This window comes from Thunnus albacares, chromosome 1, assembly GCF_914725855.1.
Source record: "Thunnus albacares chromosome 1, fThuAlb1.1, whole genome shotgun sequence".
Taxonomy (NCBI): Eukaryota; Metazoa; Chordata; class Actinopteri; order Scombriformes; family Scombridae; genus Thunnus; species Thunnus albacares.
In genome coordinates this window covers 27,710,142-27,762,224 of record NC_058106.1, presented here as the reverse complement: position 1 = coordinate 27,762,224, position 52,083 = coordinate 27,710,142, and the positions used below count along the sequence as shown (strand labels likewise).

At 39.4% G+C, this 52,083-nt stretch overlaps 2 protein-coding genes and 2 long non-coding RNA genes across 4 annotated transcripts in view; 2 read left to right on the top strand and 2 right to left on the bottom strand.

The window, feature by feature from the left end:
* The window catches only part of LOC122988595, an 8,532-nt gene extending 4,231 nt beyond the window's left edge, over positions 1 to 4,301 (bottom strand). The window contains exons 1-2 of the long non-coding RNA XR_006404845.1: positions 4,191 to 4,301; positions 1 to 738 (exon numbers count right to left, since the gene is read on the bottom strand). The exon at positions 1 to 738 is cut by the window's left edge and continues 719 nt beyond it. This is a non-coding gene — a long non-coding RNA (uncharacterized LOC122988595). The remainder of the gene's footprint in view (positions 739 to 4,190) is intronic.
* Positions 4,302 to 5,977: 1,676 nt separating this feature from the next.
* On the bottom strand, positions 5,978 to 28,005 carry LOC122982932. The gene is made up of 6 exons (XR_006403559.1): positions 27,614 to 28,005; positions 22,230 to 22,396; positions 21,369 to 21,689; positions 8,761 to 8,842; positions 8,218 to 8,248; positions 5,978 to 6,064 (listed from the first exon to the last, which is right to left on the bottom strand). It is a non-coding gene; the product is annotated as an uncharacterized LOC122982932 (long non-coding RNA).
* Positions 28,006 to 28,040: 35 nt separating this feature from the next.
* On the top strand, positions 28,041 to 33,464 carry obi1 (ORC ubiquitin ligase 1). Its single transcript, XM_044352570.1, has 6 exons — positions 28,041 to 28,209; positions 28,452 to 28,587; positions 29,775 to 29,866; positions 30,337 to 30,558; positions 30,691 to 30,779; positions 31,637 to 33,464. Exons 1-6 carry the CDS (start codon positions 28,138 to 28,140, stop codon positions 33,015 to 33,017), a joined length of 1,992 nt encoding a protein of 663 aa, XP_044208505.1. The 5' UTR covers positions 28,041 to 28,137; the 3' UTR covers positions 33,018 to 33,464.
* Positions 33,465 to 35,289: 1,825 nt separating this feature from the next.
* On the top strand, positions 35,290 to 38,402 carry pou4f1 (POU class 4 homeobox 1). Its single transcript, XM_044361010.1, has 2 exons — positions 35,290 to 35,748; positions 36,181 to 38,402. The coding sequence occupies exons 1-2, from the start codon at positions 35,626 to 35,628 to the stop codon at positions 37,165 to 37,167; spliced, it is 1,110 nt and encodes a 369-aa protein (XP_044216945.1). The 5' UTR covers positions 35,290 to 35,625; the 3' UTR covers positions 37,168 to 38,402.
* Positions 38,403 to 52,083: the final 13,681 nt, after the last annotated feature.

The following is a 52,083-nucleotide window of genomic DNA, read 5'->3' as shown; positions in this document are numbered from 1 at the left end:
ATATCGAGTCCCCTTTCCTGCTTGAATTCAGAACAAATTAGCAAAATGATCAGTTATGTTAATCTCGTTCAGAATAGTTGACTATCATTCATCTGAAGACCACAACACGGACGTTTAATGGTTTTGAATTAACAGACACATCGAGTAAAATGAGGCCACAAACTAAAACACGTACTCAACAATACAATTTCCCTACTCTAATTTAAAGGTCACAAGAACCATATAAATATTAAACATTCATATCAAATTTACCATAGTATGCAAACTAACCACACACCAAGCGTCATCCCATTTTCCAGACATATTTTCGTAATTATATCACTATAACAAATTTAATGAGAGCAATCAGCACTTAACATTTTTGCCTCCAAGGAAGCAGAGGTCCCAGTCAGTCACAGAGGCACTTCTTGGTCATTCTCTATTAATTTGCAGAGTGTGTTCTCTGGGTGTCAGAGTCCTGGCAGTGTCGTTCCCCGATGACTCCCACCTCCTAGCCTGCTGCACAAGGGGGGCCCTAATTAGACTCTCATGTGTATTTAATGGACTTGCTGCCTTTGGTCCTGTGAGAGAGTGCCTGATGCTACAACCTCTATATGAAGGTCCCTCCACACATGGGAGTCACTTTGGAGAGGAACTCGGTATATAATGTATGTGTGTGTGTGCCAAACTGCAGCAGTGCAATTTTGTGTGGTGGTTTTCTGTCTTTGTCCGATCTTGGGGTTCCAGGCGTTCTTGAGTCTGCAAAGTACACAAAGTAATACTTTTTTACTTTTTCATAATCATCTTTTACACATTCTTCCTTCCATGAATGCAAATTTAAAGGGTCAGTTCACCTAAATTACAAAACAACACTTCTCACTGAATTATAGAGATATCCAACCATGCAGATAGTTTAGATTTTATTTGCCCAGGTTTTGAGATATCCGCCTTTGAGATTTCTATGATGGCCCTGAAAGCTCAACGCATGGCAACTTATGAAATAAGACATGCAAAAACATAAAACACAAGCAAATAAACAAAGGGTGTTCTGTATTTGTTTGTTTTCTCACTTTGCAGCATTTTCTGAAACTTGTGCATGTGTTATCAAATCTTTCTGATTTTCTTGTGTTCTGTCTTCTTGCATGTGTTTTCTTAATTTGCGGTTCGTTGAGCTTTCAGGACCAACGTAGATTTCTGTTGCCATAGAGTTAAAATGTTATAGCTGAAAATATTTGAAGTGACTTCGTAGCTTGGGGGTTAAGACGCTGACCATGAACCGCAACATCCCGGCCTGAGACCTTGCATCTCTCTCTCCCTTATTTCCTGTTTGTCCAGAATCAGTACCACATTTACTCAAAAACACAGCTCCAACGATCATCCAAACTAATTGAGACATTGTTTCTGCAAAGACATGTTGTTACTTTGTGTAATTTTTTAATGCTTTGAGCACCACAAATGAAATTCCCCTCACTTCCACTGTGTTGGGGGGACACAGAAAACCTCTAACATGCAAATCTCAAAACCTGGACAAATAAAACTACCTGTATGGCTAGATACCATTAGGGTCAAGATGCTATTTTAATAAATCTCATAAATCTTCAGCTCACACACCTAACACTGCAACATAATTTGATTATGTACATGGGTGAGACGGCTGTTTAACTCTCACTCATTTGAATGTTTTCACTTTCAGAGCAGTCTGTTCTAATGAGGACAGACATCTGGACCAATCTCACAATACGGGGCTGTGATGAATGTGACCCCTGTGGGTCAGCCCTTGCCCCAAAACCCACCAGGACACATAAAGCAGTAGCACAGCCCCTGTTAAAGGGCTGCACGGGAACATAAATCGGTTCTGGCGCTTCTTAACTGTCCAATTTGCATGGCCCCTTCACAAAGAGGCTAACGATGTATTACAAGACACACATGCACGAACATGTCCATAAAAACAAACATGCATGCAGGTAGATGAAAAGGTGGCGCTAACTCATGCAAATGTCATATATGTATATGTGTATTTGAGAATACTGTACAGTGTGCTTTTGTGTACATGAATACAATTTAAATCTTGTCTGACGTGAGTAAACCTTGAAAGTACAAACGTGATTTGGGGAAAAAAGCATACCGACTGACAGAATGATGGAATCTTTAAGAGAAAAGCAAAATTTTTTAAAAAGTGAGGAAAAAGGAAACACAAAGACAGAGAAAATAGAGAAGGAGCGAGACTGCCGATGGGAAAAGGCAAGATGAAGAGGGTAGTGAGATGGGAGTCTGGGTAGTTTTATCTGGTGGGCAGGGAGACGGTGGCAGGAGGATCTGTCTCTGTTAGAGAGAACACGGCCCTGTTATTAAAGCCATTTATCACTGGCTGAATATTCTCCCTTTAATAGGCTCTGTCGTTAATTACCCAACTTTGTCAAGATAGGGAGTCAGGGGCTCTCTGTTTTCTCGGCCATACACAGACAGGCACACAAGTACACACACACTCTCTCTCTCTCTCTCTCTCTCACACACACACACACACACACACACACACTTGAACACATCATCAGGTGATGGGACACATTTTCACAGATGCAGAAGCAGATGAAAGCTTGCACACACAGACACGCATCAAAAGAAACATTCTCAGCCTTCTTTTCTGCCCTTTGTTGTTCCTCGTTTCCAAAAAGCAACAACAACAGCTACACCTGTACAATATAATGCAATCCAATCCAGTAGCCCTGCAACTGCAACAAAAACTACCTTTGTGAAGCTCATCGTCTTCTGTTTTTGTGAAGGCTGTCAGAGAGGGATTGATTCAACTCTGAGGCCATCGTTTGTGTTGGCGTTGTATTGGATTGCATTAAATTGCACAGGAATATTGTTATTTATTCCAAACTTTCCCCACACCTCAAAAATATTGTCACCGTTTTTCACTATTTTCAGACATTTTATAGACCAAATGATGAATTGTTTAACCAGCGAAATATCAGCAGATTAATCGATAATGAAAATAATTGTTAGTTGCAGCCCTAGATGACAGCACTGTGGTGGAAAAGGATCGCAATGAGGGTTGACTACCCTCCTGCGTTATCTAAGTACATCCGAGTGTATAAACACAATTCATATAAGCACCACACTTCACAGGTTATAAAGAAGTAGCATTATAGCCTCGACGATAACTCTATTTCGGCAGCAACAAAGAATCCGTCTGCATGTCTTTGGGCAGTTTCATCAGTGGCATTTCGTTTGTGTTGAGGTAATTGTGTTGGCCGCCCCCCTTGTCAAAGGCTATAGGACCACAACCTCCTCCTCTCCTTCATCCCTAATCAGACTCTTTTGTGATCCTTTTATAATTAGCCACTTAACTATCCGGCAGAATGGGACAGAGGCTGTAAAGCATTTACAAGGGTACTCGACAGGACACGCCAGCACCTTTTGTTTAGCAATTAGTTTGTCTGTGAAAGGGACAAGACAAATAGGCTGGGAGAGCATCTGGTGGCCTCGTAGCTCTTACTGCCTGAGAAAGAAAGAGAGGGAAAGAGAGAGACAGAGAGAAGGAGGAAGAAAGAGGTTCAGAGCCTATCAGCAACAATAAGGATCGTACCACAAGGATTTGCTACAAGGGCTGTAAAGTTTACAGTCTGAGGAAACTGATCTGGAAATGAATAAAGCAGCTCTGACAAATATGATGATAAGAGACTCAGAGAGGGCTGTGTAATAGGGACCTATTTTTCGCACACTACTGATTAAGAACTGGCTAAGTGTCTGTAGAGATTCCCATGTGCACAATGGAGCACAGGCAGAGTTTAGTATGCGTCCCAGTAGGGTTTCCTTTAGTACCCAGTCATTTACATTGTAGTTATCCGAAGATAGAAGGAATGCAAGGCAGCGTGACAACCGCTCCATTGATCCCTTTGGCCTGATTAGCTCACCAGTGTACCGTCAAAGCAAACTAATCAGATACATTGATCAGGGAATACTTTTTAACGCTTCCCCAGGCAATAATATGATTTTTCTCAAGTCAAATTACTAGTTAGTTATCTGTTGAGATACAATGCCAGACATTTGGGATTTTAACATTTCCTATGAGACGTCATGGCTCAATTTCAGTGGATATAACTGTTTAGCAGCAATGCAGTAATGACAATAAAATGCAATTTAATTTCCTGAAGGATCGTCATAATTTTTGTAAACCTAGTTTTGTCAGACTCATAGGTGTTACTCACTTGTGTTATGTAGGTTTCATCACACACTCTGCTACTTTCACTTTTGTCCAGAAGAGGTTGCTGTGTTCCCTGCATACAACACAAGGTGGATAGTCAGACAGACCTCAAAGCCTTTCTGTCAAATGTAGAGAGAATGACAAGGAAAAGCTGGATGAAAAAGCATTAAAGATCCATTGAAAACAGTGTATTTACTCATTATACTTCTTAAACGGAATACATTGTTTATCCACCTCAGTGTGTGACAGGTTCACATTGAGTGAGAAGAAATACAGTATAGAGTTGAAACAGTTAGTCAGTTGATGTACTGTATTAGTTTATCTACAGAAACTATTTGATTCTCAGTTCATCTTTTAAGGCATTTTTCAAGCAAAAACGCCAACCATTTCCCAAATCCAACCTCTCAAATGAGAGGATTTGCTGCTTTCCTCTGCTTTATATTACAGTGACTGTTGGTCAAACAAAACTGGCAAATTTAAGACGCTTTAGAACGATGTGATGTGTATTATTCACTATTTTCTGACATTTTATAAATGCAACGATAATCAAATAATCAAGTAAAAATAATTGGCAGATAATTTGACAATGAAAATAATTGCTAGTTGCAGCCCTAAAAATAAATTACTTTTTTTGTTCCGTCACGTTAATCTTATTTTTAATCTTAAAATGTAACATATCACAACTAGACAAAGTCCACATTCACATATATGTCCTTGACATGTAAAAGCGTATTTGCATATACAAAGCAATGCTTAAACATTCAGTTCTATGTTGATAGTAAAATGCAGCAACGGTGCCATGTATTGTAATATCTGCATCGTAATTGCTGGCTGTTTGGTGTCTGAACATCAAATTTCTCCCAAAAAATGTTTAAATGAAAGGAATCATTTTGCTGATGGTTTGTCAGGCTGCAGCCAATCAACATTGAGGACCCACTAATTGATTATAGATGTCATTTTCATTATTGACAGTAGGGGGCAGGATCCATACATTGATTAAACTTCCATTATGTGCAGGCCAAGTAATTGTACTGTGATACCTATTAACACACAGTTAACACAACACAGATTCGGAGACTAATGTTTTGCTTTGTTGACTCACGCGTGTTTATTTGCCTGGTCTGTCTGTTTAGTTTGAAAGAGCTGCACTTGACTGTAGAGTACATGACTTTTGAGAGAGGATTTAAAGGAAGAAGAGCTTGGCTTACATCTTCAAAGTTAAATGTTGCTTAGCCCATTTACACCAGTATCTAAACAAGCTCCACAGCCGAGTCTGAACAGCTGTGAGAGATACAAGCCTCTCTCTGATACCTGTGCTCCTGTGACAGCGGTGATCAAACGCTGTGATAGCATAACATCCCTTCCTGTCTGTCACACCCTCAGGCTAAACATCAGCAGAGCGCCTTGCAGCTGGCAACTGTTCTCATGACAAAGTTAAAATGTCTAGATTAATATCTGACTACTCTGCTTGTTTTTTTGTCACTTGTCTCTGCTTTTGCTCCTTATCCATCTTGTGATTTCTGACGGCTACATCCACCCAACTACTGTTACTGTTTCAGCTGATCCCTCTCTGGTTGTTTGATAAATGTGATCTACACAATACATAATTTTTGATGACTGTTTCTGTCCAGATTCAAAGGTGTTTCTGCCTGTAAAATTAGGGTGAAATATTTTTTTCAACATTTTCCATGTTGATTAATGAATTTGTTTTCTTAATACTAGAGCAAAAGCTTCATATTTTATCAGTATAATGTGTGGTAACAGTTGTTAAAGATCACCTCCAGCCTCTCTCTGCATTAGGTATGGCGCTTGATGACCAGCGTTGAACATGATGCTGCAGAAGAGGTGACGTCAGACGAGCAGCAACCTTCAAAGACACTGGATAGGAGACAGAAACAGTCCAAAAACATCATCCAGAATATTAATAAAAATACCAGACATGTTTTGAGACATATAAAAATACTCTGCTTTGAGTAATTTGTGTCTGATATGTTTTATCACCTAGCTAAGGATTCTTAATTTTCTCATTAAAAATCCGCACTTAATGAAAATTCAAATATTGTTCATTTTAAAAATTTAACTGCTGGACACAAGATGCCTCCTACTTCACTGAAAAGTACATTCTCAGTGTTTGCACTAGAGGTTTCAAGTTTCTGCATCACTCTTGTGTAAGTCCTGGACCATGATTGGCTTCAACACTAGTTGTGATGTCACAAAATCATGCTTGTGCATACACAGCTTAAACTCAGGTTTAAAGCACAGAGCACAGAGAAACTTTCAGCAGATAAATGTGAAAACAGTCGTCTAGTGTCAAACTGTGCACATACATCATTCCACAGAGTGAAGGTAAAAATATATATAAAGTGAAATAAGAATAAACTAAACACATTTTTGAGTGGTGGTGTTGGTGGCTGCTTCAAATGGCAGCCATAAGGTGTAACCACTGCCACCTGGACGTTGACCACTCCAACATGTCAGGAAGTGAAAGTCCCATCAGTAGTGACTCTTCTGCTCAACAGTTAATGTCTCGTGCATCCGTCAACTTTTAACCAGGCTTCACGCAAGATGGCGTGTGACTTAAAAGCCTGGCTAGTCAGACCTAATTAGCCAACGCCTAATCAGACAAGACCCTGTACAAGGACACAAAGTGGATTGTAGGGAGCGGTTAAGACGTTCTCTGTGGTTGACTCAGCAGAGGAACACAGACATACAAGCGGATGAGGGACCCCAGTCTAAGCTGCGGTCACAGAACCAAGTGCAAAAACCCTGAACAATATGGGAAATGGGTGATAGGCCTAATGGCATGTGAGCTCATTCAACTACAAATAAATACATATAAAGGAAGGGCTTCTTCTTATTCATCAATTTCCTCTCTCTGAATTTCTGTGTTCCTCTTGTGTCTCTGTTCCCACATCTGTTCAATAGCCCCCATGTTAATAATTTCTGTAGTGTTGCCTTTTTACTGGACCTCTGAGACCCAAACCCTAGTGTACCTGTTTAGAGTTTGATTAACACTGCGTTTTAGCTCACACTATTCAAACCTAGTGTGGAGCTTAAAAGGGTTGTACGCTGAAACTAATGTAGCCTGTTGTATAGAACAGATGGAGAAGTGATAAGTGAGGAGGAAGGATGGTTGGGAGTCAGTTCTTGTAGGCTTTGTTGTGTAAAAATTGGGCTGACATGGGGGTGCGGAGTTGGAGAATGGTTTTTGAGGCGGTGTTTTTCAGGGTGGTGTAATCTAAGAGGAGATGGAGAGCACTTCAGAGGATGGAAGGGGACAGGACACCAGATAGGAGAGGACGAGACAGGAGGAGGCAGAACAGCAGTACAGCCATGTCTCCTCACTCACTCAGTCCCTGTGCACTAAAATATTGAAAAGCTTTTGTTTTGCCTAGTTAAACATGCACTGATGTGACACAAACTGTGAACAATGCCATTTCACACGCACAGGAATTCTGTCTCTTTATAATTCATGATAAAGTGACGAGTGCAGCCATGCAGTATTTTGCTCTCATCATACAGCTGGTACATACATACTTAAAAAAAACATTTAGCTTAGTAAACATATAGCCATGAAAAAATGAATGTTGCACTTGTCAATTCTACTGATTTCAAAGTGTATGTGAGGGAAGAAATGAGCAAAATGACCTGTTTTAAAGGGCTGAGGTCATTTGTCTCCTTCAGTCTGTTGACAGAAGAATTTGTCTTATCTGTGTATCTGTAACATCATACTGTATGTGTAAATAGAGCTTTAACTGGAAAAGTTGAAAAGGTGACTTTAAAGCCCATTATAACTTTTTTTTCCCCAAACAGTGGCACATTTTCTTGCTGAAAAGGGACATCACAGTGGTAATATGAAACTCAGTTAGAGTTTGGGCAAGTTCAGATGATTTTTGAGCATATAGGTCAGTCTACAGTTCTCACTGGACCAGACGCCAGTTTCACAAAGTAGTTTAAAGACAAACCGTGAAAGGTTTGCTAAGAATATTTTTTAGGAAGTTATTAAGGATGCTCCAAGTGCAATTACTCACCAGTTTCTTTCTTTTGCTCCCAAGCAGCAACCTAGAAAACAACACTTTATGTTAACGTGAACAAGTACCTGACTACAGAGGTGTAAGTGATAAGTTTGCTAACTGCTTTTAATGAGACATGGGACAAGATAAATCAGTTACTGGCTAATTTCATAAAAAATGTTATCAATATATGTGTTCAACAGCAAAGAAAAATGACGGCGGTAATAACACGAAAATATTGTAAAATGTCTTTCTAAATTCATAAATGTTTATTACAGCAAGTACAGTTTAGATTTTTTTCTTTGAGAAAGATAGAATATTTTTTTATAAATACAAATCATTCTCAAATGAAAAAATAAAAATCTAATGTAAAAAAAATATTAGAAATTTTGGGAATCTGGCCTCAGTTTGGCCTTTCACTTGTTTCCCTTTTGTTCCTTTATTATTCATAGTCTCAGACACAGAAACAGACTGAAGAAAAATATATGGGGATTCTGAGATTCAGTGCTAACAGAGACCAATGCAATGAACACAATACGTACACACTGAGTCACAGCTCACCTGTAAAATAAATAATGTCGCGCCTCAAGTGACCGACTCAGGTCCTGGTTGGGCTAAATCCAGTCTGTTGGCTACCTGAACCCTAAAGACATGGAGACAGGGATTCAGCATATAAACAGTGATCATCCTACAGCATAAAACAGTATTCAGTAGGACTCACACACACACACACACACACATAATGCCTGGTAGTGTGTCATGGGCATGAATTATACATCTCTCTAGAGGATTTGCTCTTTCTGCTTTCCTCTGTCACTCCCTTTTTCTAACCCTCCTTTTTAAATTTTTTTCTCTTATTTTTCTACTTTGGAAAAATCAACAACAAAGTCTCATTTAAATTAATACAAGAAAAACAGTTTTTTATAGTTTAATATGGAGATGCCATCAAAACAATTGATCCATTAACAGGAAATGTTTTAGACGATGTGCATCAAAGACACATGAGCAGGAGTTACAATAGTGAATGTTTGATGAATGCACTTTTAGACTGTCATGGATACCTTTCTGCCTATAACCACAATATCTATCTTTCTTGCTGTGTTTGCATGTGTAATTGTAAGCAAAACCCCTTTTTGTAGCTCAGGTAAATAATAATAATAATAATAATGATAATAATCTTAAGAACTGAACTCATGAAAATGTCTTATTTTAGCACTGTTACTATATGCTGTGGCAAAAAGGATGGATACATACAGTATCTGTAAAAGGTTCACGGTGAAATGCTCTAAGTTACTCGTGATGAATAAATTATTTCATCATCACTGTGGGGAACCTAATTTCTACTGACATTCAACGAACATGTTTTCAGAAGATGTGGAGGTATGGGTCAGCAAATTAAACTGTGGTAGTACACATTCTGTGTGTGTGTGTGTGTGTGTGTGAGTGTGAGTGAGTGTGTGTTCACATCCGTGTGTCTCAGATAAAACAAACCCTACATACAACAGCCCAGGGACTCTGCAACCATAATTGTGCAGGTGGCATTTTAGAAATACTCACACAACAGGGGTCAATTTCTCTTCAGGTCACTGAGAATGACATCATCAAACCACTATTAACTCTGCAAACAATTCTAGCTCCGCCGGCTCTGTATTGACAATAGATTCCTTCAAAACAAACAGCAGGCTTCGGGCTTTGCCCTCAATCTAAAACCATAACCTCAGAGTGAATAACAGAGAAATGTCCGTCTAGGCAGGACGGACCAACACTGAAGAAGAGGAGAACTAAAAATGACACTGCAAACAAATGTGAGCAACCACTTCCCCCTCACCTCTAGTCCTCCAGTTCTTTCTAGCTCCGCTCTATACCTGTGTGCCATTCTCTTTCTCTCCTACACACACACACACACACACATACACACACATAAGTGGTACGGAACGATATACTGTACACTCCAATAATGGTGGGACAAACCTTGCAGTCCATAAAATACTTTTGTTTCTTTTCCTCTCATTCAGACATACTGTATTCATCTGATTAACTTGTTAACTGGATGTTTCAACACAGAGAGCGAGTTTTGCACCATGCCTTGTGAATATGACCTATTCAGTGTGCCCTTGTTTTAAGATGTAAGCTCCACATCGGTCTGGTGTGCCCATGAGGGCAAGGTGTATATTGACATACAAACACGAGGAAAGTGTCCAGATGCAGTCCACTGTTTTTCTGTAATAATAGCTAGCAGCCTCGCCGTTAAATAATTAATGTGGTCTTTCCAATACAAAGTGGACGGCATGCCGACTGCACTCGACTGCTCTCCATCTCATTCTCTATCTCCCCTCGATGGGTAAAGTGCGCATGACTTTGCCAGTTTTTGTTTGTGTGTAGTAGCAGCTCTCAGCCTACTATAGTACATGCACATAGAAAAAGTTTTAAATGTGAGGGAAAAATCACAATCTGCCACCTCTTTGTTGTGTCAGCTTTTTATTTGACTTCTAATATGTGAATTTTTGCTGGTTTTGTCAAGTTAGTAATACTAAATATTTGTTTCAGATAAATACCAATTTTTTGGATCAAAGGTATTGATTCATTTAAATATAGATATTATTGACAAGCCTACTTAGTACAGTGGAATATATTCTGTGACATAACCTTTCTTGAGGCCAAAGTGTAATGAAAAAGGTAAAAATTGATCTTAATGAGTGGACCAAACCTTAACGATTCATTGCCTTGTCTGGCCCTCTCGTTGAGCTCGGCTTGTTTTTCCTCTGCTGTTTTTACAAGAAACACTTATTTGGCATTCCGGTGCAATAAAGGCACAGAAGAATATCGGAGGTTATGGCAGGAGCAGTCACATGATCAATACCAAGAGATGTGGGTGAACACAGTGACCCCTCCCCTCCTCTCCTTGTGCCCCCTCCACCACTTTTCTTCCTTTCTCCCCTCACCACCTTTCCTCCCAATCAATTAACTTCCCCAAGTAAACAGATCTGTCCCTACGCTCGCTGCTCCCTGCTGTAACCGGATATTCCTCCTCTTCCTCCTCCTCCTCCTCCTGATTCTCCTCCTTGTCCCTGCCAAGTCAGAGAGGGACACCAGATACCCGACAGAACATTACTGCTAGCTCTCTTCCAGTGTGTGTTGAGGTAAGAAGGCTAAATTAAGACCAGTGACATCATTCGCATAATCTTCATCATCGTCACTGACATCGTGACCTCTGAATGAGTCACTGTAGAGGGGAGGTAAACATGTTGTCTTCCTGGGTCAAACATAATGTAATCTGTATAAAATTATACACAAAGCTATTAACACATTTTTATCCTTGATGTGTCAACTTTTTTTGAATGAAGAAGTTGTTTTTAGCTTGATGACTGTTCATTTTTCAAATTTTAAAATCTTTTCACAACATCAAAAGTTTCTTTTCTTAACCCACAGATGAGCAATTAGTACTTAAACTTATGTTAAAGGAACAGTTCAACAGCAGTTTTTGGGAAGTACACTTTTGACACATTCTTGCTGAGAGTTATTTAAGAGGATTGATGGCACTCTCATGTCTGTCTGTTGAATACGAAGCTAATCCGGCAGCTGGTTAGCTTAGCATAAAGACTGGACACAGGGGGGGACAGCTAGCCTACTTCTGTCAGAACTTAGGTAATAAAATCCACCAACCAGCACCTCTAAATGTCACTACTTAGCACATTATATCTCATTGGTTTAATCTGCACAAAAACCATTGTGTAAAAATTACAATTTGTCACTTTACAGGAGGTCATATGATAGACTATTGGCCGGGACCGGTGACCTCCTGGAGTGTCCGCTGGTTGCCTGGCAAACAAGATATGATGTTTTAAGTGGATGTTAGGTGGATTTGTTACCTTTGGACAGAGCTAAGCTAGCTGTTTCCCCGCTGTTTCCGGTCTTTATGCGAGGCTAAGCTAACCGGCTGCTGGCTCCTACTGTACATATGTAGAGTGGTTTCAATCTTGTCATCTAACTCTCAGCAAAAAAGTGAATATACTCCAAAATGTCAAATTATTACTTTAAAGTGCACACAGAAATCAACAAAATGTACAGTACAGCATGCTGCTATATTATTCATCATTGATCAGCCACTAACAGCTGCTAAGCAGTCTTACTGAACCAGATGAAGTAGATTGATTCGATTTTTCTTGTCATATTTTGTTCGTAACATATAGTTGAAACCTATATACAGAAGCATTCACTACACCGAAGTACATGTACTTAAGTACTGTACTTAAGTACAATTTAAGGAACTTGTACTTTACTTGAGTATTTTCATTTTATGCTGCTTTGTACTTTGAGTGTATATTATTATTAATATATTATTGTATTGCACTTTTGTCCAAAATGTTGCTGTAGTTGCAAATTATTTTGCAGAATATTAAAAACAAGTAACATATCTAAACATGATGCATTGTTATAGATTAAACTATGCAGTGATATATACAGTAGTTCAAATCAGGTACAACATTAAAATGCTACTTACACGTTAAAGCATCCGTATAGTCCAATGATATAACTGATATTATAATATAAGACTAATGCAGCCATTCTGTATAATGAGTACTTTTACTTTTCATACTTTTAGTACATTTAGCTGATAATGCTTCTGTACTTTTACTTAAGTACTTTGCAGGACTGAATGCAGGACTTTTACTTGTAATGCAGTGTTTTTAAATTCCGCTGCTACTTTTTCTGAAGTAAAGGATTTGAATACTTCTTCTACTGCCGCTCCACCACTCACACTGTAGCAGGTGTTTTTGAAAGGACAGACGTATTCATCATCACAGCACAGATTCACAGACTGGACTTCTACTCTTTTATTTAGACCTCCATCTGGAAAGCCAGACTGCCCAGATAATGCTGCAAATGTGTCCTGTTTGTTTATTAATGAAACATGTCCTTACCCTGCTCTTAGAATTATGAGTGTTGAGACCTGAGCAGATGCCAACCCTATTTGCATTAGATTTATGCAATGTATTTATTTGTTTTCCCCAAATTTGCAGAATATGTAAAATGATGAGAGGGAACAAAAATACACCGGCAGTGTTTTGCAAATGAAAATACTCTAAATGAACCCCACTTCTCATTATCTTGCTTGTTCAATATACTAGGTGACTACAACAGAAATCCCCAGGAGTCCTTGAACATAAAATTGTTCATTCTTGCAACACCCCAGCCAGTGAGAGTGGAGATGCAGGCAGGACCAATCTATATCTCCTGTGACCCTCAGCAACATGTCATTATGCTTGCTAATCAGATTTAGAGACAACAAGTGAAAGGATGGCCTCTCTGGGCCGTTTGCTTTCACAAATGGATCTGCTTAATATGGGAGATTAATAGACTACTATCTAATCTTCCCTGTGATTGAAGCTATGATCTGGTTACAGAGAAACATGATGGATGTTGAGGTGGTGGTACATGAGAGTCATGTTAACCCTTTCAAGGCAGAATCCAATGTTGCTTTGCAGGTTATTGACTGTTAAAAGTAAATGCAGAGCAGCAATCACAACAATCAGGATGTCTGCAGGGCCCTCGGATTATTAGCAGGAGTATGCAAAATGGTTTCTTTCAGCTCCCAGCTGTGTCAAATTAGAATTGGATCTAATTCTCAGGAGTTGTAAGAAAGTAATTATGCTTGTTTTGGGTATTTTGTATGTGTGCTGTTTGTCCCACAGTGATATTTGATACATACCTTTGTAATTCCTTGTCCTTTGCAGAACCAAATCAATTTAAGATCTAGATTAATAATAATCTTTCCTTCCTTTACCTATATAAGTAAGCAAGTATTCTACTTCATTTCACCTAAATCTTATACACAACACTAACTGCTGTCAAATCACAAAAATGCACAAAAACTCTGTGGGCTGTGACTAATGATTATTTTCTCGATTAATCAATTAAGTCATTTGTCAAAAAATGGTGAAAAATGTCCCGACAAACAGTCCACAACCCAAAGATATGCAGTTTACCAACACTGAAGACTGAAGAAACCAGAAAATATTAATATTTAAGAAGGTGGAACCAGAGAAATAAAAATAAAAAAATCCCTAAAATTATGATTAATTTGGTGATTAGTGGTGATTAATTTTCTGACACTACTTCTACAATTCCAAACTTCATGAATTCAAACGAAACACACATTATCACACACATATATGAGAGTGGCAGCGGTGAGAGGAGGGTTTGTAATTTATGTTTACAGGATCTAAAGACAAATATGTTTTATCTTGCTATAATGCAATTCTCTCCTTCAGATGTCTCACGTCTTTGATGTTGGGCCCATTTAATTTTTTTAAAAAAATACCCTGCTGCAGATAAGATAACAATTCAGATGGGTATACAGTGATTTAAAAATTAAATTATATCATTCATGCAGGCAAAAAAAAAAACAACATGCCAGAATATTACAGTCACCTCAAAAAAAGAAAAACTAATTGAAGGGCATATCTTTGAAATGAAATGTATAATGATTATGTACAGTAATTATCTTTCAGGAGTAAACGGTTTCATGCATTGTGCATTTCATGCATCTTCATAAGAATGAAGCGTGTATGTGACACTACTACCATACAGAGACTGAGAATAAATGAGTAGAGAACCATAATGAATGCATATGCTTCCATATACAGCACAAAGGGTCACTGAATGGTTTGATGAGTATGAAAATGTCCTCCATCTGTATTATTATACTTTTATGTGTATGATGATGACATCATTATTGGGTGGGCTTTAAATGCAACCTCTCCTGTGTGTCACTCAATAGACAAGACTCAAGGTCAGTACTAACAGTGTCTGTACAAACTGTGACTACACTGTCCTTGCAAGAGAGATAACATCCAGGATCAATACAAAGACTGGGAGAGTATATTCATATGACCTGTTGAAACAAAAACAATACCAGTAGTGCCAAGCTGAAAATCATACAATACATCCAGATCTTTAAAACTCATATGGTCGAATTTGACAAAAATGTTCTTAGCTCAAGGTCCACTAATAGGAAATCTCCCAGAGGTTTCATCCACATCTCTTGGGCCACAAGATGTTGGCCACAAATAAGTGGCTCTTGTGCTAGGAAATTTGCATGATCTTCTTTTAGGAAACAGAGCTGCCAGTGGCTCTTAGTGTGTTCTTATTTTGCAGCATGTTCTGCTATTTTTTTAAAATCTGGAAGGAAGGGTGTAGCAGCCTCACTGTAAGACCCTGTGTTAAATCACAGAGAAAAGCTGCCATCCCCGATAGCGCCTTGTTAGTCACTACAGATACATAATGACTGATGCCTCACAGGCAAACTAATTATCAGGTACTTAACAGCCCGAACCTACGATACATCTGCCATTGGCCGAGGAGGGATAGGAGGCATGTTACCACCTCCTTCCTCTCCTCTTTCTCTTTTTCCCCTCTATGTCTATCTCTTGTTCTTTCTTGTGTTTTGTTCGTTCTTTCGTTTCTCTCCCCCTTCACTCTGTCCTCTTAGGGAACCAGCTGGGAAACTGGCCTTGGGATACGAGCTAGAAGCATACAACCATATGCTAGATATTTTCATGGAAGGTGTGTGTGTGTGTAAAAAGCAAGCAGGGGGAGGGGTCTGTCTCCTTGTTGAAATGTACTACAGTGTACAGTAATAGCTAAGTAGGACATTTATCTGGCAGTGGTTTGTCTTCCCCTGTTGTGCTTGTGTGTGGGTTCCTGTGCTCCCTCTCTATCCCAAAGCTAAATGCCTTCAATATAAAGAGTTTCTGTTGCATTCAAACACACACACACACACACACACACACACACACACACATTGCAAACTGTACAGGCAGACTGCTGAGAGGGAGCTGCTAGAGACACTGACACAGCTTGCTCATTAGACAGTTTCTTCTTGGATTGAGGCCAAATATCTGCAGGTCATAAACACACTGATGTAACAGGCAATGTAACTCACTGATCTAGGGAAGTGTTCAAAAGCTACACATCTCTTTTTAAGATGGCCTTTTATTTTCATATAGTATATACTCATGTCACCTTTTGTCCATTAATATGAAGAGATACAACATACAGCTGTCACAGCTGCCATCACATAAACAGCCTTTATCCCACCACAGCAGGCCTGTCATTACACTGTACATTATAGCCCTGAAAATTAAATGTTTGGTTTCCTGCTTATTTTTTTTATTTAATTATTATTATTATTATTATTATTATTATTATTATTATTATTATTATTATTATTATTATTATTATTATTATCATTTTTTCTACTTTACCAGGAGGTTTTGCTTTTTCTCTAGATCCATGCAGGTGCCAAACCAACCAGAAGGAGTCATTAATGCAGCTGCAAGGATGTGATCCCTCACTGGCTTCCCACCAGCAAAAACAATTGTCCATTGTGTTTGTTTAACTGGACAAAAATTTAAAAAATAAAGGTGAAAAATTGAACCTTGGTCTCCCTCATTTTCTACTTTACTTGTTACACTTTTAGCTAAAGCTAAACGTTACAATTCCGTGTTAAAGGAATAGTTAGCCATTTTGGGAAATATGCTTATTTGTTACGATGAGGAGATCAAAACTACTCTCACATCTGCTTGTGAAATATGAAGCTTCAACCAGGAGACAGTTAGCTTAGCTTTGCACCGCTACTGGACAAAGAATACTGGCAAACTTGTGTTTTTTCCTCTAAATAATAATTTAACCGGTAATAATTTCACCGGTTTCATTCAGCAAAGACTCAAACAAGCTTTTAAGCATTTGCAGCATTACTCTTTTACAGTTCCTCAATTGATAGTTATTTCCCATTTGTTTCTTCATCTACATTTACTGCTGATACACTTTAAAAGACTGGATTCATTTTTGTAGCACTTTAGGATACATCCTTTAGCCCCCTCACACTTCACCCCAACCCTTCACATGCACATGTTCTTACCACCCCAGGGCAAACATAAAGGGGCAGGCTCCATCTCTCATTAACCTACCAGTTGGATAAATCAAAGCGGAGGGCAGAGAGGAGAACCTCAGACTCAGCCATTCAGATAAGAAGAACACCCTACACCAGCTCATAGCCTACAGCCCAGTGATATATGGATCTGCAGAGGCTAATAGCAAAGTATTGACAGGGAAATGGTGTGCTTATCCTGCTCCTGCATGCCGGCGAGAGGTCCCCAAAGCAGATGGGATACACTTTAGGGAGAGGAGCAGGAGAGGGAAAGAGGAGGAGGAGGGTGAAAGGATGAAGTAGAATCGTACTGGGACAAATTAGAGTCTTTATTGCTTTATTTCAGCTAATTTGTCTCTGAGTTGGAGTCTCCAAACATGCAACAATAGGTTCTAGTTTCCGGCACGTGTAAAACTGTAAATAATGGCCGAATATCTCTAAACATGAATGCTTAGTTTTTACATACTGCTCTGAATCTTATTAGTTATTATAATAGATATACATTTTACTATAAAATTTAGTTTGAGAGTTGCAGAGCTTCTAAAAAGTGTAAAATAATAGAAAATATTGCTTTCAAGTTTGTTTGTTTTTTAGAAAAATATCCAGTTTTCAATTAATTTAATCATATCATATCATATCATTTATGACCCTTTGGAGGTCACAAGGTCCTTAGCTTTTTAAACTCCTTCATAATTTTCAAGACATTTTCTACATTTATCTAAGTATATTTGTAATGCCTGCACACAGGGCTACAGAATTACAAAATACACAGACTAGTGCCAGCAATGATGTAGGCCGTCCTCCCGTTGGGGGAGTCTTTAATGCTGGAGTCAGTAGGTTATCGCTGTGGGGGCCTGCACCTTGCTCTAAGTGCCAGCTTTATCAAGCGCAGCCAATTCTGCCTCTGATGCGGCTGTGGATGCAAGAGATGGGCCCTAATGGCAACACTTCATCAACCTCAGAGAAGATGTAGAGAGAAACAGCAAGCTCTGATGCCAGATAAAGATATTGTTCTGTTACTGGACCACCAGGCATAATTTGGTTAAAGGCTGCAGTGCACCGCTGTTGTAGTACTTTAGAGCTTGTAACTGTCAGCTGACATTCTTGGAGAGTGAATCAACAGTGGTGAGGCAGCTGGACAGCCTGAGAGGGGAAGATGTAGAGTAGAGATAGAGAAGATGTACTATTTGAGTTTAGGGTGCTGCTGTAATTCAAACAGGGGCATCCACACTGTATCCTAGAGGATGAGAAGATTCCTGCAGCGGTGTTTTAGAGGAGACAAGTCAATGATCCTGGTTCAGTGTGTCATCTGGAGACATCACAATACCTCTGTACAGCCACCAGGGGACAGACAAGCTAACCATGAATGAATGAAAGAATGAGGCGATATTGATTGAGTCCCATACTACAAAAGCACTCGAATGCATCTTACACCAAGTCAGTCAGAGTCTAAAATCACATGTGGAGTAATGTCTGCCTGTTCATCAAAATGCCACTTGTACTACTTTTCATATTTTGTTCACATGTAGTTGGAAAAAGTTACAATTGCTTACACAGCTATGACATCTTGTCTATACTCTGAATAAGCATTTTTGTGGTGCTTATATTCATGTCTGAATCAAAAGCAATGCTCACAAAAACGTATGTTATTGTCTAATCTGGAATATAACGAGCCTGCATCTGCATCAATGAGCACTGTGGGCAAAGACAATGCACCATCCTACCAGCGCCAAATGCTTCTGTTTCTCTGTTTCTTTACATCTGGACGCCAAGTACTGCACCGGGGCCTGTCTATGACCATGATTACCCACTTGACATCTTTATAGCTCCATGGCAGACATCCTCTTTGGCGTAACCAGAGAGAAGAAATGCAGAGTGCCAAAGTGGCCCCACAGTGCTGGTGTGGGACATCAGAGTTTTGTGTTGAAATAATTAGCCTGCTTAGCTGCCATCTGGGCTCTAGTTGCTGGCGTGTGGCATGAGCCAGGTGCTTCATGGGTAATACCACAGAGAGGCATACAGCAGATGCTCATGGGGTAGAGCTGCCCACCTTGGCGCAGATCTGGAATCAGCTAACCCCTATACAAATCTGAAGCAAAACCACAAAAGGGAATACAGGCAGGGCTGGTTTGAGGACAGTTTCTTGAAGCATGCCTATTTAAAGGGTTTTAAGCAATTACAGTGGTTAGTAAAGCCAAGTTCAGCGAAGAAATCTGCATGAAGCAAAGAGTAAACTTTATGATTCTTTTAAGAAAAACTCAGCAACTCTGAAATCTAAGCCTGCAAAAAATCTATGAAATTACATTCTGGCCATTACTTAGCTCAGTCACTGAATCTGCGATAACCCCACTCCATCCAACATAATTCACAAGCCAAACAAATAATCAACATTCTTATCTTTGAAAAACAGGTGCCATTTAATTGCTGCCCTGCCCCTACGCAAGCTCAAAATCTGAGGAGGTTTAAACATTTTTTCGAGCAGTTCAGTAGGCCAGTAACTTGATAAGGCCCCTGGATTTACTCGATGAGGTAGAAAGTTCCTGAGCAAGCAGCAGGCATGTGGTTGTTGTTCCCAGAGGGCTGGGAAACCGTATCTGCCCTGGAGGAGCATCCTCTTTGGTAAGCACTTCTTATCCAGGCCATCACTGCAGGCTGATAGCGGCAGGGTAATATCCAGTAACTGCAGCTTTATGTGCGATCCAATACTTGGATCAATCCCTAGGACAGGAGGATTGCCATTAACCCCTGAGATCTCTCTGCCTTTCTCTCTTGTTTTTGTGGGTCTCCCAGTGAATCTTTTTTCTTTTGTTTGATACTGCAGCAGAAATCATGAAGTCATTTTCAAGACGGAAAAAAAAAGCTATCAGTTATCCCTCTATAGTGGCAGGGGAGCAGAGCATATATATCACACTGCTTTGAATTTCACACAAAACTACCAAATACCATTTTCAATAAAGGTGATCAGGTCAGAATTTGTGTTGTGTTGTATCTCATCGTAAATAGTTAATCATTCAAACATTCATCTCAGAGTGTCTTTACAATAATAACTTGAAGCTTGCTGTGGTGGAAACATTGTGTAGTGTGAATATACAGTACTACAGTAAGCACATGTGCGGGTGTGTGTATGCTCTGTTTGTATTGGGAGGTAAAGCAATGCACAGGTTGGTATTTCTGTATCTCTGTTATGATTAAGCATGTGTATGTGCGTATGCAAGCTTGTGTCTGAGTGTGTGTATGTGTAGAGAAAGCTAGAAAGGTGGTTATAAAGAGAGATGGTGTGAATAGGAGAGAGACAGTGGGTTTGAGACTTTGTTTGAAACTCCCAATACTTTGGGGAGTATTTGCCCCATATATTGTCCCATGTGACTGAGCAGAAGAAAGATAGACTGAACCAATGATATGTTGCTCTGCAGAGCATTTCTATTCGTCTCACTGAATATAAATGGATAGTCACTGAAATTAGTTTAACGTGCAGTGCTACTCTCATATTAAAAATGACGTTGCATGCTACAAAATGGGCGTTACACGTATTTTTCAGAAGTAACATTTTCAGCAGAGATTCGTCAAACAAAATCACAGACATCTGAAGACATCACATAAACATGGATGACTGTAGCTGCATGTTATTTTTATATTGTTTAAAATTTTGTATTTTAAATGTCAAATCTGAATTACAGTGGTACATTTTGGCCGAGGGGCTGACATAACGCAATGATTGAGCAATTTTCCCATCATTCAATAATAATTCAAAGTAATCCAAAAGAAGATGCCTTGACACAGGTGGGATAAATCCACTTAAATGAAATCCACATTAGAAACAGCTAGTTTATAAATGACTGAAGTAGAGTTTATCATTGCAAGTGGAAAAATAACAGTGAATGCAATCCAACAAAAGGATTATATCATAAAAAAGATACTATTTTATTCTGACCAGAGTATTGTATAGAATGCTTTGATCACTCTGGGTGACCACTGATTCAGTTTTTTCTCATCAAACAATAGTTTACATCCTTCTGGTGATACTACATCCTAAAGAGAATATCATTATTACTTTTATTTGCAATTAGTTAAACAGAGTTCACTCACTGATCAAAATAATGTTTTTATGTAGTGAAATAAAAGTGGAGCTAATTTTTTTCTTGCAGTTAACAGATGAAACAAAAATAATTTTCTAAGACAATTGCACCTGACAAGTGACAGTTTAAGCTTAATTAGAAGTCTGAGAAGTTTCACTTACCTTGAACGTTTCTTTTTTTTAGGAGGGTCAAGACCCCAGAGCTTGCACGCAGATGTAGAACATGGAGGTTGAGCACATCCTCTCTTTTCCACGCAAACGTCAGAGGCCACGAGGCAGCTGGCTGTGCTTGGCGACATCACAGTAACAAGCATGGGTGCGAGAGAGCCGTCCGGGGCGTGCTGGCAGCCGGTCTGTCGGAGGGTTGGTCAATCAGCCCCGGCAGCGGAGACAAGGGGACAGGCACACAGGGAGAAGGGCTGAGCCGGAGTGGGCTCTGCTGGAAGGCTTTTTCGCCTCTCCTTCCCTGAATGAAAGCAATCCCTAAGAGTGAATGGGTAATGAGAGACCGGCTCCTGAGATTTTAGCTTTCTTAATCATGTTCATAATTAATTCAAGAACATTGATAATTTCATTACATTCTTTTTGTCTTATCAATAAATGATGTGCCTGCACTTTTGGTCTTGTGTATACGGGGGAGAGGGAGGAAGAGAGGGAGAGAGAGGGACAAGCGAAGTAATACTGCACTAAAAGCACAGGAGATGGAAAATGATACAAACAGGGAAGTGGTAATTATAATCTTTGACCAAGCCACTGGCAGCACAATATGAAGTCAAGTGGCTACAAATAATTAATAAGGCCTCCTGGTGAGTGTGTGTGTGTGTGTGTGGTGAGGATGAGGAGTTGGGGGGGTGGGTGCTGACAAACGTCTCCGTTGAACATTATTTCACCTGCTCACTTTTAGTAGTTGTTTTTACAAAAAAAAAAGGTTAAAAAAACATACAGCTATTAAACATCACTGTGTTTTCACCAACATAATGTCATACACAGTGATGCTGTTAGGATGGTTAGTAATACACTCACCTTTAATCCTCACCTTAAAACAGGGGTGGACGATGCCTGTCTTATAATGCCCTTCAGATCCAATAAGGGTTCAGGTTTCAGGGACATTAGTGCACTAGAGCAGACCTCTGAAAAGACCTCTCTCCTCCCTCCCTCCCTCTCTCCCTCCTCTCTTCTTCACATGCCCTCTGTCAGGCCAAGAAAAGAAAAAGAAGAGAATCATTCTCTGTCTTGTGGCATATATAGTTTCCAGTTATTTGGCAGCAGGAATAATGAGATAATATGCATTTTTAATAGTTCATCTTTGGACTATTCAATAACCCTTCACCTCTGTGCATACGGTTATAGATTCTGTGCTTTATCAATCGAACTTTCTGTTCAAAACAGTGCTGAAAATAGAAAGAGAAGGAGGGCACAGCGAGAGAAAAAAAAAAGGATGTAATGGATATCTCTGTTTCCTAAAAATACTGCGAGGATGATCGAGTCTGAGGATGAATCACGGCCTTCTCTTTTGCTCCAAAACAAGACATGTAGACGGATGGCTTTGAGCAGTCTGATCCGACAGTGAGTGATTGACCGACCTGTCAAAGCTCTAATCTGCTACCAGAATCAGACTTTGTTGATCCATAATCATTAATCTATTGCAAAACAGGTGTTTAAAAGAGCATTGAGATATGTGTTCATGTGAGCATCATAGCTTTTTTTTTATCAATTACCATTAACACTCAAGTGATATATCTCCTGAATTTCATTTGTGTCTAAAAATAATTGTCTGGAGAATTTTTTGGTGAAATCAGAGTAATTTGACGATAAGAGCAGCACGGTTGCACTATTGCAAGGCTATTTGATTTCTGTCACTTTCTAATGGATTTCCAGCTCATGACACACTACAATATGGATAGGTAAAGGTATATGAGGCATTAGAGATTCAAGTACTTTATGTCCTATTTATTCCTTATGTGCCACAGGCCCCTGTCTTGAGATATGACCAGCTCAACATAAGAAACCTTTAATAAAATAAAAAAGTAAAGAGGGGAAAATAGAGATTTACAGCTGGCCATTTTGACAGTAGACTTGATATAAGGTGTTCATAACAAGTTTTGCATTTTATTCCTGGTCCCCTCACACACATTTTAATCATATTTTATGTGATCTATGTATGCAGCACTCATCCTCTCTCTGTCACCCAACCTCTCCAATGTGTCCCTCTTAAACAGATTGCTACAATACTTGTAATGATGGTCCTTCCCAGCTGTGCTGCAGGAGAGGGGAAGGGAGCAGCAGGGTATAGTATTACCATAATACCCGCTCCCTCCCTCCACTGTCCCAAGGGCCCATGTGGGGCTGCATGGGGATGTGGGGTAACTCTGCTGTGGAGGGGACTCAACTGGCTGCGAGTCCTGCAGGCTGTGTGGATGTGTGAGAGAGAGAGAGAGAGTGTGTGTGTGTGTGTGTGTGTGACTGTGAAAGGGCTGAACCTGCCTGTGGGCGATGTAATAAAAGCGCCACACACTACTGGTAGTGATGGTGGCACTGCTGCTGCAGCTGCAGAGGAGGGGATAAATATAAACCAGGCCTGCATCAAGGAGACGGCCCTCCAGTCACAGCCTGACTTACATCCTAATAATTAGGCCCCTTTCCAATAAAACAGGGATTTGTAGCCATGCATCTATTTTACTTGTGTGTGCTACTGCAGTGGGAGGGATGCATGATCTGCTGCAGTCTCCTGGTGAAGCTGAGGCTTGACGAGGTTTTAATTTAATTGGTGTTGGGAAAGTGATCTGCAACATTTGCCCAATTTCATTTTAATGCTTAGAACTTCGGAGGAAACAGCTTTTTGCTTAACGACATCTTACAATTTACAGTTAATTATTTATTTTCAAATATTACATAAATTCTCCATTTAAGTTGATACTCAGAGTAAAGGATAGCATGTTACATTAAAATGAAAATTACTTATTGACACTTTTGAATAGTGTTTTAAGTATTTACATTCTCTTATTCTCTTGAATTCACACACATTCACACACACACAAACACACATTGCTATACTCTAGTCTCTGATAGTGGCTAATCAATAGATGAGGCATGCAGGTTGCCGTTGCATGTTATCTTAAACCTCCTAATGTGAACTGGCTAATCTTTATACTCTTTATACCATGATGTCCTCATCATTACCTCTTTCTCTGTGCTTTGCTCTTTTTTTTGTCACACTTTAAAATACACTGATGGATATTCATCGTCTGTAGCATCATCACTGAACAATAATCACTGTAATATCGTATACTGTCTGTTTCAAACATCACCTTCTCATAACTAGGCTGGCGTTTCCTTTTTGAGTAATATTGTTCAATCCCAACAATGTAGGAACCTCTTTTATATTTACATATATTGTGTGTTTTGAACATCATACTTGACTTAAAAGCATTCCCTTAAAAGCAGATTTCCCACATTTTTTCCCACCTTTGGCTACCTGGCTGTTAAATCATTCCTATCTTTATGACATTGATGTGTGTTTGAGAATTCCCGTAAGGGAGTCTTGAGAAGAGAGAGAAAAGTAGAGTAAGAGAGAGCGAGAGAGGAGCTGGGTGGGGTAGCAGTCTAAGCAGGGGGTATCAGGCTAATTAAAGCAAGCATTTGTCAGAGATTAAGCCTTAAACAGAAAAGGTCATCTGAGCACCAGAGCGCACTGTTTCGCTGCTGTGCTCTTAGGGCAGTCTAAACCTTTCCAAGCTAAATGGTAAAGATGCTATTTGCAGAGAGATGGGGGGGAGGGGATCCAGATCCCAACCAGTGGTAAGACTGACACTCGGGTCATTGGTTCTTCACTGTCCATTACACATGCTGGTCAAATCTGGCAATCGGTGTCATTTAGGGATGAAAAATAAGTGCTCGGACAAGATCAATAGATGCAGCCGTCTGTTACCAGCTGTGATTAATTGACTGTCACCAATTAATGACTAGCCTGTTGCAAAGCAATGCAATCTCAGAGGGACAATGGGACCTATTGAAAATGGGTATTTCTTTCATTTCAGTTTGTTATTGGTTATTCTAGAGTGAGTTTCCAAGTAACAAATTCATGAACCACTTCAGTTACAATTTGAAGGTATTTTGTGGCATGGCGGAAAGTGTCTCTGGCAGCATCATGTGTGTCAGGTGCTCTCTGAAGTCATTTATGAGATTGAGACAAATATGGGCTTAAATAAAAGCTTGTAAGATGGTAAACACATCCACAGGTTTTTTCTTGTCCAATCAGATCATCAGTTACTAAAAATATTTGTATGTCTGAATATTTCCTTGTTTAAACATGTCTATATGTTGTTTCACACTCAGTGTGCTTTTTAATAAATTCTTATTCAGTGATATTAAAAGGTAATATCAGAATAATGTCAACTGATATTACATGTATCTTACTTTGTCTTAATCAAACATATTAATGATTACTGCAGACGTTCCCATAAGCAAATGGTGCAATGACAAATGAGTGACAACACACGGTGGCCTGTGATCTATTTAATATTGCGGTGAACAGCCAACAACTATTATTTTTTTCAAACTGGGATCAGAGTACAAGCTTATTTTGCAGTCAGTCAATTCTAATCATATTAGATTCTGAGAAGATGTCCTGGTTTGAGATACGATGAAGCGCAGGACATGTTGGTTTGAGTAATGGCTCTGGAGGGATAAACTGTGCTGGAGATGTCATTTGTAGTGGAAATTATGCTAATATTATCACTCTGTATCATTATTTATAAATTTGCCTGAGACAAAGGTTTGCAAAATATTAGACATTGCCATCTTGGTATTAAATAAATTTAGAAAAAGTAAGAAAGTGTCATGTTTTGATGCAGAGGTTTTTCTTTTTGATATTTCAATAAAATATTAATTTTATGATGAATTTTATATATGTAGCATTATGACAAAACAATGAAAACAATAAATATGACAAACAAGACCTCATTGTGTTAGGACATTACATTGTTAGTTGTTATTGGGAGCACATTAACCTATAGAAACCTATTTCTGTTTCTAAGTTTTGCCACAACTGTTATTGTGTAAATAATACATAGAAGTTTACTCGAAGAATATTTGTTTACATGCTAATTTTAACCCAAATAGGAAGTATGTGTATGCTGCCTTATCTGCAAGTTGAATATTAAACCTTTGAAAACTCTTTTTAGGACTAGCTATTCCAGTTTCAGTTTGAACACTTATTTTCCAGTGTATTATTCTTATGCAAATCACACCCCATTTTAAGCATCCCCCATGTGTATACTGGGAAATGCATATGATACAGTGTGATGTACAACTTTCAGTGCTCACCTTTCATGTTAAGTATAGCATAAAATCTGTCCGGGGGGTAAAAGTTCAATTGTTCTTCTTTGATATGTTTAGTGTTAATAGAGGTAATCTCAAGTGTCCACACTTCATATGTGCTGAATGTGGCCCATAAGACAGATTACTCACTGGTAGTAGTATGTGAAAGTGTTGGAACATGAAAATTAAATAACTTAGAGAGGTAAATTTATGTCAGATTTCTATGTTCTTCAAGATACTGACAATCCAGAGATGCTGGTTAGATAAGGCTTGAAAGGGAAAATTTCAAATATCAATTCTGAACTTGACCAACAGTTAGTATTGATTGTGTCAATGTGTCTTAAAATACATTATCAATGCTGAATCCTTACAATGTAGGCTATTTTAAGCCTGTTTATTTTTCAGATTTAAAGATAAAGTGACACATTTTTTATGTATTTTTGCAAGTGTCATAGAGTAGCTATACCTTTGTGTTGAATCTTAATGATTCCACATTTATAATGTATTCTAATCCTGTTTATTTTTGCAAACAAATTGAAGTAAGCTTACGGTATGTCAAACCCCCCAAGTTCTCATTTCAGACTTATAGATGTAGAGCTCTGGAAGGATTCAAGCTGATTTCATAGGCTAACTAGAGAGTTAAAGTTTTAAGAGGTGTATGTAAATTACACTTCTTACATTTGTTAATAATTAGTCTTGATAGTTTTGTTATTTATTCTCAGACCAAACAAATTCACATTTTGTAATTGCAGCCCTAGTATCAATATTTTTTAACAATGAAATAATAGACTAATTGTAATGTCATGGGATCACTAGCATAGTGATGAACCCACAGAGAGTTATGGTACAGTTCTGCAGCTCTACAGAGCTTTGGAGTCTCTTTTAGCCGATTGTTTTGGTTTAAGACAGGACACAACTTTACAGTAGGTTACTGCTCTTTCCAGCAGTGACAGGTTGCTGTTGACTGCATTCACCGGCTAACTATGCGTTAGCCGGTGAATGCAGTCAAATATCTAGCAAGCAAATGGCAGATATTGTTGGTGGAGACCATTACAAAACTAATAGAGTAAGTTAAATATTCGACTTACATTAGCTTAACCAGGTGGTTGGTTAGAGCCCCAAACGAATCCTATGTTGCTCCATGTCTGTGTAAAATAAGTGTAAACAAGCAATTGTTTGATAACTGCGTCACCATTACAACTTGATGAGGTAGTAATGTGGCAGGAAATGTGTCTTTCAGTTTATTTTGGAGTTGTTATGCTCCCCAAAAATGGACGTATCTTCTTGTATGCCATAGAAAATGCCTCTAAAATGGGTTTCACATCTGTTGAGTCTCTTTAAACGTGCTTACAAAACAAACATTTTTCACGGGAACAGTTTGACTTTTCACAAACAGGTGTAACGCTCACTAAGAGTCTTAATTGCCCGGATTGGACGTCACGTTTAAAGTTACTGTAGTATTTTTGCGTTCGTCCAGCTTTGACTTTTTGGGCCTTTTGGCTTTCCGTAGTTCTGAACTCGGCGCGCTGCGGGTTCGGTGGGAAATTTGTACCTCCTCTGGGGAAGTGTGTGTGTGTGTTGTGTGTGTGTATTCTGTATATTTCTTTGAAACATGGCTCTCAACTTTCAGACTTCAACGCTTTCACTGACTTTGCCGATATCGTGCCAGATATGTCTCGGAAAGGTAACTGCCGCTCTGTTTTTAAACTTGTTTATCGTCCGTCAACCGTTAACGTTAAACAAAGATGACGTACTCACACGAGATAAACTGCTGCCTAGTAACGTTAACATCAACGTACATATTGAACGTAACAACAAGTTCGTGCAGCTTACGTTAGCTACCGTCAAATGATGTTTTCTTAACCTTAGTGTACCTTATAACCAAAGTTAACTAATAATTTGCACAATTTTGTCTGTGTACCTCAGGTCAGGCAGCCGGTCATTTGTGGCAACCACCACGTGTTCTGTTCATCCTGCATGGAAATGTGGTTAAAGAAAGCTAGCCAGTGTCCCACCTGCAGAGTCCCCATAACGGCAGAGAGCCCCTGCAGAGAAATCATCGGTGAGTAACTCCATACAGACACACAAAACAAGAGGTAATGTGGGGCTTCAACTACCTACAGCTTCTCACAGTTGAGTCATCAGGACACGCTAAATAAGTCATCCTGTAACTTACTCATGTTAAAGTAGTTGTGAAAACTCAAATTTGATATTCAGATAAGCCATGTTGAGTCAGACGAATACCATGTTTGTTTCCAGGGTAACTTCAATATCTCTGATGGAGTTTTTGTTCCTCCATGCAGTGTTTTATGATGATGGTGATTTTCTTTTTAAATTCTCAATTATCCAAATGAATGGTTTCCTGCTTTCTTCCTAATCTTTGTCGGGCTGATCACATTTGATCTCTTTGCAAACTGCCCAAAAACATTCCACACTGACATGCAAACATGAAACTCAGTCCTGACTAATAGGATTCAGACCTAGACACGACCTGGAGTCGTGTGATACGATATTACAAACAAAGATGCTATCAGAACTTTCATTACTGCAGTTCGTTCTTCTGTGTAACCTGAACTTGAACTTGCTGTAATGCATCACTTTGCCTGATAAAAATAACTAAAAAAAACACTTGCAGTATAAGATATTCTCAAAATGTTAGTGACTTAAATTTGTACAGTGGTAGCACACAACACCTCAGAAGTCTTGTCCTCTGCACACTCTCCTAATTGAGTAAATTCCAGGTGAGACTATGATGTATTGAGGGCTATCTCCCTATAGTGATGCAAGATGTAAGTTCCTAGCTAACTCAGCCTATGCTGTATGTTCCTTGGACTAATTTTTGTGCTGAAAAGAATCCTCTCAATCTTCTCATCCAGCTATTGGTGATATGTCAACAGTATTATCCAAACTTTTACTTTAAAGGGAAGTCTACAAGTTTTAAAAGACTTAAAGACTTTGTTTTCACTGTAAAATCCAACAGTTATCTGCAAGTAGGCAACATCCCCACTTCTCATAGTAATTCTCTTATTGTACATGTTGTTGGGTAGCAGCTGCATAGTAATTAAAGGTTGTGTTTAGACCAATAATTGCACTTTTTATGTGAATGGTAATTCTAATGTTCACCTGGTGATCAATCTAGAAGATAGATGAAAAAGTGATAACTTCCCAGAATTGTAAAATCCTGTTTCATATTGTTATAAATCACTACATTACTTTAATACATGTTTGGTGTCTTGTCTTCTGTTACAGGAGGCACAAATGAGAGTGATCACAATGATAGCCCTTCCATGAGGAAATGTCTCAGAAAAACCAGAGGAGAACTTCTTTTACGGGAGTATGAGGTATGGGTCCATCATGCCATTGTTGCAGTAAATTCAAGGATATTTTTTCACAGTGAAAACAAGCGATGCTCTTGAACAGACTCTTTATAGGACTAATCACAAAATGTTAGCATAGGCTGTATCAACAGAGTTTAACAGACTTAACAGTTGAAGCAGCTTTGGTGTTTGGTAGAACAGTCGGTTGTTCATCTCAGCACTTGGCATTACAACAGCTATTGACTTGCAGCAGAAAGACATACTGCAAATTGCTAATTGACTTATGCCTCAGCAAAATTTGGAAGATTGTGTGAAAGAAACTAACAATTATTTCGGAGTACATCCTAGCATCTAGATTTCAGGTAACAAAAAGAGAAAAACTGTTTCATACCTTTCCCCAGCACAAGGAAGAACCAAGAGCTATGATGATACAGAAATTGAGTTATTGTTTAATCCGTTTTTCCTTTTCCACCTATGTAATTTCTCTTTAACAGGAAGAAATTGAAGGGCTCATCAGAGAAAATGAGGAGCTTAAAACAAAAAATCAAACTCTGGAGTCACAACTGAAGACTGCTTTGGATCCCTGCAGTATTGATTCAGTGCAAACAGATGACAAAAGAGTTGACCCTTACATCGTGGAAGAATGGACAAACAAGCTGCGAGCTGCCACAGATGTTTGCGACAAAGTAAAGCAAGACATGGACAAGCTTAAGGAGGTATTAACATCTCTCAATAGATACACTGATAAGCTTACTTGATGCCTCTGTATAGCATAGAAATTATGTCTGACAGATTTTCATTGAAATGTAATCAATCATGTCACAAATGTGTTACTGTCCCATCCTCAGGCAAATAAGGCACTGCGGTCTCAAAATGTCGACCTTGTACAAGAAAATATGAGACTGAAAGCAGAGGTGGCGAGCAGATCACCTCAAAAGTAAGTATCTTTCATGTGTTCATGACCCTTAAATGCTTAAGACTTTGATAGAAGAATGATTTTCTTTACCTGATTTTAATGTCTGCTTGTGTGTATGTGTCAGTATTCATGGTTTCATTTAACACACAAATTTACATTCTGCTCCTGCTGTCCGAAATACTGTCAGAAACTGGTTTATCCGAAGAGGGATGAGCAGCTTTGTGAGTTCCAGCCGTGCTCTTAGGCTACTAGCATGTGGAATTGAATGTCATCAATTATCTGAATAATGATTTTGAAAAGAGTAAACATGTTTTTAGTTTGTCAAGTCTCCCACATTTAGATGCCTGTAAGGAAAGATCACATGAAACAGACGTGAAGGCTGTCTGCGACTTTTGTTTTTATTCACCTGCATACCCAGTCAGTATGAGACAAAACAGTTTGTGAAAGTATTTGGCATTTGCCTCCAAATCCCCCCCACACAAAATGAACAATTAGAGATTGTGGCATTCGTTTTCTTACAATAAAATTTACTCCTCCTATAGATGCCTGTTGAAGTTGGAGGTAGTGACTTATTGCAAAAGTTAGTAATACTTGTATGAGTTGATAATCTGTTTCTTGTCTAATCAACAGTATTTAGAGAGCACAATCTAAATTGATATTCCAAAAAACAAGGTTAATTGTTTTATTTATACCTCGGTTTTACTTTATTTTAACAGTCAGCATGAGTTACATTTTGTTGGACAAATAAAAAAAAAAAAAATAGTGTTTTATGTCATACAAATATATGATGAACTGTGAATGTATTCAAGAAAAAGATGACATTGTTTTTCCCTACTTGTGTTTTACAAACATTTAAAGACAAAATGAACTTTCCCCAGGTTTGGTCGTTACACAGTAGCAGCACTGGAAGCAAAAATTCAGCAGTACGAGCGTGATGTGGACCACTTGAAGAGGGCTCTGGAGCGAAGTGACCAGTACATTGAGGACCTTGAATCTCGGGCCAAAACGTCTGAAAAGAAATATCTTGAGATGCAGGAAGTATGTGGGAATAGCAAGGCCAGGTCCGAAACTCTCACACAGCAACAGAAAGTCAACATGATGATGAGGAGCTTGAGCGACAACGAGAGGGGGTCGATCTGCAGCAATCCAGAGGAAGAATGTCGAACATTTTCTAGAAATCACAGCTTGATGTTCATGCCATCTGCAGACCACAAGGAGTTGAATAAGAATCTGACTGGAAACCAGAAAGGCGAGGACTTGTATAGCACCTCCTCTGACTTTTCGCCCTCCACTCCATCCTCTGCCTTCCGGTCTCTGACACTGAAAAGCCCTGGCATCCGTGAGAAGAAAGTTGCATTTAAACCTGCGTCTTATCTTAGGAGACTTGATTTTGAAGAACTTCCTAGTCCTGGCAAGAGTAGCAGCACCATGGAGAACCAATTCAGCAGCCTTCACAAGTTCCCCAAAGGCTTGTCTTCAAATACTGACGTGGAGCCCTCAAAGTCTGTCTTTTGGGGTGCTTGGCCGAGATCGAAATCAAATGACCAACCCTGTCCAGGTGCAAGTAAAGAAAGCTTAGTGAAAGGATCCACATCCACCAATCTCGTAGCTGATGAGCCTGATAGTTTCCAGATTTCCAGTGAGGCCTCCATGGATGCAGCTTACCTTGACAAAATCTCAGAGTTGGACTCCATGATGCTGGACGGAGAGAGTTCCAGTAGCCGGGGGTCTCATCTCTCCTTAGCTTCCTCCCCTCCCGCAGACTTGGACAACACTCTCGTCCCAGAACCACAAACCTGTGCCGGTGTCTCGACGAGTTGCGGCGGCAAACCTGTGACGGAATGTGACAACCCATCACGTGACCTCATGGATGGCACCGTGAATAATAAAGAGGCTCCGAAAGGCCGTGAAGAAGAAAGTTTTTCTCCACTGGTGTCCGGTGGGGAGAGCGGCATCCCTGGCTGTGCAGAGCATGGAGAGGCTTCTCAGACTGAAGAACTGTCTTTTGATTTGCTGTTTGATCCACTGGAAGAGAATAAGGCCGGTCCCTCTGGCTCTCTCATTCCAGCCGGCCAACACCATGATAATGTAAACCCCTCCTCCTCCTCCTCCTCCTCTTCTTCTTCTTCCTCCAGCGGCACTGGTAAACCTGTGAACACAAGAGACAGACACACACTGAACATTGGCCAGCCAATAAAGAGAAAGTCACACAGTCCCTTTAATACAAGCAGTCCCACAAAACTTTCCAAGCTCATGTGAAGGTTTTAAAAACAGTACCTGTGTATTCTCTCTCTATGTACTGCAGGTCAGGTCCCACATCCACACAAGGCTGAAGACATTAAAGGATATGGCTGACAATTTTCTATATTTTTCTCATAGTCAACAAATTTCATGTACAGAGCCGACAATGAATTGATCCAACTTACAAGTAATTGTGTGCATCCAAAGCCTAATATACCTCTGTGCCATAGACCTCCATTGTCCAAAAACCATTAAAAAAACACATCAGTTAGCCACAGCGTTGCACTGGGTGACCTGTTCCTTCTTTATGAAGATTATAGTCACTGTAGTTTGTTTAGAAATGTACTTATTTCAGTATAAAGTCAAGTGCTTGTGATATGTAGCACAACAAGCTAGTGGAGCTCTGTAGACAGAACTCTGTCTGAAAGTCGACCTTACACAGAACCATACTCTGGACATTGAAAACGTGTTTTGGAGCCATTTCTTAAAAAAACATCACCATATTCTTTGTGGTGAAGGAACATGTCACCCAGAGCAATGGTGTGGCTTACTGACGAGTTTTTAAAAGTTCTTGGACAACAACGGAGGTCTATGGCACAGAGGAGTATAATATATCGGGCTTTGGATTCAAACACATTACTTATAAGTAGGATGAGTTCATTGTTGGTTTGGCTCTGCACATGAGATTTGTTGACAATAAGAAAAATGTAGAAAATCGTCAGCCAAATCCTTTAACTTAATATGTTGCTTCGGAATAAATTAATGAAATGTGATGCTTAAGTTGTAACTTATTGTCTGCTGTTGGTATTTGGTCTGTTGTTATTGTGTATACAGACAAAATATGATAGTTTTGTCAGATGGTATTTTGTGTAGATTTTAAAGATTTGCACAAAACAAAACTTAACCATCTGAAAATCTGTCTATGTTGTATCCTAGAACAAACACTGTAGTGCATCTCTTTGTGCTGAGACATTGATCAAACATTCAGTCTGTTTGCATGTGTTTGTCATTTCAAGCTGTTAAGTAAACATGATCCTCATGGTTAACCTTTTTTTAAGATGACATGCCATACTGAAGACTGATGACCATCATGAAAAACAATGTTTGGAATGAAATATTGCAATGTTGTGTGTTAGGAAATAAAATAGTACTGCAATGAGAAACAATGTATGAAACTTTATTTTCTTTTGCGTTGTGTTTCTGTAATATTTTTCATTATTTGACTGTTTCATTATCATATGATTGGCTTTACACTGCGCTGCTTTAGGCTGGATGGGCCTAGAATTTCGTGGTAAAATTAAAATGCTTTGTTTTAAGAATATTTTCACTTAGGGAATAATACTGTTAATATTTTAGTGGACAAACATCCCTAAATATTTCTCAGCTAATAGTTGTTCACATTATCATATTCCGCTCTTTTGTGCTACTTTCCCGATGCTTTGTATTACATTAGACGGTAACAATTATTAATTTGCTGCCATTAAAAGTCAAAAAGCGTGGCCCATTCTTGCCTATAAAAGCATGTTGTAGCCTATAACGACACACATTAACCTCACACGCACAGTAATTCTGTTGTAGCAGAAAGCGCCTTATTTATTATGCAAATTTAACGATATCATGTATATTTCACACACCTCTAATCGCTGCATGAAATTTTAATTGGGCAACCGTTGTGGTTTGAACAAATGAAGTGTTAATTCATTGGGATTAATTAATTTAGTTAAAGACTGTGTACAAGGTTACGCTGGTGTATTAAATCAATTTGTTTAGTGCTCATCTGGAGATGATGGGCTTTGATGATGAGGCGGAGGTCTCATTACTTCCAGGGGTTAAGATGAGAGACAATGGGACAAGACCAGTTTACCAGTGGGATTGGTAAACAGTGTGGCTTTTAAACAACTGATGAAGTCAATAAAATGTGTCCCCTAAATGTCATATTTTCATACTCATACGTCCATATAATGTTGCTCTCCTGTGTCCCTGCTATACATTTGCTCGAACTTTCAATTTTGGCATTTAGTAAACACGTGACAGATTTTTTTGGACACATTTCACTCATAATTACTTTAGAAAAAAAACATTCCTGAAAGCAGATGGATAAAGAGCAGTCTAACATGGATGGCTACTAAAATAAACAGCCTTAAGTCAATGGTTTACGGCCTTTACAGTAAAAAAAAATAAGGCCTAAAGGCAAATGGGACCGGTGCAGTTCCGTGGCTGCATGGATTGGAGTGAGCCCTTAAAAAACGCAGGCGTCTAGTCTCCAGATGTTTCTGCCTGCCCTGTGAGCAGTTTTTTTTTTTTTTTTTATCTGTCAGCCTGCTCACTGTTCTGGCAGTTTATGTCTCGCGAGAGCAGCCGAGCACGGGCTTGACGAGATCTGAGGCGCTCAGGTGTAAGAGCCTCTCTCATCCCCAGCAGTGGGGAAACAGTAGACAGATGAGTGCGTCTGAGAGACTGCAGGCATCTCTGTGATCTCCGGGCTCAAGGCTGCACTCGGCGCACTACACAGCTGCATCATTACTGGATAGGCAAAGGATCACTGTGTATCTATGACTATTTTCCAGCTTTTGTAGCCGATTCCCCCCCTTCTTCCCGTGCACTTTAATTGGAGAAGCTCGCCAAGATGATGTCCATGAACAGCAAACAGCCGCACTTCGCCATGCATCCCTCTATACCCGAGCACAAGTACACCACCCTGCATTCCAGCTCGGAAGCTATAAGGAGAGCCTGTCTGCAAACTCCACAGGTAAATGATCCCCCCCAAAAACTTCGACTTTTTCCTTTTTCTTGCCTAGGCTGCATGTAGCGCTGAACGCTGTCTGTGCGTAATAACAAGGGGTGCTCCGAGGCACATTCAGCCAAGACGAGAACTTAATGTTTTTTTCATGTATTCCACGGCAATCACTCGGATAGTCTGTGATCTTTTTGAAAGCATGCTCACGCAAAGCCTGGCTTTACTGTTTTTGTATTAATTTTTATGACTTGCCGCTTCTGAAGGAATACTTCGGCTGTGTAATGTGTCGCCAAAAGTCCCGACTGACAGATACATTTATTTATGTTTTTTTTTCCTTTTTTCCCCTGCCGTCTCACTTTCTTCTCCGTGTCTTTTCCTTTTTCTAACCCATTTCGCACCCCTTCACTCTCCCTCTTCTCACCCTTTTAATTTTCACCCCTGCAGCTGCAGAGTAACATATTTGCAAGCTTGGATGAGACTCTGTTGGCCCGGGCTGAGGCTTTGGCGGCCGTGGATATCGCTGTGTCCCAGGGCAAGACGCACCCGTTCAAGCCCGACGCCACTTACCACACGATGAGCACGGTGCCATGCTCGTCGACATCCACCGTGCCGCTGGCCCACCATCATCATCACCATCACCACCACCACCACCAGAACCTGGAGCCCCCGGACATCATGGACCACATCGGCTCGCCGTCCCTGTCCCTGATGTCCAGTGCGCACGACGGGACCGGCGGAGGAGGTGGTGGAGGCGGCGGAGGTGGCGGCGGAGGGCTCATCTCCACATCCTCTGCCCACCCGCACTCTCACATGCACGGCTTGAGTCACCTCTCCCACCAGGCTATGAGCATGAACTCGCCTCTCACCCACCACGGGCTCTTACCGGGCCATCACGGGGGGAGTCAAGGAGGCCCTGGGCTCACTAACACCGGACTGCCCTCCATCAATGACTCGGACACAGACCCAAGGGAGCTGGAGGCTTTCGCGGAGCGCTTCAAGCAGCGGAGGATCAAGCTGGGGGTGACCCAGGCGGACGTGGGCGGCGCTCTGGCTAATCTCAAAATCCCCGGCGTGGGGTCACTGAGCCAAAGTACAATTTGTCGATTCGAGTCGTTAACTCTTTCCCACAACAACATGATTGCGCTCAAACCCATCCTCCAGGCCTGGCTGGAGGAGGCCGAGGGGGCCCAGAGGGAGAAAATGAGCAAACCTGACATTTTCAACGGGGGTGAAAAGAAACGCAAGAGGACCTCGATAGCGGCCCCCGAAAAGAGGTCTTTGGAGGCTTACTTCGCCGTACAGCCTCGGCCGTCGTCCGAGAAAATAGCAGCTATAGCTGAAAAGTTGGACCTGAAAAAAAATGTGGTGCGAGTGTGGTTTTGCAACCAAAGACAGAAGCAGAAGAGGTTGAAATTTTCCGCTGCTCACTGATGGGCAAAGAAAAGGGAGGGGGAAAAAAAGTTGAGTGACTGAATTTGGGGACCAAGGGACACTAAGACACCATTTTCAGTCTTTTGTCTCCAGCGATTTTACACGTTGGTGCACAATGGGCTTTAGATAGGCTACCCATTTTATGAGGCTTCATATATCTTGTTTATTTTCACGTTATCGGTGAATGTGAAGTATGCAAATAACAGATTACACAAATTTCGCTCAGTTGTTACGAGGGAAAAAAGTTTAGCGACGTCGACATTGCCTTTTACAACATGTGGACAGAGGTAATTTGCTTGGTTCAATAGCGAGTTATTTTCTCCTGATAGGCCTATTATTTGAAGTATAGCCATTTACGAATTACCTCATTGATTGTTGAACTGTGCTTTTGGTTTGATTTTTGTCGTTGTTGGTATAGAATAATCCATGAAACTGTTCATTTATTCATCTGTTCATTTATTCTTATTTGGAGGCTGCTATGAACTCAAATTTAGTTGCAAACTCTTCGACGAAAAAAAATGTTTAGGCCTGCATGAAATCCTAATTGACGGGCAGGAATTTAGCCTCTACAGGCTGTCACATCTATAGATATATTTATTTTGAATTTGCACAAAGGACCCTTTAGGTTTATAGATCGGTTATGTCGAAATGGTTTTGTATATACAAACATCACTTTATCACTTAGGCCTATAAGAGGTGAGCTCCTGTGTTTTGGGAAATAAATTATAGGGTCTATCGATACCATTGGCATCACAATTGAAGTTTCAAACCGATACAGAGAGCACGAGAAGCCTTGTCTGCTTCATCGAGGAGAGGTTACAATGAAAAAAAAGAGTAATATTTCATGTGTTTTCAGTTTGCAGTGCAAACACTCTATGCATTGGAAGAAGAATCACTGCGCACAGTAGAGCTGTCTGCTGATAGACCTTATTTTGTGGATGGTGTAAGTCACTGTTTAAATGCCTGTTTTCACATTGAGATCACCACGTTGTTTGTCGTGTTAATTGTTATACGGAAACGTTGTGTAAGTAATCTTTTACTTTTGTGCACAAGTATGTTTACAAAAACCTGCGGCGACATGTGCATCATGGAAATGTCCCACTGTCTCCTTCCCTCCTCTCACAGCTCCTCCACTCTCCTCTGTTGTCCTCTTACTTTCATTGGTACTGTTCATCCTGTAAGCCAAATTCAACGGGGAGGTGTGTTCCAGCAATCTTCTAATAAATTGAAGAAAGAAAAAACGACGCTTTTTTCTGGTTGTGATTGGGCCCTACAATGACCACGGTTGTTCAGGTTTTTAAATGTCAATTTTTGGTGTTTTACTGACACATATCATCAAGGCTACAACTCGACACAAACTGAGGTGTTATTTTAATCTGAGATGCTCGTTTGGTGTGGTTTAAAATGACCCAATTTTTGTCGTTTACTCTGGCATTTATACTATCGAAATAATAAGTGTCTGTCTACAGTTTATGGTTGAATAAATTAGCCAAATTTAGCAGCATTTAAACGACAGATAAACTAAATCAAAGTCAAGGACTGTTAGTAGAAAAATACCGCAGGCCTTTGTCAAGTTTTAAAACTGAAGATAACTATTTTACCTGCTTTTTTTCTTTTCTTTTGTTTTTTTTTTTAAATCGACATATTTGTGCCAATTTTAAAAAATGTAAACTAAAGTTATTTTTTTTCTTGGTGGTAATAATAATAATAATAATAATAATAATAATAATAATAATAATAATAATAACAAGTATAATAACTATAATAATAATAATAATACATGTATATTTTACATTTTTAAATGGCACAACATAACAAGTTAATTGATCTAATTATTATGGGTAACTATATTGTGATAGAAAGGTAACAGGCTTGTTGTGTTTCAGCTGCCCATATAGTTAAATGCTTGAACAGCCACAATAGACTTCATTATAGCAGAGTATTCATAAATTAAACATTGATTTGTATGTCTGGAAGTTACCGCCTTTTGCAGTGTTGAAGCAGACCAAACAATCAACATTTAATGAAGTTTCACAGCAGAGTCAGAATAACTCAAGAGCAACATTAAAGCGGAGAGAGAGAGAGAGAGAGAGAGAGAGAGAGAGAGAGAGAGAGAGAGAGAGAAGAATTTTTTTTTAATAAAAGAAGATAAAAAGTTTTTTCTTTAATTCAAAATTACCACTGTATAACCCCTAACCCTCCTCCAAAATATATCTCTTCACTCTGCCAGATATCTTTTGTGGGTGGGTTTCTTCCCCCCCCTGCTTTTATACAAAAAAAGAAAAAGAAAAAGAAAAAAAAAAACAACCCGAATTTTTAAATGCAGGTAATGCAATATTAATCGCGATTCGCTGCTATAAAATGCAATATTTTCAGACAGCTACGGGGTTTCAGGGGAGCAGCCGGATGAGGGAAGCTGCTGTTTAACAGCACAGAAAGCTGCTCCTTATTGCTTTTTCTTTAGCTTTTGGCTACATGGACAGACGAGAGCTTTTCCTTAACGTGAGTAAAATATTTTCAGTCTGATTATTTTAGTCAGCTTGTTAGTCATGGATAACGTCATTTTTAAAAAATGTTTAGCTTAGATTCACGTAAACAACATATACTTATCTAAGCTTTTTATAGTTTTTTTTAAATCACAATGTTAGTTTTTAGTTAGTTGTAGATCACGTTGTAATAGTTTTGGTGATTTTTTACGCCACACTATTTTTTTTCGCCTTATTCTTTCATAATACGAGTTAGCAAGAACTCCTGCCTGTCACTCAGAAAGAAAAATGTATAATTGTAATTATTAGAAGACAGTTTATGAATTCAGCTCCAGTAATACCTGAAAACCCACAATATTTCCCACTGTTTTTTTTTCCTTTTCACTTTCTTATCTGGAGGAAATGCTTCGAGAAAAAAATCTATCTATCTATCTATCTATCTATCTATCTATCTATCTATCTATCTATCTATCTATCTATCTATCTATCTATCTATCTATCTATCTATCTATCTATACATTTATACATCTATCTATCTTTTTTCTTAATCTTATGTGTTCAAAGTTTCCCCTTCTAACACAACCTACGGAGAGCAACACTCCACGCGCGGCACCACACGCGCCACATGGCAATAATTTCAGCACCACGAACAGCTCCGTTGGCGGATTGAAGAGTAATGCATTATTGAAAGCCTATATCAAACAGCTCTGGGGTGCTGTCTCTCTGCACAGGGGCTCTGGATGAAGTCGGACTGTCTGCCTGCACAATAGCCTCTAATATGTTAATGGCCGTAGGGGATGCCTGAGGTACCGTCCCCAGCTGCCTCGCCTACCATATGTCAGCCCGTTACGACAGAGTCCTCTATTAATCAGGGGGGATATTTCATCAGTAACTTCACCGATATCATAACCCTTAAAGCTCTATCAATAGTGGGCCGCAGCATCGCCCTGATCGTAAGGTATCATTATTGGGCCTGAAAGGGCCTTTCCCTCTGTGTTCATATCTAGATCATTTAAGTGGACCCCCACCCTCACACCCTCCCCTACCTCCAGTCGTCCCATCCCATGATGCTTTGAGTCTGCCACCTGAGCATGCAATAAACTTGAGGATTATTATACAACGAAACAATAAAAAAACAACCTTAATTTTTTAGTTTAGTTACATAAAAATATAGTTTGAACGTGAATTAGCATATTATTATTATTATTATTATTATTATTATTATTATTATTATTATTATTATTATGTAACAGTGTTAAAGATCGTATCTCAGTGTTTCCAGGCTACATTAATCGTCTCCTCTCCTCCTTCGTTTCCTCACACAGGCCGCGATGGATTAATCATGGAGTCTACCAAAGGATCTCATAACTTAATTCCTCCAGGCTACTAGTCGGGGGAGTAATTAATCTATACCGTGGATGTAAATAAAAGGAAATTGGATTCCTGACAGACGAGATGAGAGAGTCTGTGACACCATGTCGCCAAATAATGATTTCACCACACGTTATGGTAACGCAGTCGCTTAGATTTACGAGCGCACGATTTTTTTACTGGCTCTGAGCGGAAGGGAGTGGGCCTACCCTATAATCGCAGCTGTTAGGCGCCCAGGTTAAGATGGATTGGATCATTATAATTACAACATTACAAGCCAAAGTAGAAAAGAAACGGAGAGCGCGCATACTGCATTGGTTCGGTTTCTTTCAATTGGCGTCCTTGTTTTTGACATTGCTCAACTTCTGCTCTATCTTTAAAAAAAAAGAAAAGAAAAAAGAGCTCCCATCGAGGGCTCCGTTGATCTAACAATGCGCAGGAAGGTTGGCCTTTTGGACGGAAATGTCAAACCTGGGATGTGGAGGGGTAGATCCCTCAGATCTGCACTCATTTCCCATTATATTTGCTCAGTAATCCGCTGTGGCAGCCCTCCATCGCCCGGGACCCGGTTTGAGAGGCGATGCTGTTGACACAGGGGTATATTTCAATCACAGAGGGTTCAGAGTCAGACGAACAACTTATTTGTCTAATAAATCCGTCATTTAGTAAGAAAAAATATTTGATCTTGAGGGGCTGACCTCTTGTCATGTAGCTACTGATAGAAAACGGGTATGCATGCTTCAAGGATATGCAGGTTGTCTGCATAAGAAAAATCACAATTTAGATGTATATTTGTATGGAGCACACACATAAACAGATCAAAGTCTGCCAGCACACTTTTTGATTGTGGCATTTATAAAAACTCGAGCTGGACGGCACCCAAAAGTTTTCACCAAGAGAGGTGAAACTAAATATGACACAAATCAGATAAATGGGCACTGAAACATTAAAATATGTTTATAAACACCATAATTCTTAAGAGATAATGATAGCCAGGCGTTTTTACACACGTTCACTTTAATTCGTTGCAGTTTTAAATTATAATACTCAGAACAGTTTAATTTAGCTGTCCCACTGCATTTCTTTGTAGTGATTTCACCAGGTGCATTTTCTTTTATGGGCTGGATCTAACTCCAACTAACTGTTACAAACACACAGGATGAAAGATGTGATAATCTGTTTCCAAAGCGGCTTGGACAGTGTCACATACTTTTGAATTTGGAGACAAATAAAACGAGGCACTGATAACAGTTTTAATTAGAGAGTATAGTGTCATCCAAATTGAAGGAACAGCTGAAGCCTTTTGGGTGCCAAATTGACATTTTCAGTACTTTATAGGATTTCATTAAATAGTCCATCCCTGCACAGTCAATCAAAACCCCCCATAAAGCAGCTCATTGTCCAACATCATCCAAAACCAAGTTCAACATCTGCTGCAGTTTTCAGATGTCTGTATTGTTTTTTTTGTGTGCAACGCGGCACCAAACATTAGAAGCGTTCTGCCTCGTCCCTGCAATCTTTACTGCTCCACATTTCCCAGATAATCCAGCTGTTGAATCAACTGCTCTAACTTGCAGTGAAACTTCATGAACACATATCTGAGGTTTTAAGACTCATCACCCTGCCACTCTACAGCGTTACTGTCATCACCGTAGATGACTCAAACACTTAATTTCCCTCACTAGCTCATCTTTATTGGACATCAGTCACCACACATGTGTCACCCAAACACTGCAGGTAAGCAGCCATTTTCATTCTAATGGTCGATTTCACTGATTAGCACAACTTCAACCAGTGAGAAGCACTAACCAGTGAAATGACCTGCTGCTGAGTTTGGCTGGCAGCAAAAACCTGCACACATGACTCTAAAGATGACTGCAGAGCCAGCTGTATGATACATTTCTCAACTTTTTGGTATTGAATTTGCAACAAAATTAGAAAACAATGTGTACGAATATGAGACAAAGCCTATATTTAAGCTTTTTAAATTCCTCGATCATCAAAGGAGTTCTTATTTTGATCTTAATGTGTCCTTGAAACAGGTGTGGAAACCATAGACGGAAATCTAGGGCCTATATTTAACCCCTTTGTTGCGTAGCCCTTCAGCTTGACATCCACACTGATAAAACGCAGCACTAAAACATCAAAACACTCGTCTATGTCTGAACTGGTAAGCTGCGGGATGCTTCAGCTCATTCAAAAAAAACCACGTATTGCCACCTAAATGTCACTTTATGCTAAACCTGCTTCACTACCTAAATGTCATTTATTTCCCAATTCCTGCCTCTTATGAGCCGTCGTGGCCCCGGGCGGAGTGCTCTTTGAACCCTTGTATTGAACCCATTCCCCTGTCGTCATTATACCCGCACGTGCTGCAGACAGAAGGCGCTCAGTGAAGAGAGGAGGCACGCGACCGGAAACAAGAGGAAAGACAGGCACCATATAAGGACATTTCCCATCAACGCCAGTGCAAATTCAAGTAAACGAAAGTAATATTCAGGTTTTGGGTCAACCTTTACTGTGGTCCGTCAGCAACATAAAATATTTCTGCAATTTAATGTATTCTAATCTACTTTTAATGTACTTTTTAATCACTTTATTTACTTTTAGTGTCATATTCATTAAAGAAAGAAAAACAAATGCCAAACATTAGAGCCTAATTGCTTTAAGCCAATTAGATACAAACTAGAGAACCCAACATTGTAAGCATTAGCATGTAGCATACAGACTATTCCCACAGCTGTTTCCCTCACAGAAATATGTTGTTTATTCATGATAAACACTGGACAACCAATGAGACACGCAGCCTGACTCCAACTGACGTTATTGTATCTGTCACTACTTGCTTTTGATGTTACAAATATGCAACAACATTCATAAATTGTGTACAACTTGTGAGACTGAAGTCAATTGGCCGTGCAAAAATGTTTCAGTAACACTTGTATTGTATCGCACATTTAACTGAACCTATTTAGCAAATTCTGCAGAAAAAAACGCAATAATAGCCTACATGAAATACAAGATCTAGACTATGTCCAGAATACACTGGTGTACCGCTGTTTTCATGTCGCTGACCTTGGTGCTGAACGAGAAACTGCAACAATTCATTGCTAAGTTCTTTCTGTTGCAACCCTGAAAGTTATTCCTCTCCTGAGCTTTCTCTAAAGTTTGAAATTAAAGTTTTCATATGGAAAAAATATGAGGTGAATCTTCATTTATCCACAGAGAAAACAGCATTCTTCACAGATGAACTCTGAGTAGCTATTTAAAGGTCTACTGACTCACTCAACCCTAAACGTCTTAATTAGCTTCTTGTTAACTATTTCAGGGGATTTTTGCTTCACACTGAGATCCATTAAAAACTTTCTAAAGATTCTTTACACAGCATCAAAAATAGTTGTGCAGCGGGTTGGTGGTGCAAATTGAACATTTACACACTACTTCACAGTTTGAGGAATTACATAAGTACTTCAGATGAATTTTATAATTGAAATAATCAGTAATTAACAGCCAGAAAGGCGCCATCCTGAGTACTTTTGATGATTAACTTCTTAAACCTCAGTGCCCCATTTAAACTGCGCCATAGCTTCAATTTTAGAAATGTTCACAGCATGTCAGAGGTTGTTGTTTCACCACCTCATTGATCAAGTTAAATGTTCAAACCATTACCAACTACTATGTTCTGACTAAAATTAAATTCATAATACTAAACCAATTGTCTAGTTTTTATAAATTGCAATATATTAAACTTCATTTTTTCTTATGATTTTTCCCATAAAAAAAGAAAACATAAATAAATCTGGCTGTAGACTACATATATAACATCTAGTTTATTTTTTGTTCAGGGTCTGTGCAGGGATTTCATATGGCTGGGGGAGGCCAGTTCCCCATCGGTAGATATTGAATATCTTCCTCTGTACACATGGACTTCGATAATGAGGAGAGTGTCGGCCACCGTTTGCCCGCCGCCACGCCATCAAATATTCATCACTGTTGATTAAACAGCCGGCAGCTGCCGATCGGCCGGGTGTCAAATTTGTATCCAGCCACCTCTGTACACACCCAGTCTCAATACAATCAAATGGGACTGAAATCATCCACGAAATAATATAGCAATGTGAAGTTCAACCAGTGTGTGTGTGTGTGTGTGTGTGTGTGTGTGTGTGTGTGTGTGTGTGTGTTTGTAGGTTATCTGGGGGGTGAGGTATCACTTGCACTTAAAACCTCGTGGACCTAAGCGGACATTGACGTTTCCCTCCCATGACCATCAGCCGGAATGACAGAAAGAAAACTGTGAAAGAGTGAGGACGGTGTGTGTGTGTGTGTGTGTGTGTGTGTGTGTGTGTGTGTGTGTGTGCGAGCGAGAGAGAGAGAGAGAGAGAGAGAGAGAGAGAGAGAGAGAGAGAGAGAGAGAGAGAGAGAGAGGTTACTGTGAGGCACATTAAATATTTCATGAGTTGTTGGAGTAGAGAGGAAAGACTGCCCAGGAAGGTTGGTTCAACTCATTTGCTGAACTCGGGCTGAGAAGCATGCAGAGAAACAAATGTTGATGCAGTCCTACACACACACACACACACACACACACACACACACACACACATACACCTTATTGGCTGAATACAGTAGTCATCCCCTTGAATGTCAGCGACAATACAAATAGCACACTAGTAGTAGTATCATGTATTTGTCATTTTTCAGTTCAGTCTCTCATCTCTCCATCTTTCTCCACCCCCCCTATCAAGATACATATTCAACTAGGCTGTGCCACTTCAAAGTCCCATGGCTCATTTAGCAAGACAACGGAAGTCTAATTGGATGATTGATGGCAATTTGATTTTTTGCTCCCATGACAAGGGGAGAAAAAATATCGTCTTTCTCCCTCCTGCTTTTGCATGCACAAACACACTTTGTTATTGCAACTTTGTGTTGCAGCTTGGGTGGAAATCTTTACTTAGCTTTCAAATGAAGCTCTAACTGCTGCTCTTTCATTAAACTAATACTGACATAAATTTTCACAGTGGCTGCACAGCACTGAAGTTGTGTTCAAATCTTATCATAATGTAATGCCAATTTTTCAAAATGGACCACAACTGTCACCCTTTTTCTTAAATTTTGATGGTCAAATTAATACTAAGTCCAACACCCATGTTACCATAGCCCTGATACATCACTCTGATAACTTTCTTAAGATCTAATTCTTAACATCAGTTCTTTTCATTGCATGAATTTCACCAGAATTTAAAAATGAACTTGAAGCATCTGCAGTGTGTCACATCCTCCTAAGACATCTACGACATGTTCAGTGAACTGTGCAGATGTTTGAGAACCTTACAAAAAGCAGACAGCATTAAAGAGGAAAAAGGAAACAAGTGTCTCCGAGAGAAAGAGACAAAGAGAGAGCTCAGCTTACTCGCCATTGATCGTCTCTCTGTGATCTTATTAGCCTCTTGTTACTCAGACTGGAATATCATCCTCTGGATCCTCTTACTGGAATATCCGACTCATGACACAGCTGCTAGATCAGCACCTCAACCTGTCACCAATCCACCAGCCAATACACACAATAAAGATGACAAGAAATGAAAAGCCCTCCTGAAGCAGTGAGGTAGTATGGAGTGAGATGATCTTTAGCAGAGTTTAACAGAATAAAAGCAAGCAGGTAAAAGTTTGATGTTCTCCTCAAAAGCACTTCGCCAAGATCCTCTGACACCGTTATCAGGACAGTCTCTGCTCCAGCCAAAAGACCTTTGCTACTGCTGCATTACATCACTGTTATACCACACAATACATTCTGTATTAATCATAATCACACCCAAGAGACGCCCACCGAGTGCCTGCAGGATCCCGTGTAAGTTCTAGCCATTTGTGACACCTTTCATCAATACCACATGTTCTGACATTGATTGTTATGTCCTCAGCGTCCTGACTTCACACCTCGCAGGTCACACGGTGTAAAATCAGCTCTCCAGTTTATTACTTAGGGGACTTCACGGGCTCCTCAGAAGACTGACAGCTTTGACAGGTGGAGCTGGAGTTGACTTTGACAAAGTACTGATTAGCCTGTCACTCTGAATGGAGGGAAGCCACAAACTATGTAAAATTAATTCATGGAATCCCCGTGAGCCAGATAGGTGGCGGACTGAGTGAGTCATGTCGTCAGGATAGATAATTTAAGATCACTAATTGTGCTTGAGTGCTAAGCAACGCTCACATCTGTGCAAGTGTTTCAGAAAATAGTTTTGGTGTAGTTTATTTATTCATAGGATTTAATTATCTAGTAAATTAACAATAAATTATCAGTTTGTCCTCCAAACGTCCACCTTGGTAAGTGAAACAAACTGACTTCTATAAGTAGATTTTTTGGCACTGTTTTCTATCTATTGTAGAGTATAATGTCTGAACTTGTCTTTTGCTTACATGCAAGCAAAATACAAATATTGAGACAGTGCAAGGTCCATTTGTTGACCCACACTGACGTATTGTAAAGTAAAATGTAATGTCATCACATGTATTAGTGCCTTTTTAACATCTAGCAGCAAATGAAAAATGGATGTATAGTTGATCAAGGAGCCTTGTCCTGGACAAATAAACAAATAAAACAACATCACGTTATTTTTTGGGTCATTTACATGTAAACATGTACATGGGCTCTTTTTGTACATTTAAACTGTAGCTTCTAACCTGAGGAACCCCCATGGGAATGTGAGATACATTTAAGGGGTCAGAAAATTATTAACAAGCTCAGCAAGAAGACTATAACATAATTCTTTCTTTAAATTTTTTCTGAATTACTCAAAATTTTGCTTTTCTTTCATTATATAATTTTACTTCTTCAAAGCCTCTGAAAATGATTCAAATAAAACAATCTGAGAAGGAAGAATCACATAATATTTAACTGGTCATAACTTGTAGACACACACCAACTATGACAAGGGGTTGCAAGTAGTCATAGTTTTGTTTAAGTGGGAGACAAAAAAGCCAAGAAAGTATGGAAACCTTCACCATAAACCACTCTTTCTGTCTATTCAAACATATATAAGCAACACTTTGCAAATTTGAAAAGCTACTGGAATGTACTGGAAAGTATGTAGCACTCATCTAAGGCAGACATCCTAATACATGATTAAAAAGTCAGTAAAAGCAGAAGAAATGACAAACTGAACATCAATAAAAGGCCTGTCATTACACATGGGTCTTCATATTGAATTAACCTTTTCAATGCTTTTTTTGGCAATTTAAATTAGACATAAATTAATGAACATGTTAAAAAAATCCTCAATACAAGTCAGAAAGGCTCATTCATTCAATCATTCAAGGGAATAAATGAACACATCCACAAGAATAGTGTGAACTTCAACACATCCTTTACCTCAAACCTCAGTAGACCAGACTACTGTTGATACCTCCTCTAATTACCATGATTGACTGTTGTGCAATATTATCTGTCTGGGTCCCCCCCACCCTCGCATCTACACCCTACAAGTCACCCTGTCCCACACAGTCAGGATCCAAATATCACCCACTTATTGACCAATGTGACAAATGGTATGGAAGAGGGGTGGGAGGGGTTGGGGAGAGGGACTGCAAATCCGAGGAGAGGGGAAGGTGAGGAGATAAAGTGTACCACTGAATAATTCACAACGAAAACACAGAGGAAATCGATCATGAGGCCAAAATCTGATATTAACAGCAAATTACACTGTAATGTTAGGTGGGAGGTGGCGAATGTGTGAGACGGAGGGAAAGACAGAGTTACTGAGGCAACTAGGACTAATTTAGCATCTGTCATGTGGATCAAACTCACTCCATGAACTCACTTGGCTTTTATTTTATGACTTTTAAAATAACCCTCTGCGCAGAAGTTTAATGTTCTTGGTGTTAGTCAAACACTTTAAGAGTTGCTAAATAATTAGCGCCACATTAGATTTATAATTGGCTATTATGGGCCTTTATTGGTCAATTACCCACTCAAATCAAGTGACTCAGCCAAATGTAACAGTCTTATTATTACTCAATTAAAACAAATGCTCTCTGCGGTAGGGGGTTGGGGAGGGAGGGGAGCTCCAGATTCCCAGTATATCATCAGGTAATTAATATTTTCATTAACTCGCTCTGTGTTGAGCCGCGACCTGCCTCTGATCATTTCATTTCCTCTCCATGGGTTCGATATAGTAGTGGCTCCATAATTAGTTTGATTTATATCTGGCCCCCTGTAATGAAGGAGAGCGTTCACTCCTTCCTCTTCCTTTTTTTGCCGAGCACTGCTGCTCCGCTCACCCTCTTCTAATGTCCAATAAATACGCAGGGCTGTACTCCGTGGAAAGGAATAGGCCTCTGTGTATTGAGACAGCTCATGAACAAGAAACAGAGACATGGTTTATGAAAAATTCACACCAGGATCTTTGAGGGATGGAGCAGGGGCTTGTGTGTAACACGGCGAGGAAACACGGCTTATTAAAGATTGAAGCATACATACATGATTCTTTTCTGTCTCAAGACTGAAATTCTTGATACCGGTGCCAAAAAACCTTGGGGATTAAGCGAAATGTAGAGGAAGAAGATACAGAAGGGGAGTAGAAGGTATCAAAGGCCTCAGGGGCCTCTGATCTGTGTTAATAGTTCATGATCAGTGCTAACAATGAGGTCTCTGGGTGATATCAAAAAAGAAGAGAATTGTAATTTCTTCTTGTTTTAATGGTAACACAATTCCTGCTATGATAATAGGAAGACAATAGAACTCAGGTCAGTATATGCAGTTTTCTAATATGTAGTGCATGTAATACAATCCACTGTATGGGCTACATGACTTCAGTGGCTTTACACTCAGCAGGGAACCACAGGAATGCACATGAATGATTTCAACATTAATAATGCTCCATTGATTATTGTTCTGCTGTTTAAAGGTGAATGGCAAAGCTCTCTGAGCAGCAGGGGAGGGAGAGGCCCGTGTGTCTCAGGGAAGGCCTGATTTACATTTTGGAAAGTGCACCTTATTCCCGGGGGGTTGCCTATCGTTTTCAGTCAATACTGACTCTGAACTTTCTTTGTTGTGGAAGACTCACCAGTTCTTTACACATAAGCTGCATTATGACTGCTTAACATGTTTTTCTTTTTTTTTTTATAGCCGCTTCTTGCTGAAAATCCATGTCCAAATCCATAAATACAAATATGTTATATAAAGTGCATGGTTGGTGATGCTTTATTTAAAGAAATAAGAAATATATGAATGTAGTCAGGGTCTTCCAATTGAATTATTACATCCTGGTTGTTCCAAAGGTTTCTACATATTGCAGCACAACATGTTTGTCAGGTTGCTTCAGTCCGATAACGTAGTAAGCTTCAAGGTTTTATTCTCCTCAGTAGGCTGACTACGTTCTTTTTTGCTGATCACATTATTCATGGGTATGATTGGACTGCAACAGATCTGTGGCATATTTCAGAGGCAAGCTCCCTCTTCGAAAGACTCAAGCAACAGCTCTTGCCAACAACTGCCCTCCAGCAAGCTCTGCGTTAAGGTTATCTCAGTATCAAGATTTCTAGAAGGGTAATCGTCAGCATAATATAGGCAGCACAACACAGAGGTAAAAAGGAGTAACTTTCGCTTGATCCTACAATATTTGCTTCCAGAGACATGACCTACTCCAGATGTGCAAAGGTATGTGTTTTTTAAGAATTGAAAATCATGAAAATATGTATCTTCAATTGAATATATTCATTTAATAATTGTGATGATATGATATGATTTGCAATGTTCACATCACAGCAGGAGATAATGCTTGTTTACAACTTGACTTTCATTCATTTAAAACTACAAATCCTTTATGATCTGATATCATTTTGGATATAGTTATAGCTCTGTATGTGTGTCCTTTATATGAGCAAGTCAAAGGCTCTTATCCATGAAAGAGTCTACTGTGCCCTGCAGGATGAGACACGCATTCCAAGCATTTCACTTTATGTTGTTTTGATGCTCTTTGGGATCAATATGTACCACCAAACAATTGATAAATGGCAATGGCAGGAAATACTATGTGTTCGCTTCCCAGGTTTCATAAGAGCCAAAGCTAAGCGGGTGGAAACATAAAGATAATCTTCAGTGCCACATAAAAAGGAGCCAAATTAGCTAGCTAGCCAGACTGTCCATCTCAGCATCTCCCAGGCTCATTTAGCAAGCATTGAATGCAGCTCTTTCTACCATTTCCCCTTACTCAATTATTGATGGTAATTATCATGGCGTGCTTAGTCTGCACCATAACAATATATTCTTAACAAGAGGCAAGTCAGTGGGCATTCTCTCAAATTATCTTTCATTTCTTCTGGGACGCTCTTGGTTTTTTCCTCCTGACTGAAAACTCTGATAGCGGTGATTTGTCTACTTGTGATAATTTATGTGACTTCAAAGTCACTTCAACAAGTGAGAGAAAAGTACCACAACACTTTTATAACAAGAGAACAGAAGATTCATAACTGTTATATGTTATGTTATATGTTCTTGAGGTAGTTTTCAAAACCTTGCTCATAGAAAGCTATGCTAACCAACTGGTTATGATTATGAATATTAAAAAAAAATCAACGTCCATGTTAGTTTATATAGCATTAAATAGTTCATGAAGTTATCATCCCGTACAACTGTTATTCTCTAGTAAGTCAAAAGTAAAATCAAACATTATTTGTGTTTCACAAACATATATACACTATAGTATATCTTTTTTGTTTTTACTCCAGATTTAATTCCTTTGAAACAGATGGTATGGATGTAATTGGCTTGTAATTATTTTGATGTGTTAGCAGGCATTGAGACAGGATGACATACCTCAGCTGGTTCAATGAAAGTAAAATAAGCCAAAATAAATAAATGGAGAAAAAAAATCCACTACAGGTTTTGTACCTGTGCACCAAAACACCATTGTTATGCTGAACATTAATGTCATTCAAAAGAAGACCAAAAAGTAAGCCAAAAACTGCCAAAGTGCAGAATATGTCACCCAACAAGCAGCGTGTCCAAAGTATGTAAAATCACACTGTGCCATACATGTAAACAGACAAAAATGACAAAAAC

What these genes read in the sequence shown, in the direction of transcription:
- pou4f1 (XM_044361010.1), top strand. Translation starts at nt 35,626, where the DNA reads ATGATGTCCATGAACAGCAAACAGCCGCACTTCGCCATGCATCCCTCT. An exon ending in CCTGTCTGCAAACTCCACAG is followed by an intron (nt 35,749 to 36,180) that starts GTAAATGATCCC and finishes TCACCCCTGCAG; the next exon opens with CTGCAGAGTAACATATTTGC.
- obi1 (XM_044352570.1), top strand. Translation starts at nt 28,138, where the DNA reads ATGGCTCTCAACTTTCAGACTTCAACGCTTTCACTGACTTTGCCGATA. An exon ending in GCCAGATATGTCTCGGAAAG is followed by an intron (nt 28,210 to 28,451) that starts GTAACTGCCGCT and finishes TGTGTACCTCAG; the next exon opens with GTCAGGCAGCCGGTCATTTG. An exon ending in ACATGGACAAGCTTAAGGAG is followed by an intron (nt 30,559 to 30,690) that starts GTATTAACATCT and finishes TCCCATCCTCAG; the next exon opens with GCAAATAAGGCACTGCGGTC.